Raw genomic sequence first — 65,142 nt, forward strand, 5'->3', positions numbered from 1 at the left:
GCAACCACCAAGAGAAACAAGCGAAATCCGCAGCACAACACGAATACCAAGTGCCTCTAGATGCAATCACTCAAGCAATGCACTTGGATTCTCTCCCAATCTCACAATGATGATGGATCAATGATGGAGATGAGTGGGAGGACTTTGGCTAAGCTCACAAGGTTGCTATGTCAATGAAAATGTGCAAGAGTTATCCTTTGAGCCGGCCATGGGGCTATAAATAGAGCCCCCATCAAATAGAGCCGTTATACCCCTTCACTGGGCAAAACGCGCTCTAACCGGACGCTCCGGTCATACTGACCGGACGCTGGCCCTCAGCGTCCGGTCGCCCGATGGACGCCACGCGTCATCAGCTTCAAACGCTGTTCGTCATATTTCAACGGCTACAAAGCTGACCGGACGCTAAAGCCCCAGCGTCCGGTCGTTTCCAGTAAGCTCCCCGAGGCATGTTTTTTCGACCGGACGCGTCCAGTCCACCTTGACCGAACACAGACCAGCGTCCGGTGCTCAACCCTAGCGACTGTGTCGTCTGACAGCTCGACCGGACGCAGCCCTTCAGCGTCCGGTCGCTGAGTGACCCAGCGTCCGATCAGTAGACCGACGCCAGCATCATTTCGACCAACTCCATTTCAACTCTAACTACTTCACCCTTACTCAAATGTGCCAACCACCAAGAATTTTGCATCCGGCGCAATAGAAAATAGACATTTCATTTTCCCAAAAGCGCCGAATCCCGCCGAGCTTGCGAGGCGGGAGGGAGAGAGGGACCCAAACCCATCTCAACCCTGCAAACACCTTGCGCACATGTGTTAGCCTTTTTTCACAAATATTTTCAAGGGTGTTAGCACTCCACTAGATCCTAAATGCATATGCAATGAGTTAGAGCATCTAGTGGCACTTTGATAACCGCATTCCGATACGAGTTTCACTCCTCTTAATAGTACGGCTATCTATCCTAAATGTGATCACACTCACTAAGTGTCTTGATCACTAAAACAAAATGGCTCCTACATTTTATACCTTTGCCTTGAGCCTTTTGTTTTTCTCCTTCTTCTTTTCCAAGTTTAAGCATTTGACCATCACCATGCCATCACCATTGTCATGATCTTCACCATTGCTTCATTACTTGGAGTAGTGCTACCTATCTCATAATCATCTTGATAAACTAGGTTAGCACTTAGGGTTTCATCAATTAACCAAAACCAAACTAGAGCTTTCACTCGCCCACCAGGTGAAAGCTCTAGTTTGGTTTTGGTGAATTGATGAAACCCTAAGTGCTAACCTAGTTTATCAAGTGATCATGAGATATGTGGCACATCCCAAGTTGTGAAGCAAATGAAGATCATGACATGATGATGGTGATGCCATGGTGATGATCAGATGCTTGGACTTGAAAAGAAGAAAGAGAAAAATAAAAGGCTCAAGGCAAAGGTATAAATGGTAGGAGCCATTTTGTTTTGGTGATCGAGACACTTAGTGAGTGTGATCACATTTAGGATCGATAGTCGTACTATTAAGAGGGGTAAAACTCGTATCGAAATGCAGTTATCAAAGTGCCACTAGATGCTCTAACTCATTGCATATGTATTTAGGATCTAGTAGAGTGCTAACACCCTTGAAAATGTTTATGAAAATATGCTAACACATGTGCACAAGGTGATACACTTGGTGGTTGGCACATTTGAGCAAGGGTTAGGAACTTCACCAGTGGAGTGTCCGCCCGTAGAGTGCGGATAGTCCAATGGTGCCAATGGCGCCCTAGACAGAAAAGACGAAGGTCACTATAAGTGACCGGACGCTGGTCTCGGTAGGACCGGCATGTCCGGTCAGAAGAAGCAGCGAAGACGCTGGCGTCGGTCTATGACCGGACGCTGGAGGGCTATGTCCGGTCCTGCTGATGTGGCAATGCATAGAGGAGACGCCAAATGACCGAACGCTAGGAGAGTCCGGTCGAGCATCATGAAAAATCATTTCTGGATGCTTACTAGAAACGACCGGACACTGAGGTCCAATGTTCGGTCACTTCGCAACAGCACGTCCGATCATCACTTGACCGTTGGAATCAGGCGCTCAGTATTTAAGAGAGGGGACACGTGGCGTGCATCGTACGACCAGAGCGTCCGGTCACCCCGTGTTGTGCCCAGTGAAGGGGTACAACAACTCTATTTCATGGGGGCTTCTATTTAAGCCACATGGCCAGCTCAAGCTCACCCTCTTGGCCATTTGTATTGACATAGCAACCTTGTGAGCTTAGCCAAAGCCCTCCCATTCATCTCCATCATTAATTCATCATCTTTGTGAGATTGGGAGAGAATCCAAGTGCATTGCTTGAGTGTTTGCATCTAGAGGCACTTGGTGTTCGTGTTTCGCTGTGGGATTCGCTTCTTACTCTTGGTGGTTGCCGCCACCTAGACGGCTTGGAGCAGCGAGGATCGTCGAGCGGAGGGTGGTGATTGTCTCCGGCTCTGATCGTGGTGATTGTGAGGGGTTCTTGACCTTTCCTCGGCAGAGAGCCAAAAGGTACTCTAATGGATTACTCATGGCTTGTGTGATCCTCATCTTGTGTTGGTTGTGCGGCACCCTATTGAGAGTTTGATGTGTGGTGCCAATTAGCTCGTGAACCTCCAAGTGAGTGAATCGCCACAACGAGGAGTAGCTTGTCGGCAAGCAAGTGAACCTCGGTAAAAAATTATTGTGTTCATCATTTGATTCTGAGGTGATTGGTTTTCATTGGTATTCATCCTTATGATTGATTGGTTCACTCCTCGACACGGCGGTATAACTATCTTGCTCACTCTCTACATTACCGCATACTAGTTGTCAAGCTCTTTAGTGTAGCTAGTTGTGAGAGCTTGTTAGTTTGATTAGTGTGACTCTTTAGTTAGCCTTTTGAGAGCACACTAACTTAGTGTAGTGATATAGTTATTGTGTAGATAGAAACTACATAAACTAGAATTGTGGTAGGTGGCTTGCATTTTTAGTAGGCTAGCATAACACTCGCTTCGCCTCATAATTGTCTAACCAGTTTGTTAAGTGTTGTTGTAGAAATTTTTAATAGGCTATTCACCCCCCCTCTAGCCATTAGGACCTTTCACCATGTGGGTCGTGCCAACCCCTCCCTTCCTGCTGTGTGAAACCGAGCACTCAACCCTAACTTAAGCTAATTGGCTAGCTATTTGTTTTTTTATCTAACTCTTATTTGCTTTAGTGATATATAATTTGATATATTGACTTTACTGTGATATATTGGTATATATATAGGGTCCAGTTAATTTTATGAATTTTGATATAGGGTTTACATGTAAACTTTCATATATACACTTGAGTGATATGCATTTTCATATATGAAAAATATTGACTTTAGTGATACATATATAAATTTTAGTATTCTATATGTATGAATATATGAATTTTGGTGTATGAATTGACTCAAGTGATTTGAATTTTTATATATTAACTTTAGTGAGAAGAGATGGCTGGACGTCTCCCTGAACCGATTGTCCCAGGTTGAGGCTATTGTATTACTCGTGGATTCGAACCAAGGTTGCCAAATGTACCGTTCAATCATCCTAGCATAGTAAGCAATGATATATGTTTTCAATAAATCAATAGGTTTTAGATACGCTTGTACACAATATAATTTTCTGATATGTATATATATGTGTTTCTTAAATATTGTACCTTAGGTAATTGGCCCAGTCATTTGGCTTGAAGAGACACTCTCGAATTTCGGGGTTGAGTGAGTGGATGTTGAGAGCTTTGAGGTAGATAATGGTCGATTGATGCAATATCGAGTTAGCTTTTCCATCGCTGCTAGGAGGGGTACAGGTATTATACAAATCTTAGAGGTGAGAATAATGGCACCTGATAAGGCTATTGCACAAAAATATGTTGTCCTAGCATGTGTAAATAAGCTTGTGAATATTGGATACAACCTGCCTACCTATTCCTCCATGGCAATACAAGCTATGGATGTGGGCTCTTATCATGATGTCGCGGGCTTTTGTGCAAGGATGGCTCAAAACAACTGGATAAGTCGAAGTCGAACTCGTAGGTTGTATCCAGATTTGTTGTTATTGGAAAGCTCGGTTCTCATATCCAATTTTTCTCAGGTTGAGGACTATGACTTAACCTACGCAGGTTGTAGCTTTGAAGCCATTCTTAACCAAACAATGTATGCATTGGGTTATGATTGGAAATATGCCGATGAATGACCAACACGCACTAGGAAATGATTTCGGGAGAAGCTGCTTGCGACTACGAGGGATCATCTGACCTACCGACTTCTCAACCACCGCTAACCGTCGTTAGTAGACCCTGTGCTCGTACTTTTGAAGCAAGGGAGAGTGCACTATTTAATGCCTTGGATTTCGTCAATGGCCGATGTGGGTACCACATCGGCGATCTATAGTTCACCGAGTTGATAATGCGAGAAAGTCGAAGACATTGATCTAGCTGCGCTTATGTTTGCATAAACTTTGGGTGTACTTGGACATCTAGTATGGAATATTTTAAGTTGGACATCTAGTTTGTAATGACTTGTTTTAAATTATTGTAATATATAAGCTCTTACTTGATTAGTTTCGTTCTTATTTATGGATCAGATGACGTACAATAGTATAGCATACAATACGTGTATGAAAACTATTTAAAACGAAAACAAATTTAATCAAAGAAATTGCAAGAGAAAAGAAAAGAAAAGAAGTAAGATTTAGTTCCGATTGGTTATACCAACCGAAACTGGAGGGCCCTTTAGTCCCGGTTGGTATAAGTAACCGGGACTAAATGGCCCCCATTCAATTCTGGTTATCAGGCCCGGGACTAAAGGACGGGCCTTTAGTCCTGGATTGGTAGTCCCGGTTGGAAAACCGGGACTAGAGAGGATTTCCCAACCAGGACTGCAACATAGTCCTGCACTAGTGGCTTCTTGTCTGATCTCGACTTTCAAAGGAGGCTGCAAACCAAACATTCCCTCACTGTCCTCGGCCTACAAACCAAATATCCCCTCAGTGTCCTCGGCTGGTGGCGGCCCCTCGCTAGCCATGCCATCACCCGTCGTCTACTTTCCCTGCTTCTTTCCCACTCTTTCCCCGATGAACACATCACCTTCTACCTAACTACTAATTAAGTTAAGTTCACTTACCTTCCTATATGTTTTCAAAGGTAGAGTGTGATGTAATAGAATTCCTTGTACATATATATATACTGACCATTTATTTCATTTTAAATGTGTGTATATGTTATGTCCAAATATATGTACAATATCTATTAAAAACTAAAATAACTTATAATTTAAAGGGATGTACTAATACGTACTCTATACACGGGTGATGCAACGACCATGTACACGTAGTAATTGACCGTCGACGACCATCGTAGTACCAGAGTGACGTGACAACCGATGACAAGACTAGTTGTTCCGCTGATGGTTTCAACGGTCGACTGAAGCTAGATAAGCTAGTTGAGGCGAACAGGCAGAAGGTCCGCTGGCATGCTTTGCAACGTCCATATACGTACGTATGTCGTACTCCTAGGTGAGAGGCTGGGTACACCGATTACTAACGTATGACGTACGTATGGGACTTGACGATCGATACGGTCGGAGAATTGAAAATGAGTATTCATGACGTGTCCTTCTCGGCTCTTATAGCCAGGGCCTCACGTCTGTGTGGTCAACGGAACGGATGTTCAATCGACAAAAAGAAGATATTCCCTGCACACTCCATTCTAAAAATCATAGAGGTTACGTCAATTTGTCTTTAAGTCAATTGTTCTTTAACTTTAACTAAGTTTATAAAATAACACATCAGTTTCTTCAATACCAGACTATTTTTATTGAATCATTTTATGTGATTTGTCTTCACAATGCATTTATTTGAATTTGTAGGCATTAATATATTTTATTTCTAAATTTTTGATAAAGTTACAGAAGTTTGACTTCAAACAAAGTTGATAAAGCTAGAGAAGTTTGATAGAAACAAACACCCTCTAATTGTTGAAACCGAATAAATTTAATCCTCTGGCTGATTTTTGTTTTCTAAAAAAAATTTGACTTGATCTCTTAAAGATCATAATAATATACGATATAGTGCATTCCGATATGGAGTACTCCGTATATAACTAGCCGATGGACCCATACTCACTGCATACGTTAGCAATTTGAAGAGACATAATTAATTTACGGGAGAAAAAAAGTATCGGGACCAGGCCATCCGATCCTGCACGTACGTGTTTTTTCTTTTTTCTTTTTGCCTTTTGCTTTTGATTTTGCTGAAGAGTGAAGGAAGCTTGTGCATAGCGCTACTCCTTTTTTTTAATCATGACGTGATAATGTTATGGCCGTTAGGTACGTACGCAACTTAGTTGGCACTTGTTAACTCATAGGCTTTGTTTCATAGCATATGTTAGTTCATAGTCTTTTTTAATATCATCATTAGTACTCTCTTAGTGTTCAAGGGACGAAAAGACGACAAAGCACTAGCTATCTAGATGAAATAATGGAAGGGGCATAAGTATATATGTATACAGTGATGATGCATGAGTGGTGGCCATGTCCAATTTGACTCCGATCCCATTCCATGAACGAGGAATCACCCCACAAGCCTGAATGGCCATTATATTTTTTTTTTTTCGCGAGCATGTCCTTGTGACACTTGTTTCGTTAAACAGAAGTAGAATGTTAAGGTTACATCATTGGCGCTTGGCGCTTGGCGGGCTCGCCTTCCCTCATCCTGCAGGCCATCCGCGCCGGCTGTTCGTTCCATGCTACTCCTGTAGCCGCTGATGCTTTTGTGTGTTTTTGTGTAAAAATTATCAAATATAAAAACATTTGATTTGAGTTGACATTGAAATCGATGATGTGTAGCTCTAACCGAAGTACGTTTGGCAAAGAATACGACTTGAAGGAGGCGATGCATGGACACGGCGGTTCTTTTTTTTTTTTTGCGGGCAATAGCTTGCCGTTCTAGCAGCAAAGGCCCAAATAAAAGCAGCAGCAGGCCCCCATGCCACAGCCTGCTGAGCCTTAAGAATTTATTGATGCTTGATGCTACGATGGAACCATGGGCCGTTCAGCAGACTGGTGGGCAGGCCTTGCGAACGCCGCCGCCCACTGGAGTAGTGGAGTGGAGTCCTTAGTGAAGGCCACAGCGGGAGTTGAGGATTTCAGTCACAAAAGTCCAGCAGTTCCTAGCTTCAAGTGCTGTTTGGTTCGCCTAGTAGCTACTAAATTTAGTAGTTTTTAGTTATTTTAGTAACTTTTTAATCAAACGCTATGACTAAAAGCTACTAAAAGGGCTTTAGTCCTCTTTAGTAACTCTGAAGTTACTAAAAGTGACTAAATCGTTTAGTAGCTACTAAAGTTTAGCCAAACACCCCCTAAAGCTGCACCAGCAGTAGTCCTGCACGCAGGGAATGGAGTCACGGTCTCTCGCCGAGTCGATGGGAGGCTGGCATGAGCTGCATGCTTGCTGCTCTCTAGCCCCGGGCCCAACTCTGATGACTACTAAGTGCAGTATTAACCATCCGTGCCATGGATGATCTTCTGCATGGGATTGGGATCGCACCAGACAGCAATATATATAAGAATCACAAGAAGGTCTACCTGGCTTCTGCCCTTCTCAGCTAGCGGTCAGCGCTCAGCCTCATACTTGGCCATCGCTGCTCAGTTGATCTCAGAATTTCTAGCTTGGCAGTCTGCAGGCTGCAGATACATGATTTCCTTCCTCATCAAGACGTTGGAATGAAGATAATGTTTACTCGTGACTTTGATTCCAAGGGTACAAAAATTCGCTTTTATTGGATTTTCATATGAACGTAACATTCGTGATATATAATAACTGTATCAATTTGTCTAGGTCAAAAACTGGTATCAACGTGTAATTCATTTTTTTCTCGAATACGCAGGAGAGATGTATATCTTTGTATAATTCTGACAATCCATACAATAGGCATGAAAGATAATCACATCCAAATATTTCAAAGCATTTCGTCATCACCTGCCAAGATATACGTGAAAATGGTACTAGGCTACTAGCATATAGTCATAGATAGAGACAGCAAGAGCCCAAGAAAGCAACACATGCACAACTGCAGTGTTTAAGGTTCACAGATCCGGCATTTAGCCAGCAGCCAACTCAAAATGGAGTTCACAAATGACAATTGCTGTAGTTCAGTGCAACCATCGAGACCAAAAACAAAGACAAGGTAATTACAGATCATCATCTCTCTCATAAGCTTTACCTAGAGATCGTCTCAAAGTTTTGCCTCCCCTTTGCCTGATTGGCTGAGAAGTGAAGTCACGATCAGACTCATGCGAGTTTCCAGCTTCACTGATGCTCTCTTGGATGCTATGGAGCTCGAGAAAGCCGTTCATGTTGTTGCCACCCGGGACTTGATACGCCCGGGCCACTGGCCGGCTCGTCGACGGGGCAGAGGAATCATGAGGCATGTTTGAAGGTCTCTTGTAAGCCTTAATAGCTAGAGATCGTGTCAAAACTTTACCTTCGCCGGGCCTGACTAGCCGAGAAGAGGCATCATGATAAGACTCATCATCTGAGCTTTCAGCAGATAAACCTGCACTACTGATGCTGCCATGAACGTACTCCAGCTCCTGCTCCAGGTCCCTGAGTACCTCTTCCATCGATGGCCGCTCCACTCTATTTTCTGCCAGGCACTTCAACACAATGTTGCAAAATATCATCAGAGAATGTGGGCTGATTGTGCCTAAAATTTTCTGATCAACGATTTGCTCCAGCTGGTCATTCTTCAGCATTCCCGTTACCCACCGTGCCAAGTTCACCTTGTCCTTGGGAAGTTTGAGGTCAATCGCTGGTCTGCCACATAGGACCTCGAGCAAGACAACACCGAAAGAGTAGACATCAGACTTCTGGGTCAGCTGCAGCGTATCATAGTATTCAGGGTCAAGATACCCAGGGGTGCCCTTCACTTGAGTGATGACATGAGTTTCGTTCAACTCAGGACCATCCTTGGATAGCCCAAAGTCAGCAATCTTGGCACAGAGGTTCTCACCAAGCAAGATGTTTTCAGACTTGACGTCACGGTGGATAATGCCCTTCTCAGAACTAGTATGAAGATAGTGCAGTCCCCTCGCTGCTCCCACACAAGCCTCCAGCCGCTCCGGCCAATTGAGGGAGGGTTTATCAGAGCCATAGAGATGGCTCTTTAGAGTCCCATTTTTCATGTATTCGTAAACCAAGATCATTTCATTCTCTTCATCACAGTACCCAATCAGATCAACCAAATTGGGGTCTTTCAGCCTTGCTAACAGTTCAATCTCCGCACGGAACTCCTTCTGACCTTGCCAAGATGCCATCTTCTTCCGTTTCACGGCAACCTTGGTACCACACTTTAACACTCCCATGTAAACGTCTCCAAAACCTCCAACTCCAATGACCAGTTCCTTGTCAAAATTGTTTGCTGCTTGTTGGAGCACATGGAATGGAAATGAACAAGGCTGATTATTTTCCGGAGCCTTTCCCTTTCTCCTAGCAGCTCCCTTGATTTTCTCAAACAAGCGAACCATGATGGTATATAACCTGAGTTAAAGTACGTGATGTTAACCTGAGTTAAAGTAATGATGACGATGCTGAGGTGGAATTAGTAAAAGAAAGAGAAGGCGGCCTACCTACTAGGCTAATAAGTAGGCCCGCAAGGATGTATCACTACCGCTACCGGAATCAGTAGATAAGCCGAGCCCAATTCATTGGGCACTCGGCAAACAAGTTCTTTGGCGAGTGCTACAAAAAAAAACACTTGGCAAAATAATTGCACTCAGCAAACGAGGCAAAAAAAAAACACTCGACAAAGTTCGACACTCGGCAAACTAGAAAGAAAACACTCGACAAAACTAGGCACTCGGCAAAGAAATATGTTTGCCGAGTGTAATGTCTGGCACTCGGCAAAGAAATATGTTTGCCGAGTGTAATTATTTGGCACTCGGCAAATAATTTTATTTTTTTTCTTCTGACCTTGAAACACGTTATGGAAAAGAAGAAAAAGAAGGAAAATAAAAAAATGGGTTTGCCGAGTGACCCCGATCTGGCACTCGACAAAGATGTGGCTTTGTCGAGTGTCCCAATCCGACACTCGGCAAACTCGCAACCTTATAAACTCACCCGGCCGCCGCCACCTCCCTCCCACGGGCCTCCCCTCCCTCTCTCGACGCCGCCGCCCCCTCCCCTCCCTCCCTCTCTTGGCGCCGCCGCCCCCTACCCTCCCTATGTCTCCCGTCGGCGCTGCCCCCTCCCCTCCCTCTCCCGGCGCCGCCCCCTCTCATCCCTCTCCCCGCGCCGCCCCTCCCCTCCCTCTCCCGGCACCGCCCCCTCCCCTCCCTCTCGAGGATCCTGTTTCTTGTGGAGGCGCACGTGGATCTCGAGGATCCGGCCGTGGGCTTCCTAGACGAGGCGGCGGCGCTTGCCGTAGGCATGCTTGAGGCGCCGCTGCAGCTCGGCGGTGTGTGCTTGTGCCCGCTCTAGCTCTGCCAGCGCCTCCACCAGGTGCACCCATGCCGCCGCCATCTGCAGGTTGCAGAGCAACGCCGTTCGTCGCCTTGCTCGCGCCGCCAGTGCGCGACCCGGCCCCGCCCTGCGTCCCTAACCCCTCCGCGTCGCTGCCGTCTGTAGAGACCCACCCCCACGCGAGCTCGGCTTGGACTTCCAAGTGCTGGCTGCAAGGTCGAGTGCCGCCGCCGGCCGACCATGGCCCTGTCCCAACCCCCCCCCCCCCCCATCTCCCTCCATCTCCCTCTTTTTTTGCACAGGTGGTAGCTGCAGCGGGCGTGGTGGCGGCGGCCTGGTGGTGGTGGCAGCGGCGGCGGCCTGGTGGTGGTGGCAGCGGCGGCGGGCGGGGGGGGGGGGGGGAGCCGCGGGCGGGCAGCGGTGTTTTTTTTATATTTTTCGAAAAGTCTTTACTGAGTGTCGGTTTTAGCACTCGGCAAAGTCTTTGCCGAGTGTCCGATAAAAAAACACTCGGCAAAGAAACGTTTGCCGACTCTGTGTACGTCGAGTGCCGTTTGCTGAGTGTAACACTCAGCAAAGGCTTTGCCGAGTGTTTTTTAGGCTTCGCCGTGTGCCGTGGACACACGGCAAACCTGGGCATTCCAGTAGTGTATTGAATAAAAGTGACATATAATGGACCCAACTAGATCGACTATGCAGGGGTTCTTGATTTAGTGATGGAAGAAAGTTCAAATGGCAATTTGGACCGGAGATTTTGGGCTGTTAAACATGGAAGTCATTGATTGTTGTATTCATGGCCAGATCAGTCGTGATAGTGCATCCAGCCATTATTGTAGCCTATCTGACAATATAGAATAGCTATCAGTATTGTGATCTCATTGTGATGACACATGGGCTGTAATCTTTCATGTATGCCTCATGCATTGTAATACATAAAGTGGATCAACCCAAAGGGTTGATATAGTTGCATAGAAAGTACTTAATGATAAAAAAGAACAATACACAAGAATCCCTGACTGATTGCATGACTAGTCGAACTACAATGGTTTTTAATTGCTCAATTTACCTATTGTTTGTAATTTTGGGGCAAAGTTAGATAAGGAATTAGATCAATTCCTAGTATTTGACAACTAGAGAAGCTTGGATGTCAATTGTATGCTCAGCTAACATGATGTGGGTGAAGTAGCAAACTCAAAGGTTGTTTGGAGAGATTTCTGATGTAGTCTCCTAACCTAGAGAGGCATGCCGTGAAAAAGGTTTGTATCCCTTGCTTTCATCTTTGATCTTTCTGTCTGTTTTTCTTGTTCTGAATGCTAGATTGCTAGTTACAAACAATGTGAAGGGGGTTTTTGAGCACTTTGCAGCAACCAGTGTTTATGGTCATCTGATCAGGCTACAATATGTTTTGGGTCATATGTATTGTTGTATGGTGACTCAAATCCTACTTTGACTAGGACTTAAGAGAGATGTTTGCTATTTAGGATTTGAGTGTTGAGTCCTATGTACCAGGAGTAAAATTCTTGCTTGCATGTAATGGAGTCTTGGAGGGAACTTGGGGGGGGGGGGGGGTATGTAAAAATCAGAGGGTCCTAGATGGCCAAGTAGTTAAAGAAGGCTTACTTTGAATAGTTTGTCTAAGTCTTAGTTTTGAGATCTGGTTTGGTTTATATAGTGTAGTGTGTTTAGGTTCATTTGCTTCACTGCTTACTGTGCCTTTCAAATGTGAGTATTTGCATGCCTGGCCAAGTAGAAAAAGAAGGCTTACTTCGAATAGTTTGTCTAAGTCTTAGTTTTGAGATCTGGTTTGTTTATATAGTGTAGTGTTTTTAGGTTCATTTGCTTCTCTACTTACTTTGCCTTTCAAATGTGAGTAGTATTTGCATGTCTGGCCAAGTAGAAAAAGAAGGCCTACTTTGAATAGTTTGTCTAAGTCTTAGTTTTGAGATCTGGTTTGGTTTATGTAGTGTAGTTTGTTTAGGTTCATTTGCTTCACAATGTAAAACATGTATAATATATGGCAAACAATGTAAAAAAGTGGTTGATAATAACAAGCCAATGGACAACCAGTAGTGTTACAAGTGTAAATAATTATTTAGACATGCAAATACTCACATTTGAAAGGCACATGTACCAATTAACACTACTGGATTCAGGTTCTTTGCCGAGTGCCTAAGGCACTCGGCAAAGGCCAAATTGCACTTGGCAAAGCCTTTGCCGAGTCTTGCACTCGACAAAGAACACACGGCAAAAAATTGATCAGCAAAGCCCTCTTTGCCGAGTGTTTTTTATCGGGCACTCGGCAAAGAAAAGCGACCGTCACGGCACTGGCCCCGCTGACGGTCGCTTTGCCGAGTGCCAACCCTGCAGGCACTCGGCAAAGATTTTTTATTTTTATTTTTTAAAAATTCTTTGCCGAGTGCCCTCTATCCGGCCCTTGGCAAAGATATTTTTTTTCTAAAAATTCTTTGCCGAGTGTCCCCTGGCCGGCGCTCGGCAAAGTTTGATTTTTTTTTAAAAAAAATTCTTTGCCGAGTGCCCTCTAGCCGGCACTCGGCAAAGTTTGATTTTTTTTAAAAAAAATTCTTTGCCGAGTACCATGGTCATGGCACTCGGCAAAGCTGAAAAAATGCTTTTTCGAGCGCTCATTTTCCCAGCTTTGCCGAGTGCTGTGACCATGGCACTCGGCAACGGGGTCCTTTGCCGAGTGCAACACTCGGCAAAGTGACCCATAACGACAATGTTTAATTTTTTTACATTCCATCATGACAAATAAATTCATACAAATATATATCACATATATATCTCATCCATCACATATATATCTCATCCATCCACACATCCATCCGCACATATCACATCCATCACAATATATATCACATATATAATAATAAGTGCTCAAGTCCATCCAAATAAATCCATAAGTCCATCACAAGTCCATCAAAGTCCACAAGTGCATCATAAGTATATTACAAGTCCATCACCAAGTGAACAATAAATGAAAAAATACAACGTGCACTCATCTCGGCCACGGCGACTGTGGTGAAGGCCCAGCTCCGTCATTCGGAGGTGCATGAGGTGGATTATTCGAACCTTCGTCAGATGAAGACTGCACAAAGGAGAAAAGATTGCATGTGAGACAAGATTATTTGGATAACTAATCTAGGAAGGTAGAGGCCATACAAGCAAAGCACAAGCGAAAGTAAAAAACTTTTATACTCACAGGAGTAGCTGCAGCTGTAGGACGCGGAGGCGGAGGTGGAACCAACAGCCAGCTGGTAGAGAGAAGTCCACACGTTGCTCAAGCCCTTGTAGGAACTCCATAATGTCCGTCAACCTCTGCGCCTGGGCCTGCCGCTTGGCCCGCTCGGCCTCCAGCTGAGCCGTCATCCTCTGTTGCCCGGCCTCCAGCTCCTGACGTTGCCTCATTTCTTGTTCCAGTCGGACCTGCAATATTTCACTCTAATGTTTCAGTAATGCAAAGCTAATTAAGGTGTGTAAAGATCAATATATGACGAGTAAAATAGGAATAACCCCGTGTGCAAATGGCCAGGCTCTCGCTCGTGCTCCGTGCTCGTATCTGGGAGAGAGAGGGAGTTATACCTAGGGTGGCGGCGGAGTCAGGCTAGCGGGGCCGTGGCGGGTCGGTGCAGCGGCGAGACGACGCGGTGCAGGCAGACCGGCACGGCAATGGGAACTCCGACTTGGCTCCGACGAGCTCTTCTCTACAAAAATGGAACAAAATACTGTCATTTAAAAAAAATTCGGCAGAACCTCCCCTGCACGGTGAGGTTTCCAAAACCTGCAAAAAACAACGACACGATGGCCGACAAGCACATATGTCTCAAGAGAAGCCATGTAGTTTGGATATCAATCCATGCAGAAGAATATATCCAAGTAGTACCACTACTTCTACTACTACTTCCACTATTGCTACTACTACTACCACTAGTTCTACTACTACTACTACCACTATTGCTACTACTACTACCACTAGTTCTACTACTACTACCACTACTTCTACTACTACTACCACTAGATCTACTACTACTACCACTAGTTCTACTACTACTACCACTACTTCTAATACTACTACTACCACTAGCACTACTACTACTACAACTAATACTACTACAACTATCACTACCATGACAACAGCAAAGAGAGAGGGCATACCTGACGGGCGCCGGGGGTAGGGGCGGGCGACGTCGGGGTCGGGGTCGCCGGAGTCAGGAATGGGGTCGGGCACGGGCGGTCCACGGGGCGCGGCCGGGGGCAGGGCCGACTCCTAATCCTCCTCCTCCTCCTCCTCCTCGCCTCCTCCCCCTCCTCCTCCTCCTCCTCCCCTCCTCCACCCGTCGGCGTTGGCGGGCCGGCGTGGGCGAGCTGGCCACGCTCGGCCACACGCGGGCGCAGGGCGGGGGCTGGCGGGGGCGGGGGCAGGTGCCGGCACGTGGCGCGGGGAGGGGCTACGGCGCGCGGCGTCGACGGCGGACCGGTGGCTGGCGGGCGCGGTGCACGAGGAGAGGAGGGCGGCGCGCGGCGGCGCGGGGATGGTCAGGACCGGCGACGCAGGGCGGCGTTGGCCCGGAGCGGCGCGCGTGGGGGCTGTCTGTCTGTGTGGCTTGGACTGCCTGGCCGAATTCGCCTAAGTGCCCCACCCGCCCCTTTGCCGAGCGCCGGATCAGGGAGGCACTCGACAAAGGAGGCAACTTTGCCGAGTGCCCCGATCCGGCCATCGGCATAGTTTTTTTTTCAAATACCTTTGCGGCAAAGAGGAAATTTCTAAAAAAAATTCAAAAAACCTCTTTGCCGAGCGTCTTATTCTTGGCATTCGGCAAAGACCCCCCTTTGCCGAGTGCCATGCCCTGGCGCTCGGCAAAGTTTTTTTTTTTTGCCTCCAAATTTTTCGTGCAGCCCTTTTAAAATACCAGGAACTCCTCGTTAGAATTTGGTGATTTTTTGTGGCTTTTTTATATATTTAGTTACTTTATTTCGTTTACTTAAATTTTTTTCAAAAATTATAAATTTAAACTGCACGTGGTATGAATAATAATTCAAAGAATGATAGTCAGGACATCTCAACAAACGTTCTAATGATAGGCCAGACGAAGTAGGCAAAAATATAAAAAAATGCGGCCGGGGAAAGCTAGTATGGTGTTTTATATTATCTTGTACTACGAGTGCTGAGGTGACAACAATGATGAAGCTCTCCTAAAAAAAGGCCCAACGCATGTTTGGCTTCAGCAAGGCTAATAATACAGCCGGTTTGTTGACGGTAAGATTTTTTTTGTAGTCTTCTCTTAGCCCATTTATATAGTAGTTAGCTCTTTACAGTTAATACATGGCCCACTTGTCTTTCTCATAGACTTTTTTAGTTTTTGTGCCCAAATCGGCTGTAAGCTTACAGCCCGCTTCTCCTCTCTCTCCTCTCCTCCACATCAGCATTTAATCGGCTTACCGCCTGCTATTATACTTGCTCTCATTGAGGTTTCAAGGAGACTGAGAGGGGTACACTGTCTGAGCTCACTACACAAAAATAATTAATGTGCCTTTTTCTTTGATCTATCCAGGACTGTGTCAGGGGCGCATCACCTTCGGGTTCCCATTGGAAAAAAGAACACATACGGTTCGATCCCCAAAGTGCCTTCATGCTTTATCTTCTAATCCTCTCCCTCCCAAATTACAAATCATTCTAATTTTTTTAGAGAGTCAAAACATCTTAAGTTTGATCAAAATTATAGAAAAAATTATAAAGATTTATGACATCAAATAAGTATACTATGAAGATATAATTAACCAAAAATCTAATGAAACTTATTCATATCATATTATATATTATTATTTTATTATATAAATTGATCAAAGTTGAGATGTTTGACTCTTTAAAAAAAGTTAAAATAAATTATAATTTGGGACGAAGAGAGTAATAGAGCTGCTAGGATTGGATTCACGGCATGGTGCGGCCGTGTGTGAGGCTAATGTCCAGTGTGTTGCCTTGAGCTGTTGGTCTAATAAGATACTCCCTACCTCCCTTTTTAACAGTCATTTTTTACTTCTCGATAAGTCAAACATACTTAACTTTAACTAAATATATAAAAAAATATTAATATTTATAGTATATAATTAATATCATTAGATATATTATTGAATTTATTTTTTATAATAAACTTATTTGAAGATATAAATGTTGCTAATATTTTTTTCAAAAACTTAGTCTAATTTAAAAAAATTTGACTAGCATAAATACCATAGTGACACTTAAAAAGGAACGGAGTAGGTGTTTTCAGGTTTATATATACTTTTTGGCCATGTAAGAAGAGAACGTTTGAAATGTACTACTCCTTTTATCTTAAAAGAATATAATTCTAAATTTAAGACCAGTCAAACTTTCTATTTAATAGAAAATAATATTGATATTTATGTATTGAAATAGACTACTAGAAAAATATATTTTACATACTAACTAAATGTAAGTGAAAGAAAAGTTTCGTTCCTTTGCTGGGGAAAGACCGAAAGATGTCAGTTGCCTACACTGATAGTGACAAATTATGTGTATCATATATCATCGTCCGGAAAATGGAAAGGACAAAACAAAAGATGCAAAGATGCGATGTAGCCTAGTTTGAAGACTTGGATCATGGAGTTCCAGCCATTTGGAGTTATGCTTCCGGATGTAGTAGCCATTTAGATCTCTCTGTCAGTTTGTTAGTGTATTTGTGGTTCGCTTTTGAATTTGGTAACCCCGGCTTTGTATCAATATATACTATTAAGTTAATCTCCTCTCTAAAAGAAGATTCTGCACTGACCGTTTTGGGTGCAGAAGTATTCATGCCTTTTGCCGGATGCCTGGATTTCTTCACCTAGGCCTTGATTAGATTGAAGTTAGGAATCAGTATTTGGTATTGTAGCACTTTCGTTTGTATTTGACAATTATTATCCAATCATGACCTAACTAGGCTCAAAAGATTCGTCTCATAATTTACAATCAAACTGTGTAATTAGTTATTTTTTTATCTATATTTAATACTCCATGCATATGTCCAAAGATTTGATGTAATAGAGAGAGAGTGAAAAAACTTACAATCTAAACAAGGCCCTAACCATGCATGCGTTTAGAATGGCCGGTCTACTGTCACATGAAGTCATGATCACTACGTCATATAGGCCCCGTTCGCTAGGAGGTATTTGGAGGAATCTGAAGAAATTTGTGAGACGAATCATCCATGAACAGTAAAATTCAGCCGAGAACAGTACTTCCTCCATACCAGCCGAACACAGCCATAGTATTTGTAGGGACGGTTCTAAGGCTTTGTAGGGGCGGTTTGCCCAGCCGCCTCTATCCAAGCGTTTCTACAAATCATGTATTTGTAGGTGTGGTTCCCAGATCGTCCCTATAAATTGATTTGTAGAGACGACTGGTGTTATCAGCCGCCCCTACAATATATTGAGTCGTCCAACAAATCAATTTCCAGAAATCACGAAAAAGGAGCAAAAAAAAAGTAATTTTTTTAATCCGAGGAGCTCCCACCGGCAGCCACACACCCACTCTATGGTTGCAGCATTTTTTCACGATTTTTGCACACTTTGCGTTGGCCGGGATTTGAACCCGTAATCTCTCACTTGCAAACTCCTCTACCACTGCACCTCACGATCACTTGTGTCTATAATCCATTTTGGTTCCCAATATATTGTACAAAACTGAACATAAATTGATTGTTTGATGCCCTAAACTAATTCAATTTTAGTTCCCCACATATTGTACAAAACTGAACATAAATTGATTGTTTGATGCCCTAAACTAATTCAACTGAAAAAGTTGTCAACTACAAAGTTTTATAACTTTTCAAGATCTACAACTTTCATTTTGGTAGTTTCTCCATCTAAGGCCACTTATAAAATTTGAATTTCAAATTTGAGAAATTCGAACGTAGTTTTCCATGACAAGATGATTTCAAATGAGAAAGTTATCAACTACAAAGTTTCATAACTTTTCAAGATCTACAACTTTTATTTTTACTGTTTATCCATCCGAGGTCGTTTAAAAAATTAAAATTTTAAATTTTTAGAAATTCAAACATAGTTTTCCTTGACAAGATGATTTCAAATCAAAAAGTTGTCAACTACAAAGTTTTATAACTTTTCGAGATCTACAACTTTTATTTTGGTTGTTTCTCCATCCGAAGTTGTTTACAAAATGTGAATTTTAGTGCTTAATTTTTAATATTCGGTGTCTATTTGTAGGGGTTGTTCAATATTGAGCCGCTCCTACAAATCTGATTTGTAGAAGCGGCTGGATATAGAGCCGCCCCTATAAATTGGGTCATTGTAAGGGCGGCTTATTTGACAACCATTTGTAGGTGCGGCTTTATTAGTGGATTACTGTATGTAGGATTAAAAAAAACAAAGTCATGATGATTATGTAGGAGTACTACAAAATACTATTAATTACTACTCATATCCCTTTAATTTCCACATGCACGTGGATGTGGATGTGACGCTCCCGCGGTAGTCCCGCTACAACTCGGCGGACAAAGAACAGGATGGGACAACTGGTTAAAGCTATATCATATTTGTTTCAAGAAAGATAGAGAGAAGATAAGCTTTATATTTATTTTAACCAAACAGTTTACTACAGTTTTTCACAGCATATTAACAATAACTTTTTTTTATAGCTCGTAGTTCACAACCGTTTTTTTTTCACCGCTCACAACTCAACCAAACAGACTTTTAAGCTATAGATGTACACCAATTTAATTACTAACATATGACGACTGACGTACGTAGGGTCGGAGGATTGAAAATGAGTATCCATGACGTGTCCTTCTCGGCTCTTAGTCAAGGCCTCACGTCTGTGGTCAACGGATCGGATCTTCGATCAATCAAACAAAAAGAAGATACTTCCGTCACACTACCCCGGCCCCATTCTAAAAGCTATATAGGTTACTTTATTCAATTTGTCTTTAAGCTAATTTTTTTTTCTAACTTCAACTAAGTTTATAAAAAGAAATCATCAATCTATTCAATATTAAACTGGTTTTTATTGAATTGCCTATATAATTTGTCTTCGCAAAACACACTTATTTGAATTTGTAGGCATTACTATATTTTTCTTAAATTTTTACCAAGACTTAAAAAAAATAGAATGATATATAGTTTGGAACAGATTATAAAGAGTTCTCTAGGAGTATTGTAATGTATTGTTTGTAATAGTACAAAACATGGTATTGTCAGAGTGCGTTCCACTATACACCATCCATCCCTAAATAACTGTCGTTTTCGCTTTCGGAGAAACAATTTTAACTAAATATATGTAAAAAATATATTAATGTATATTTATGTTACAAAATTAATATCATTAGATAGATCGTTAATCTATTTTCATAATAGATTTATTTAGATATATAAATGTTGCACGTATTTTCTATAAATCCAGTCTGATAGGTGAGGACTGTCCTCACCTTATATGTTGTGCTCCCCACCATCAATTATCGATGTGGTACTAAACCTAACATTTGGTAAAACATTGATGACAAACGTAAATCCTGGTTTATCAATGAACATATCTTTAGTACTTTTTTTTTAAAAAAAAGAAAAGGCATGAGCTCTGCCTTGTATTTTTAAAGAGGGAAATAATGACACAAAAGGTGTGTATCAGGTTTATCATATTGTTTGAGCAGCTTTCTGCATATTTTTCAACATCATATTTACCGATAATGGGACAAGGATAGAGCATGAATATACGCTGACACAAGACAATGTGATTGACAAGTGGTGATGCTACAATAGTGGCTCTAGCGAGGTGCTTGAGAAAATGCTTCTTGGGTTTGTTAGAGTATCTCCAAGAGATTAGTGAAAAAGACTAGGCAAATTTACTGATTTATCTACTCTCTAAGATAGATTTGGCAAAAAATACTAGAGTACTCTAACAGACTCTGTAAAACCAAGATGCTAGATAGCTAGTGAGGTAGGCTATCTAAAAATAGAGAGCGAATGAGGTGGGATGAAGAGCAACTAAATTTGAAGAGTCATTTACAGAGTTTGTTAGAGACATTTTTCCTTCAATAATAACCAAATTTACTTTTAGAAAATGATTTGGCTAATCTCTTGGAGATGCTCTTAAGCAACATTTTTGTTGCTTTGGCTTCAAACTCTATAGCTAAGTGATCTGAAGACAATTCCTCCATTTAAATGTGGTTTTAATTTTTTTCTGCACATAATATGCATGTATCTGGTTGCATAAAATAAACTACAGGTTTTTAACTGCCTCTTTATATTTTATTTGATTAATATCCCAAGTAAAGTATATTATAGCATCAGCATCCCACATCACAAAAGGCCTTTGCTGCCCTGATGAAATTCGAGGCACACTGGGCCTGGCTGGTGCACATAGGCCTACACGAGCGGGCCAGGCCCACATCCATCTCTCCACTCTCTTCTTCCCCGTCCGTCTCTACCGGAGGAGAAGCCATCTGACAAATCTCAGGAGCGGAGAACCCAACCTCTCTCCCCCCCAATCCGTCTTCCTCTTCCCCATCCGTCCTAGTCTTCGCACGCAGCTTCGCCAGGATCGATTCGCGAGTCCTCTCCCGTCCGGATCGAGGTTCATGGTGAGCAACCTCCCCTCCCGCCCTAGTTTCTCCAACCTAGGATTACTGTTTTACTTCAAATCTTCCCTCACCTGCTCAAACACCATGTCTACTTCGCCTCCACTTACCTCGCAGCCGCAGCCGCTGCCTGCACCTGCTAGTTCCATTAGTTCGCGCGTGTATCAATCTGGTTTGATTGTGTGTACCGTCTGATTAACCATCACTTCCATTCCTTTCGTTGGCAGGTTTACATATGCGCGCGTGTTTACTGATGCATATCACGGGCACCTGATCCGGATGTCCTGTGCTGTCCAGCAGACAGATCTCCTGCTTCCTTCGAGTCCAGTTCATGTATGAACTCTTCCTTTCCCTGGCACGCTGCTAGATATAAAAGGCTGTCTTGGATTTAAAAAGAACCAGATATCCATGTCTGATCAGCAAAGGCACTACGGCAGCTACGAGCTCCTCCCCGCTCAGCCAGATGTGCAGTGCCTGGTCTGCACACAGCCTTTCACTCTGGATGCCGAGGTCACCGACAGCTTCGAAGCTTTAGCCATATGCAGGGAGTGCAAGATGACTGTGCTCAGTGACAGCAACAGGGACGAGACTCCCAGAACTAACCGACAGAGAAGATGGCAAAGGCAAAGGTCCAGCAGGGTGACAGGGCACGAGCCGCCCACGGAGGAGGACGCGTTCCCGCAGCAGTTCTCCCAGCTGATCAACTTGGCCAGACAGGGTCATGAGGCGGGTGCTGATTCTCCGATGGTTCCGCCACGCCAGCACGCGTCTTATAGTTCTACGCCGAGCCGGTCCCAGAGATGGCACACTTCGGATGATGAGAGTGATGGTCTGAGCTATGCTGATTCTGTGTTTGGTGAGATCGAGTTTGAGTCTAACATCAGTTTTGGTGATGAGGGTGGGGAGTCGGATGCTTCTGTTGATCGCCACGCCACGATTGGGAGGGAAACTGTCATTCAGCTTGATAATGAGAGCTACATGAACACAGATACAGATATTGATCCTATGAATGCTGGAATATACCAGTGGGACTCGGATGATCCTGAAGATGATGAGGAGGATGAGCAGTCGGAAGAGTCTGATTTGGATGAAGCAGGTGACACCATGCAGGAGCACCGGCAGCAATGGCATGATATCGCCCCAAGTGGATTGAATGAGCAGGAATCTGAAGGTGCTGCGTGGACTTGGAGAACAGCTGGAAGCCAAGGAGTAAGCAGGACTGATCTGAGAGCCGACATGGAAGGGCGAGAAATCAGGAGAGTTTTTATTGGGAATCCCGGAGATTATGTTGATGCAAGACAGTTTGAAATGCTTCTCGAGCAGTTTGCCGAGGATAACAATTCCAGAAGAGGAGCTCCACCTGCAGCGGCATCTTTCATTGAAAATCTTTCACCTGTGGTCATCTCCAAAAGCTATGAGATAAACGGTGGTGTAACCTGTCCAGTCTGCAAAGATGACATGCCTGTCACAACTGTTGCCAAACAGCTACCATGCATGCATCTATATCATTCATCTTGCATCTTGCCATGGCTTAGTTCTAGGAATACATGCCCAGTTTGTCGTTACGAGCTTCCTACAGATGACCCGGAATATGAGAGGTCCAAGCATGCAACAGTCAATGAGGGAGGTATCCATGGGGTGGAGCGTACCCATCTGCAGGAAGTTGTTGAAGAAACTTATGAGCCTGAGGTTGATGGAGGTTCTAATACAGGTGGCGATACAATGGAAGAGACTAATACACGTGAACATGCTGTTCCTACTGCATGGCAGCCAAATGGAGCACATGGGCGTCATAGATGGCTGTTTATTGCAGCAGCTCCAGTTGTAAGTCTTGTCAGTTTAGCTCTAGTTTTGTGCTTCACCAACCCAGCTGGCAATGTTAGAAGGCAATTGTGCCGTAGATCCCAGACTACCACTACGACACATGTAGACACAAGAAGAAGTTGGTGGTCTATGTTCTAAATATTCAGTGCATACCTGCTGATACCAAATGTCTGTGTGATGGCGTGTGCTTGTTGCCAGTGTTGTGTCACTTGTGTATGAAAAGGTTCAAGATTAATTTGAAGTTCAAACTCTGTGTCTGCTGACGTGATCCACCAAGGAGTTCTTGTACCCAAGTTCAGTCAGTTCAGCAAAACAAATACTGATGATTGCTGCTGTTGATTAATAGTTTGTATGTTTGGTTGCTTAGATTGTAACTTCAAGCATGTAACTAACACTCTGCCTGAAAGTTTACCCATGCATTCATCAGTAAGTACCTAAAATATCTGTTGTCTTGTAGTCTCATTGTGCATGATGCTTGTTGTAGTTTGACTGGTAATTTGCAAGTCCTATGAAACTTCTGCTTTAAATTAAATATGCTTAACTCTCCACTCCAAAGTTTAATCCATGCCTTAAACAATCTATTGCTGACCTTGTTTTTTTTTTCTTCTGATATTTGCCTTATGTTAAAAAAATATCTGTTCCAACCATGAGGTAATTCCTCATTTATTATTTGAAGCTCACTCGTGTTTTATTTGTGACTTTTTTCCTCATTTTCTTTCTTTCTTTCTGATATAAAACTCTTGCCTAGATTAATCTAGTCTCCTGTGTCATGCTAGTTACATAGTGCAGAGTTATATGTAGTAATAATATATGGTGGCTGTATGTTCTCACGAAGTAACACAGGAAGGGAAAATTTTGCAAGCAGAAAGCCTTAGGGTCCGTTTGGTTGGGCTTTTGGCTTTGGCTTTTGGCCCCAAAAGCCAAAAGCCCAACCAAAGGGGCTGCTTTTTCAGGTGGCTTTTTCAAAAGCAGCTGCTTTTCCGTAGTACAGTTTTGAAAGCTGGTTTGACCCTGCTTTTGGCTTTTGGCTTTCTGCTTTTCGAAATTGGTGGAATAAAAAGCTCTTCCATAGTTGTTTCAAGAGAGATAAAGATAGAAGGTATATTTTATACTTGTTTAACCAAACAGCTTTCAACTTTTCTACAGCTCACAGCCCATAGCAGCTTTCCCACAGCCCACAGCAGCTTTTTCCCACAGCCACAGCTCAACCGAACACACCCTTAAATCAAGTTGCTAAAAGTCTAGTGATGAAGGGGGTGTTTGGTTTCTGCAGTAAAATTTTAGTCCCTGTCCCATCGGATGTTTGGACACATGCATGAAGTATTAAATATAGATGAAAAAAATAACTAATTGCACAGATTGTGGCTAATTTGCGAGACGAATTTTTTAAGCCTAATTAGTCCATGATTTGACAATGTTGTGCTACAGTAAATATGTGCTAATGGCGGATTAATTAGGCTTAATAAATTCGTCTCGTAAATTAGTCTCCATCTGTGTAATTAGTTTTATAATTAACTCATATTTAGTTCTCCTAAATAGCATCCGAACGTTCGATGTGACATGGACTAAAATTTAGTCCAGGAAACCAAACACCCCCGAATACTTGCCATGTTTTCAAGGTGGCATGTTTCTGAAACTACGTGCTGGAAGTGATCTAAACAATGAGAGAACGTCAGTAGGTCAGGAAAAGGACAATCATTCACCATTATTAAAACAAGTATATGGGTAAATGGGAGTCAGTAGGTCAGGAAAAGGACAAACCACCACTCGTTTCTTCAACAAGGATAGGAACAGATGGGAGCTTTTTTAAAACTGGAATATATAGGAGTTCATTACTAAGTATTTTAAGCTAGAAGACTATACAAGTACTGATTGCCTTGTATGTTTGACATAAGACTCATTTGTTCCTCTCATACTTCCCCCTCTAATGGAGAAACTACTTGAGATAGTTCTAGTTGTTTCGACCATACTTCTTGGCTTAGCTCTAGTTTACTTATATGAAGTCCTATGGCTGAGGCTGGAGAAGATAAGGAAAAAGTTGAGGCGGCAAGGCATAAACGGTCCTAAACCTACTTTGCTCTATGGCAACACCCAGGAGATGAAGAGAATCCAACAAGAACTCAAGTGTGTGCAGAGGCAAGACAAAGACATGAACGGCTACATATCCACCATCTTCCCTCATTTCCTTCTCTGGAGGAAGACATATGGTATGTATAGAATCCCTTGCTTTTGCTTATCTGTTTATATAAGGGTCGCTGCAATGAGACTGATAGCATGATCGTGATTGTTTACTTCATTCTGGAATCACAACAGCTTTCCATAATTGGAAGCTAGAAACATAGTGTTCATAAAAGGCTAGACAGTAAGGTTAATTAACTATGCTTGAAGATAACTCTGCATCGGTCTCCCAAATATGAGGATGGCCAGAACCTTACATCATATACTTAGCATTTAAGTAAGTCTTAGATTCCTTTTGCTATGTTAATCATCTTGTGTGAGCATGCTTTTCATGTCCAGAAATCCCCAATAACAAAGATGACAGATGTTGATGGAAGATCATTCAGTCTTTGCCACTATGAGTATTAGGCTATTATCTTGTTTCAGGATCACAAACAAGAATGCAGTTTAAGTATTTATCCCCTTGCCTATCTCTATCTGTCACTGTGCAGCTAGTTCTATACTTGAAGCTATGGACCTCCATTAGTAAGTTCCCCTAGGAGAAAATTTAGAAGTTCACTAAATAACATGTTCTGAAGTCTGAACTGATAGTGATAGCCAGATTTTGTATCAAGTATGGTTATTTCATATGATCAGATATTTACCTTAATTAAATCCTTACATTTAGTTTGTGTACAGATAGTTGCCTCAGAAAAGACATCCATGAATACTTTGTTTTCAAGTGGACCCAAATATTAAGAATGAGTACTCTACTCTCTGAAGTTCAGTACTGTAAGTTTGTCCACGAGTAAGTAAGTAGGTTCTGTAGAAACCGTGGTCTAACATTAAGAAATGTTTAGCTAAATGATTGTGTAGCTGTCCTGGGAATTTTGGACCTTGTTGTAGCTGAGAGATGCTTGTGACTTGGGTTGTCCTGTCTTGTGAACATTCTGTTGAACTTTCGCAATCAATGTATGCAGTTATAAGTGGTTGACTTTTGATTCATTTAAGTTTCCATTATGTATTGTTCTGTCATTATCTAAATATTTCAGTTCAGTTTGTTATGTCATTACATGGTGTTTGAAAATTGGAACAGGGCCCGTGTTCCTTTACTCAACAGGAGTTTTGGAGATATTGCATGTTGCTCAGCCAGAAATGGTAAAAGACATGGGCCACTGGACTCCATCAGAGCTAGGGAAGCCACAGCATATAATGAAATCACGAAAACCTCTCTTCGGATTAGGTATATTGATAGCAAATGGCGACCTTTGGGCCTATGAGAAGAAGATCCTGGCACCACAATTCTTTGCAGAAAAAATTAAGGTTCTTAAATTTTACTTAAAAAAGCCCATATAACTGTATCATCAGCCTAAGCCTAACCGTGTTGTTCCTACCCTAAGCCTAACTGTGTTGTTCCTACAATGATAGGGTATGATAGGGATGATTGTGGATGCAACCATTCCGCTGTTACAATCATGGGAGAATATGCTTAATAGCACAGGAGGTAGTCAGGAGATCTATGTTGATGGATACCTGAGGAACTTTTCAGCGGATGTGATTGCTAGAGCTTGTTTTGGGAGCAATTTCATAGAAGGAAAAGACATATTTTGCAAGCTCAGGCAGCTCCAGAAGTTAATTTCTCAACAGGATACATTTGTTGGGCTGTCTGCACTGTGGTAAGGGACTTTTGATTTTTTTTTTTTTTTTTGAGAAATTACGAATGCAATGGAAATGAACACCTTGACTGGTTATTAATCTTGTTCTATTGCAGGAAATACTTGCCTACCAAGAGAAACTGGGAGATACAAAAGCTGGAACAAGAAGTCCGGTTACTAATCCTGGATCTCTCAAGGGAACATAGCAGCAAAGGCCGCAGCAATGCTGTCACGCACATGTCCACATATGACAACCTTCTGCATGCCATTGTTGATGGTGCAAACCAGTGCCCAAGCTATTCCAGTGCCCCTGAAGATTTCATCGTCGACAACTGCAAGAACATCTACTTTGCCGGGCATGAAACTACAGCGGTCACTGCCACTTGGTGCCTGATGCTACTTGCTGCACACCCGGACTGGCAGGAACGTGCACGGGCTGAGGCTCTAGAAGTGTGCTGTGGACAGACAGTGCTGGACATTGACGTCCTTCGTCAGCTGAAAATAGTAAGAGACTCTCCTCATTCCTGCAGGTCTAAATCTTTCTTTGGTGATGCACATTAAAAGTGGCATTAAAATCTTTTGAAGCTTACAATGGTGATACAAGAGACTCTCCGGCTGTACCCTCCGGCGTCACTAATCATGCGTGAAGCCCTGACAGACATCAGGCTTGGTGGAGTTGACGTCCCTCGTGGCACCATTATCCAAGTAGCCATTTCAATGCTGCACCTTGACCTCGAAGCCTGGGGTCCAGATGCTAACGAATTTCGTCCAGACCGGTTCGCGAATGGAGCTGCTGCAGCGTGCAAGCCGGCCCACATGTACATGCCGTTCGGATACGGACCAAGACTGTGCACCGGGCAAAACCTGGCAATGTCAGAGCTGAAGGTTCTTCTTGCACGCCTGCTGAGTAAGTTCTCGTTCTCATTGTCACCTGGGTACCAACACTCTCCGGTGTTTCGGTTGACCATTGAGCCAGAGTTTGGCATGCCCCTTGTGGTGACAAGGCTGCCATGATCTCTGTTTCTGAATAAGTTGCTTCCTCTACGTGAATTGAACTTGTACAATGTGGGCTCGTATATAATGTTCAAGGAGGCTGACCTTTGATGCACTTGGGCTCATCAACTAGTGCTTCAGTGGAAGCGACCACAAGTCAACAAACCTGCAACACCCAACCACCATAACCAAACACTGAATTTGATGTCTGGTTGTGCCTGGTGCTACCACTTTATTTGAAGTTCCTGATGTTTCTTCTATATTAGTTTGTTCTTGTGACGAACTCAATCAAATATTTTCCTACACTACAATTTTCTGGGCTCAGGAGAGCAGACTATATTTGATACTTTCTATTTCTCAACTGTGCACCACTTATAGGCATGTTCAAAACTTGGGATGTAAACTTAGTTAACTGCCAGCTTCAGATTTTGAAGTTCAGCCATCCTCTGATTCGTGCCATGACAATGTTGTCTTAGAAGAACCAACTTGCCTCCAGCATGCCTTGTTTTAAGATAGGGTAGCATCCAGTGGTGGCACCGGAGGTAATCATATTCATATTCTTTTAAAATAGAAACATATGCTTATTTTGTTGCTGTTCTTTTTCTGCTCTAAAATGTCATGGCCTGTCACTGAAATTTGACCAAAGAAAGACATTTGACTACCCGGTATTTTCAAGCTATAATTGGCATTGTGATTTGAAAGCTAGGAAGAAGACATGTATCGTTAGGTTCTGTATGTATATATAACAAGAACATATGGAAAAAGGCACATGGAAAAGGAGATAATATTTTAAAAAAATATATTTTATTTTATACTAAAAGGCAAATGTCTAAACCCAGGTTTGCAGTATGGGACCTTTGCAACGCGGGGATTTTATAGGAATTATGCTTGAATTTTATAGAAATCGATTCACTTTATAATAGAAAAAACACAGAAACCAGGAAAATATTGTACGGGCCTTAGCCCACCTGCAGATGAGCTAGGAAAAACCGTCGGCGTCACTACTCGCTAGCACTAAAGATGGCAATAGAGATCCGATACCCGACGGGCCAAAAACTGAATAACTTCACGTCTCCGGAACGGAAACCAAACTAACTTGAAAGTACAAGGAGCTGACAAAACGAAAACACAACTGCAAAAACTGCTGGCAACCTAAAAACAACCTACTATAGTTGCACCTCTGTGAAACCACCACAGCTTGATCAAACAAACAAAAAAAAAAAAGTTGGCAACTACTCCTATGATATATAAATAAAAGAAACAACTGATAAACACCAGCATCTCCGGCAAACAGCCACGGCTTGTTTTTCCTGTCCCTTCCTTTCCTTGCTCTAATTTTCCTTGGGGATTGATTAGCTAGGACAGGCGGCAACCTCACTCACTGGGACCAACTCTCATCTACTCCTTGATTAGGAGTAGTCTATCTAAAGTATAATAACCCTTCTCTCTGCTGTCTAGTCTTAATCATCATTTTTTTTTCTCTCTGAAAACTGCCGTCACTACCATTTAGTAGCATTATCAGGATGCTGCGCTTGCACATATGGACATACCCCAAGTCCCTAACCACCTGCTCTCGTCACAGCAAACGGACAGAGCTGAGCTTGTCCGTGCTCCCCTAGTCTTTCCTTTCTCTTTGTTTTTGCTTTTTTTTGGGTGCGGCACCCGGGAGCTTTATCTCCGGCTGTTGGTGTTTTGGACCGACGGACCTTCAACCAACTAGTGAAAATATACTGCGTACCCCTAATTCCGGATGATGATGCAAAGTGACACAAGGTTTATACTGGTTCAGGCAAGAGGTGCCCTACGTCCAGTCTGAGAGATCGATCTTGTATTCCTTGCACCGAAGTGCTTATAGTAGGGGGTTACAAGCGGGCGAGAGAGGGAGCTAGTCCCAGGTCTCTGCGTGGAGTGGTGTGAATTGCTTGAGATGTTGATCTCAGACAGCGGGGAAGCGTGCGTGTTACAGAGTGTCGCTTGCGCGCGAGTGAGTGAGTCTGTCTGTCAGTGTTCGTGCCCGTCCCTAGAAACGGCCCCGGTCTCTCCCTTTTATAGTTGAAGGGGGGACATGGGTGATACATGAGTTTGCTACGCGGTGTCTTGTAAGCGGAGATGGCGTGTCCGAGCCCTGTAGCCTGTCACTGTGGCAGCATGGTTGACGGAGTGGTCCTGTCCTTGATGCACTGGTGCAACGCGCCGGTCACACCCGATCCTGTGCGACGTGGGAGCTCCAGTGATAGCTTGACGCAGAGCATGGCGGACGACGTGCCGGTCGCTGTGTGTTGACAGTGTAAAGAGCCGAGGCTCAGTTGGTGCCGAGGCCAAGCTATCGTGGGGGCCCGGCGGGCACGAATTCTGAGGCTGCCGAGGCTCGGAGGGAGCAGTTGGTCCTGTACACTGATTTCGAGGCTACAGGTACCCGGACTTGACTCCCCACGCAGCGCTGTCCTCGGAGTAGGGGTTAGGTAGCATAGTGCAGTATGGACGTCAGACATGGGCACAGTGCCGAGCACAGCGACCGGTAACCCCTGCCCTGTCCTGTCCCGGGCGGCATGGTGTTGATGCGACTCCCATCTCGTTGGTCACTCCGCTGTGTCGAGCCGTCGTCCGGCTGACATCGCGGGAGTGGTTGGTCGCGTTAGTTGGACGTGACGTTCTGTCAGGGAAATCGGTCGAGGCGGAGGTGACGGGGCTGTTGCCGAGCCGGCCTCGAGCGAGACGGAGAATTGATACCTCGTCCGAGACCTTACGCGCGGGGCCTCGAGCGAGACAGAGAATTGATACCCCGTCCGAGGCCTTACGTGCGAGGCCTCGAGCGAGACGGAGAATTGGTTCCCTGTCCGAGGCCCTTCACGCGAGGCCTCAGCGAGGCGGAGAATCGGTGGGCCATCTGAGGCCTTTCGTGCGAGGCCTCGAGCGAGGCGGAGAATCGGTGGGCCATCCGAGGCCTTTCGTGCGAGGCCTCGAGCGAGGCGGAGAATCGGTAGGCCGTCCAATGCCTTTGATGCGAGGCCTCGAGCGAGGCGGAGGGTCGGTAGGCCGTCTGAGGCCTTTCGTGCGAGGCCCTGAGCGAGGCGGAGAGTCGGTAGCCTCAGACAAGGCCGGGGGTTAGCCAATAGTTGTCTCTTGGCTTTGATTTTGACAGGGTTTAAGCGATTTTTTTGGTTTTCGCTTAGGGGATCCCTTTTTATGGTACCCGACAGTAGTCCCCGAGCCTCAGGGAGAGTGTGAGCGCTCTCCCTGAGGTTTTGATGAGGCTCGGTTTGCGGCAGCTCCTAGCAGGATGGTGTTTCGTACTCGAGGCCTCGGTGGGTACGCGCGAGCGCACCCATCGGGTGTAGCCCCCGAGGCCCTGGAGGAGTGGATTTATTCCTCCAGGGGCTTTTCTCACATCGTGCGAGGGGTTTCATTGCGTTTACCGAGCCCATGAGTGCGAGTTCGGGTCGCTAGGTCTTCGGCTTGGTTGTAGGAAGGGCCCCCAAGCCTCTGCGCGGAGCAAGAGGGCGATCAGGAGTTTCCATGTCTTTTTTGTGCGGCCCTCACGCATCCTTTTCATTCGGAAGGAGGGGTGGAGGATGCCAGGCTACCCTCGGTGGGCGCGAGCAGTGACACCTCCGGTGAGCTGTTATCGGGTAAGTCCAAGTGGAGGCCCGTGCCCCATTTGATAGGGGTCGGCTAGCAGTCTAGAGATGCACTCTAAAAGTACCAGAGGGCTTCTCTAGTGGGTCCTAGGGCCGTTCGATTGGCCCTGGGGGCTCGGTGCCTCCCTACGGTGGGATCCCATTCAGAGACCTCCCTGCCGGTCTCGGACGCGACTTAGGGCGTCCTAGGCAATTGCTTGCTTGGGCCTCGGACATGTACGGGCTCGCCCATAGTCATCCCTGACTCTGTTTGCCCTGGGGCGGCTGTCGAAACCTTCGGGGGCCCAGCCTTCGAACCCCTAGACCGTAACGGGCTCGGTGCCCTTTGTCGCGTTTTGCTGAGCCTCCGAGTGCGAGCTTGGGTTACTTGTCTTTGTCCTGGTTGCAGGAAGAGCCCCTGAGCCTCCGCACGGAGCGAGAGGGCGGTCAGGAGTTCCCCTGACTTTTTGTGTGACCCTCGCGCATCCTTTTCGTTTGGAAGGAGGGGTTGTTTGTCGGGCCCTTGAGTGCGAGCCTGGGTCGCTGGGTCTTGGCATGGTTGTAGGAAGAGCCCCCGAGCCTCTGCGCGGAGCAAGAGGGCGATCAGGAGTTCCCCTGGCTTTTTGTGCAACCCTCGTGTATCCTTTTTGTTCAGAAGGAGGGGTTGTTTGCTGAGCCCTCGAGTGCGAGCCTGGATCGCTGGGTCTCAGCATGGTTGTAGGAAGAGCCCTCGAGCCTCTGCACGGAGCGAGAGAGCGATCAGGAGTTCCCCTAGCTTTTTGTGCGACCCTCGCGCATCATTTTCGTTCAGAAGGAGGGGTTGTTTGTCGAGCCCTCGAGTGCAAGCCTGGGTCGCTGGGTCTCAGCATGGTTGCAGGAAGAGCCCCCGAGCCTCTGCACGGAGCGAGAGGGCGATCAGGAGTTCCCCTGGCTTTTTGTGCGACCCTCACACATCCTTTTCGTTCGGAAGGAGGGGTGGAATATGCCAGGCTACCCTCGGTGGACGCAAGCGGTGACACTTCCGGTGAGCTATTATCGGGTAAGTCCGAGTGGAGGCCCGTGCCCCATTCGATAGGGGTCGACTAGCGGTCTAGAGATGCACTCCAAAAGTACCAGAGGGCTTCTCTGGTGGGTCCCAGGGCCATTCGATTGGCCCTAGGGGCTCGATGTCTCCCTACGGTGGGATCCCATTCGGAGACCTCCCTGCCGGTCTCGGACACGACTTAGGGCATCCTGAGCGATCGCTTGCTCGGGCCTCAGCCATGTACGGGCTCGCCCATAGTTATCCCTGACTCTATTATCCTGGGGCGGCTGTCGAGACCCTCGGGGGCCTAGCCTTCGTACCCCTAGACCGTAACGGGCTCGATGCCCAGTTCCTTCGTCTGAAAGGAATAGGGTGGGGGATATTCCCCTTCCATCAGCTGACAATGGTAGGTGCGCCTTTTGAGGCGGTTTTCTCGGGGAGGCGAAACGGCGCCTACCGCTGCTGCAGTCGGATGCAACATAACTATGCGTGCGATTAATAAGGAAAATGTGGGCGCATGGGCGGTAAAATCGAATCTGGATTAACTATATCAGATTTGAGGGAAACTTCCCCAATTTTGTCGCCCGTCCATTTCGCCCCCTTCCTGCATAAATACGTAATGAGCCTCGCCCCTCCCCTCCCTACCTTGCCTGCATTTGCCCTTGCTACCCTCGAGCCGTTGCTAGGAACAGAGAGCGCCGGGGAGAAGAAGGAAGAAGGGAGAGGGAGAGGGAGAGGTAGAGCGAGGTTTACCGTCGTAGCCGCATTCTCCACCGCGCAATGGCCGGCGGCCTTGTTATCCTCCAGGCAGATCCTTGGGGTCTGTCCGACGTGACCATGGAGACACTGTAGTCGCTTGTCGATGGCGGCCTCCTCCGCTCGGTTATCGGCCCCAACAGGCCAGAGTGGATTGCTCCGGGGGGCGAGCCAGAGCCGAGGCCACACGATGGCTACATCGTGAGCTTCGTGTCCTTCCACGAGCGCGGTCTTGGCCTGCCGGTGAACCGGTTCATGCGGGCGCTCCCGTACTACTACGGCATGGAGCTTCACAACTTCAACCCCAACTCCATCGCGCAGGCGGCCATCTTTGTCACTGTCTGCAAGGGGTACCTGGGCATTGCCCCCCATTGGGAGCTGTGGCTCCACCTGTTCTGGGCGGGGCATACCACCAAGCCGATAGGCACGATGGGCACAAGGAAGGCGATGAGGGCCGGTGGCTACACTCTCCAAGTGCGCCAAGACCGGCATCACCTTTATATCCTGGCCCAGCTCACATCATCCAATCGTCGCTGGTACACCAGCTGGTTCTACCTCTGCAACGACGACGGCAGACTTCCCCCCTACACCGGGCGGATCATGAAGAGCCAGCCGGAGAAGTGGAGGTACGGTGTCCCGCTGGTCGACCAGCCCAAGCTGCTGCCCCTCCTGGAGGGGCTAGAGAGGCTGTGCAGCCGCAGCCTTACGGTGGCTATGGTCGTGGCGGCCTTCCACCGCTGGAGGGTGCTACCGCTGATGGCTTAGCAACGGCGCCTGTTCGACATGTCACCGGATGAGCCGATCGAGCGCATCCGGATGTCCGCCGTCACCCTCTCTGATGAGGAGATTCTACGTCGGGTGAGAGAGACGGTGGAGGGGTGGCTGAGGATCGGTGGTCTAACCCCATTCGCGATGCGCCCATCGCGGGGGTACCTCTCTCTAGTAAGGCACGCGCTGCTGCAACCCCCGAGGCCTCCTCATTCCTCGCCGTTTCCTATTCCCTTATTTGTGTTCGCCGTTCCTGTAGGGGATGAGGGACATGTGAGCCTCCCCGCCGCCCGTTCCCGAGGATGCAGAGCGGCGGGCGGTGAACCGGGCGCACGTCGAGGCATAGAAGAAGCGGAAGGACGCCGAGGATGTCGACGGACTCTTCGGGCGAAGATGACAAGAGCGAGGTGGGGTGGGGTCCCCTGGACCATCTCCCTAATGTCGGGGCATCGGTGAGCAGCCCGGTGTTCCTAGGAGGAGGAGGGGAGGGCGCCTCGGGGCCGGTGATCGCTCGCCCTAAGGCCGAGGCCGACATGCCCGAGGCACGGGCGTTAGGGAAGCGCGCCATTAGCCCGGTGGGCTCGACGGTAGAGGTGGAGTAGGCGGCGGTGGGGGTGACGCAACTGCCCTCGTAGAGGGTCGATGGGGCACCGGTGTCCAGTGAGGGCCAGCTGACACTGGTGGACACAGAGGCCGTGCCACCGCCGTCGCCACCGCCGTTGCAGAGGAGGGATGCAGTGCCAAAGCGGTTGTGTCCCCGTTCGAGGTGAGTGTTTTTTAGCGGAGTTGGCAGCATCTCCTATTCGTTCCTTGGTCGTATGCTGACCTTGTCGGAGTTTTGCTTTCGGTCGGAAGCGTCCGACAGAAGTGCCCGCCTTGGCGCCACGTAAGGCGCTCAAGGTGAGCACCAGCTCCACCGCCCAATGGGTGGTGGAGGCACAAGCCGCCATACAATGTGGCGCGGCGACGGCGAGGACCAACCTGAAGGAGCCGGTCACCCAGGGAGAGGCTACTGAGGCGGCCACGAGGCAAGCGGGGGAGGAGGAGCCTACACCCCGCGGGGCCGAGGCCCGCGAGTCAGATGGTGCCAAGGCGCCCTCAGTTGCCGAGGCCACCGAGGGCGAGTCCGAGGCCCCCCGGACTTCAGAGGCCGAGGCGATGGAGGCCAGGGCGCCCAGGACCACCGAGGCTGAAGTGGTGAAGACTAGAGCCCCCAAGACCACTGAGGCCGGGGTGGCGGGGGGTGGCATGAGCGCGGCAAAGCCGGTGGCCTAGGGAGTGGAGACGGAGGCGAGGCAAGCCTCAATACCGCCACCAGTCCAAGGCCTGCCGCCGTTGCAGGAGAGCGCCTGGGAAGTGGAGGTCCATTCGATCTCCTCCGATGATACTTCCTGAGGGAAGGAGGTGGCGGATGCCGAGGCGGCCAGCACCGTGGAGCAGCCGGCTCTGACCTCTGGTGAGGGAAGCTCAACCCTCGTGCGGGTACAACCTGAGCCCCACGGGTGGGATCACCCGCATGTCTTGTGGTGGAGCCGGGACGACCCTGAGGGGGAGCCTCTATTCGCCCTTGAGGATGTGACCGAGGGGGGCGTTGGGACGCCTTCGAGCAATACCGCTGTCTGGCGGAGCGATCGCTGTGGATAGCGCTGTCCGTTATGGCTGACGATCTGCCTGGGGTCACCCAGGTACGCGCCTTCTTTTCTCATGCGGTGTCGTCTTTTTCCCTAGTTTTCTCGCAGCGCTTGACGTCCGTTTTGCCTATCAGGAGCTTGAGGCTTGGTCCCTCAGGAAGTCGTTGTTCCTCCGGCGGGAGAGGGACGTCTGGGACCAGCTTCGGCAGTAGAAGGACCTGCTCACCAATGCCAACGAGCTTCTGTCGGCGTGGAGCATGGAGGTGGAGGACCTCCGCCTTCGCTGTGCTGATATGAACGCTGAGGTGGCCACAGCTCGAGAGCAGGCCGCCCCTTTGGTGGCGTGGATCAAGGAGTTGGAGGAGGAGCTGACCCAGGTGGCCGATGATCAGGACACCTTCAGGTCCCGGGTTGAGGAAGCGACGGCCTCTACCAAGGCCCTCGCTGGGCAGCTAGGGGCAGAGCAGGGCGTGCACCTGCTGACGAAAGGCGCTCTGGTAGAGGCCCTCAAGGTGGCCGAGGCCTCCTGGACCGAGGCTTTGGTCTGGATGGGAAAGGCCGAGGGTGAGTCCTGTTCCCCTTATTTTATTTGTTTTTCTTGTGTTCGACCCCTAACACCCTGGTGTGATGTAGAGCTGGAGAAGGAAGCTTCTAGGGCAGCCGAGGCTTCTCGAGCCGAGGTCCAGTGCTAGAAGGAGAAAGTCAAGGCCTCCCGGGTCGAGGTCTAGCGCTGGAAAGACAAAGCCGAGGGCGAGTCCCGTAGGGCTTCGCCCTCGCTTGGCTTATTTTCTTTTGCGCTTAACCCCATCCGGCTTGTTTTGGCACAGGGTTGGAGAAGGAGGTCACTCGGGCAGCTGAGGCCTCTGTCGCAGTGCAAGCGGTACTCGAGGCTAAGATCGGGGAGCACAATGCGCTGTAGAGCGCCGCCCATACCGTCTGCGAGGCCCTAGAGGTTGAGGGGGTCGAGTCAGGAGCCGCTTGACCGTGTTGAGCGGCCAAGTGCGCGAGCGACTCCGGGGAGCACTGCACACGGGCGTCAAGCGTGCCCTAGCCGTTGTCTCCTCGCACTACGCCGGTGTCGACCTCGAGGCCGTCAGTGATGGCTACGTCTTGGCTGAGGATGACGAGGGGGCCGACGAGGAGGTCACGAAGCTGATGGAGGCGGCTGAGGGCCCCGGCATGGCGCTGGCCAAGCTATTCGAAGAGGAGGTGGTTCCTCCCACGCCGTCCGCCGATGTAGGAGATCCTGAGCCTTGACCTAGGCCAAAGGGGCCGTGTAAATAAATTAGGATTATTATCGTAACGTTTGTGGCCATCGAGGCCTTTTTTAAAGTACTTATGCGTCTACGCTTTCTAATCGTTTCTTTTTATGGTATTTTCGAGCCTCTGCCCTCTGTCTTGTTTCTGAACATATCACTTGCAAAAAACTTCCTCGGAGCCTAAGCTGCCCCTCGGGCAAAAGGTGGTGAGGGAGTGCCGTAGCTCGGAGACGTAGGCTGTCTCGCAACTCGGCTGGCCTTTTGGCCCTGAGACAGACTTTCGGTCCTTAGGTCTTTTACAATTGATTTGTCAGAGCACGCTAGAGAGTTTGGTGTTAAATTTTTTTTCAAAAAATGACTAAAAAATAGTGTGTGGGACTTAGGGGGAGTCCCCCCTTCTAGCCCCCGAGGGAGGCTCAGTTCTGCAGAGGCAGAGTCGTGTCTTGTTTGAGCCCTGTGGTGGGCACCTCTGCAGAGGCGGAGCCGAGTCTCCCTTATGGTGTTATCGTAACGCTGAGGCCCACGATGGGCTCGGGGGGTTTCTCAAAAATTAGAACAATTAAAGAATGCTTCTTTATTGTATTTTGAGAAACAATGTATACAATGCTTAGAAATTTAAGGGTAAAAGCGACGTAGTTGTTCTATGTTCCAAGCGTTGGTGAGGATTTTGCCCTTTTCATTGGCTAGCTTGTAGGTCCCATGCTTCAGCACTTGGGCGACGATGTATGGCCCTTCCCATGGCGGGGTTAGCTTGTGGTGGCCCTTGTTGTTCTGCCTCAGTCTCAGCACCAGGTCACACACCTTTAGGTCTCGGCTTTGAATGTGCCATGCTTGATAGCGTCGTAGGGCTTGCTGGTACTTGGTTGAATGTAGCAGCACGACGTCTCGGGCTTCCTCTAGTTGGTCGAGGGCGTCTTCACGGGCAGTGTGGTTGCTTTGCTCGTTGTAGGCATGTAGCCTTGGGGAACCGTACTCCAAGTCAGTGGGGAGGATGGCCTTGGCTCCATAGACCAGGAAGAACGGTGTGAACCCCATGGCTCGGCTCGGGGTGTTCCTCAGGCTCTAGATGACCGATGGGAGTTCGGCAAGCCATTTCTTGCCAAATTTCTTCAACCGGTTGTATATTCTCGGCTTGAGGCCTTGTAGGATCATGCCGTTGGCATGCTCTACTTGGCCGTTTGTCCTAGGATGTCCTACGGCCAACCAGGCCACACGGATGTGGTGGTCGTCGTAGAACATCAGGAACTTGTGGTTGGTGAACTACGTCCCGTTGTCAGTGATGATGGTGTTTAGAAACCCAAACCTATGGATGATATCAGTGAAGAACAGCACCACATGCAAAGTCCCAAAGTAGGGCTTGACCTGCCTCGGTGGTGATGCATTGTTGGAGGACGCCAGATGGGCTTTGCCTATACAACTTGCCGTTGCTGAGGACATAAGTCTTGGCTCACCGAGCAAGCCGTCGGGCTTCGGTCCTATCTGCGGGAAGCTCTTGGATGAGGCAATCAAGGAATGGGACTCGCCAGTCCGTGCCCTAGTTGGCCTCGGGAGGCTTCACGTTGACTTCCATGACCTCGGGCTCGGCCGAAGGGGTCTCGGCGACAAAGGGGGCCTCGAGCCCTACGATGGGCTCGACCGGTGGGCCCTCTTCCGCTGCCGAGGCGTAGTCGATGGAAGGCTTGTGGAGGTCTCTGGCGAAGATGTTTGGGGGACCAGGGCCCATGCCGATGCCATCTTTGCCAATTCATCCATGGCTTCGTTAAATTTCCACGCGATATGGTTGAGTTCGAGACCGTCGAACTTGTCTTCAAGGCGACATACCAGCTTGTAGTATGCCTCCATTTTGGGGTCATGGCAGTTCGACTCCTTCATCACTTGATTGACAACAAGCTACGAATCGCTTTGCATGTCGAGGCGCCGCACTCCAAGTTCGATGGCGATCTGCAAGCCATTGACGAGGGCTTCATACTCGGCTACGTTGTTGGAGGCGGTGAAGTGGAGTCGAATCATGTAGCGCATGTGCACTCCGAGGGGTGAGATGAAGAGCAGACCCACGCTTGCCTCGGTCTTCATCAGGGACCCGTCGAAGTACATGGTCTAGCATTCCACCTGGACTTGAGCAGGTGGCAATTGGGTGTCGGTCCACTCAGCCACGAAATCAACCAAGACCTAAGATTTGATTGCTTTCCGAGGTGCAAAAGACAGGGCTTCCCCCATGAGTTCGATGGCCCACTTGGCTATCCTACCCGAGGCCTCCCGGTTATGGATTATCTCTCCTAGGGGGAAAGAATACACCACGGTCACCAGGTGGGACTCAAAGTAGTGACGCAGCTTGCGTCGAGCCAAGACTATGGCGTAGATCAGCTTCTGGATGTGGGGGTAGCATGTCTTGGTCTCAGAGAGCACTTCGCTGATGAAGTAAATAGGTCATTGGACAGGTAGGGCATGCCCCTCTTCCTGCATCTCAACCACCACGGTCACGCTGGCCACTTAGGTCGTTGCGGCGACGTAGAGTAAGAGGGCCTCGCCCTTGGCCGGCGGTACCAGGATGGGAGGATTGGTGAGTAATGCCTTGAGCTTGGTGAGGGCTTCTTCGGCCTTGGGGGTCCAAGAAAAGCGTTCTGATTTCCTCAAGATGCGGTACAGAGGCAAGCCTTTCTCGCCAAGGCACGAGATGAAGCGGCTCAGGGCCGCGAGGCATCCCATAACCCTCTGTACTCCCTTGAGGTCTTGGATTGGTCCCATGTTGGTCACGGCCGAGACCTTCTCCGGGTTGGCCTCGATGCCGTGCTCCAAGACTATGAATCCCAAGAGCATGCCTCGGGGGACACCGAAAACACACTTTTCAGGGTTGAGCTTGATGCCCTTTTCTCTGAGGCATCTAAAGGTTATTTCCAAGTCGCTGACGAGATCACTAGCCTTCCTGGACTTGACCATGATGTCGTCCATGTAGGCCTCGACGGTTTGCCCGATGTGCTCGCCAAAGACATGGGTCATGCACCGCTGGTATGTGGCCCCTGCGTTTCTGAGGCCGAACGACATAGTCACATAGTAGTACATGCTGAATGGTGTGATGAAAGAAGTCGTGAGCTGGTCAGACTCTTTCATCTTGATTTGATGGTAACTGGAATATGCATCAAGGAAGGATAGGGTTTCACATCTCGCAGTGGAGTCAATGATTTGGTCGATTCGAGGTAATGGGAAATGGACTTTTGGACATGCTTTATTCAGACTGGTGTAGTCTACACACATTCTCCACTTCCCATTTTTCTTCTTAACTAATACAGGATTAGCTAACCACTCCGGATGGGACACTTCTTTGATGAATCCGGCCACCAAAAGCTTCTACACCTCCTCACCGATGGTCTTGCACTTTTCCTCGTTGAATCGGCGCAGGCACTGCTTCACTAGTCTAGAGCCGGCCCGGATGTCCAAGGCGTGCTTGACGACCTCCCTCGGTATGCTCAGCATGTCCGAGGGACTCCACGCGAATACATCAGCATTCGCGCGAAGAAAGTCGATGAGCATGGCTTCCTATTTGATGTCGAGGGTGGCGCTGATCCTCAGCGCCCGATCATCAAGGCCGTTGGGGTCGACCGGGACAAGCTTGACGGCCTCCGTGGGCTTGAAAGTCCTGGCGCGATGCTTGGAGTCAGGCGCCTCGCTACCAAGCTGGTCGAGGTTGACGATGAGGGTCTCGGCCTCCACGAGAGCCTCAACGTACTCGATGCATTCGACGTCGCAGTCGTATGCATGCTCGTACGTGGACTCAACAGTGATGACGCCGTTGGGGCCCAACATCTTGAGCTTGAGGTAGGTGTAGTTGGGGACCGCCATGAACTTGGCATAGCACGGCCGCCCCAGGATGGCATGGTATGTTCCCTTGAACCCAACCACCTTGAAGGTGAGGACCTCCTTGCGATAGTTGGAGGGAGTACCGAAGCAGATGAGCAGGTCGATGCGCCCGAGGGGTCACGTGCGTTTTCCTAGCACAATGCCATGGAAAGGCATGGCATTGCCTCGGAGCTGTGACTGGTCGAGCTCAAGGAGCTCCAGGGTGTTGGCGTAGAGGATGTTGAGGCCGCTGCCTCCGTCCATCAACACCTTAGTGAGCCGGGTGTTGCCGATGATGGGGTCGACGACAAGTGGGTACTGCCCGGGGTTTGGGACATAATTGGGGTGGTCATCCTGATCAAAGGTGATCGCCTCTTGAGTCCAGTTGAGGTACCAGGGAGCGGCCACCTTCACCGAGAAGACCTCCTGGCGCTCCCTCTTTCGCTGGCGTGCCATGAGGCACGCTGAAGGCCTGTCGAAGATCATGAAGGCGTTGTGCACCTCGGGGAACCCATTGTCCTTGTCGTTATCCCTGTCACCGGCGCCCCTCTTCTTGGCATCGTCGTCGGGGAGCCCAAGCTTGGCATAGTAACGCCGAAGCATGGTGCACTCCTCGAGGGTGTGCTTCACCAGGCCCTGGTGGTAAGGGCAGGGTTTCTTAAGCATATCGTCGAAGAGCCCAGGGCCTCTGGGGCCTCGAGGATTCTTGCGCTCTGCGACCATGACTAGGCCGGCCTCGAGGACTTCTTGCTTCCCCTGGTGACCCTTCTTCTTTTTCTTGGGGAGGTGGGGAGCCGAGGCCTCAGGGGCCTCATCCCTTCGCTTTCCCTTGGCGTTGTTGTCGGGGAAGATGGCCCCGATGGCCTCTTCGTCCGAGGCGAAGTTGGTGGCAATGTCGAGGAGCGCGGCCGTCGAGGTTGGCATGTTCCGGCCTAACTCTCAGACCAGGTCTTGGCAGGTGGTGCCAGAGAGGAAAGCCTAGACAATTTCTGAGTCGCCAACGCTTGGCAACTCGGTGCATTGCTTGGAGAAGAGTCGGATGAAGTCTCAGAGAGACTCGTCTAGCCCCTAGCGACAACTCTTGAGGTCCCAGGAGTTCCCAGGGTGCACATATGTGCCCTGAAAGTTCCCGACAAAGACCCTTACCAAGTCGTGCCAGTTGTGGATCTGCGAGGGAGGGAGGTGTTTGAGCCAGGCTCACGCCGAGTCTGACAGGAACAACGGGAGGTTGCGGATGATGAGCAGGTCATCGTCCGTGCCGCCTAGCTGACAAGCCAGGCGGTAATCGGCCAGCCAAAGTTCGGGATTGGTCTCGCCGCTGTACTTTGTGAGGTTGGCCGGTTGCCAAAACCGAGCCAGGAAGTGAGCAACGTGGATAGCTCTGCTAAAGACTCAAGGGCCAGGCGGCTCAGGAGAAGGACTGCGGTCCTCCCCACTATCGTAGCGGCCACCTAAAAGGTCCTAATGGCTAGAGGGGGGGGGTGAATAGCCTAATAAAAATTTCTACAACAACACTTAACCAAATAGTTAGACAATTATAAGGCGAAGCGAGTATTGTGCTAGCCTACTCAAAATGTAAACCACCTACCACAATTCTAGTTTAGATAGTGTCAATTCATACAAGAGCAATGACACTACCCTATGTTAGTCAAATGCTAACTAAAGAGCCACACCAACCAAGCATGTAAGCTCTCACAACTAGCTACACTAAAGAGCTTGTCAACTATTTTGCGGTAAAGTAAAGAGAGTGATCAAGAGGGTTATACCGCCGTGTAGATGAATGAACCAATCAATCATAAAGATGAATAACAATGATGACCAATCACCTTGGAATCAATGATGAACACAATGATTTTTATCGAGGTTCACTTGCTTGCCGGCAAGCTAGTCCTCGTTGTGGCGATTCACTTACTTGGAGGTTCACGCGCTAATTGGCTTCACACGCCAAACCCTCAATAGAGTGCCGCACAACCAACACAAGATGATGATCACATAAGCCATGAGCAATCCACTAGAGTACCTTTTGGTGCTCCGTCGGGGAAAGGTCAAGAACCCCTCACAATCACCACGATCGGAGCCGGAGACAATCACCACCTCCGCTCGACGATCCTCGCTGCTCCAAGCCATCTAGGTAGCGGCAACCACCAAGAGTAACAAGCGAAAACCGTAGCGAAACACGAACACCAAGTGCCTCTAGATGCAATCACTCAAGCAATGCACTTGGATTACTCCCAATCTCACTATGATGATGAATCAATGATGTAGATGAGTGGGAGGACTTTGGCTTAGCTCACAAGGTTGCTATGTCAATGAAAATGGCCAAAGATATGAGCCACAGCCGGCCATGGGGCTTAAATAGAAGCCCCCACGAAATAGAGCCATTGTACCCCTTCACTGGGTACTCTACGCTCTGACCGAACGCTTCGGTCCACTTGACCGGACCTTGGACTCAGCGTCCGGTCCACAGATGGACGCCACGTGTCATCGCCTTCAAACGCTGTTCGTCAGATTCCAACGGCTATGACGCTGACCGGATGCTCCGGTTAAAACTGACCAGACGCTGGAACCTCAGCGTCCGGTCGAGTACAGTAAGGGTCGAAACCTGGTTTTCCTCGACCAGACGTGTCCGGTCCACCTCGACCGGACACAGCCCAGCGTCCGGTGGTAAACCCTAGCCACTGTACCGATAGTCAACGCGACCGGACACAGGCAGTCAGCATCCGGTGCTTCTGGATCCAGCGTCCGGTCACTGGACCGACACTGGCATCAGCTCTGTTCTCACTTCTATCTTTTCCACCCTTGCTCCAATGTGCCAACCACCAAGAATTTGTATCCGGCGCAATAGAAAATAGGCATTCTATTTTCCCGAAAGCGCCGAATCCCGACCCAAACCCATCTCAACCCTGCAAACACCTTGTGCACATGTGTTAGCATATTTTCACAAATATTATCAAGGGTGTTAGCACTCCACTAGATCCTAAATGCATATGCAATGAGTTAGAGCATCTAGTGGCACTTTGATAACCGCATTACGATATGAGTTTCACCCCTCTTAGTAGTACGGCTATCAAACCTAAATGTGATCACACTCTCTAAGTGTCTTGATCACCAAAACAAAATAGCTCCTACAAGTTATACCTTTGCCTTGAGCTTTTTGTTTTTCTCTTTCTTCTCTTCAAGTTTAAGCCCTTGATCATCTCCATGCTACCACCATTGTTATGTTATGATCTTCATTTGCTTCTCTACTTGAAGTGTGCTACCTATCTCATGATCACTTGATGAACTAGGTTAGCACTTAGGGTTTCATCAATTCACCAAAACCAAACTAGAGCTTTCACCACCCCGGTGCGGATGGTAGCCCCGGGCGGGCCCTTCATTGTCGTGGTGCTGTCGCCTGCTTACCACATCGTGGTCGCCTTGTGCCTCGCGTCGGTCGCTGAGGCGGTCGTGCACCGAGGGGACCCTATTGGCCGTTGGTGCCCGAGCGGGCTCAGGATGAACCGAGGCCTCCCTATTCTGCCGAGGCGGTGCCGTGGGAAGTTCCAAGGCGCCTCTACGCCTTCGAGAGGTGGAACTCTCGGCCTACTGCACCGCGGTAGTCTTAAGGAGGTCTCGGAGCTCACCATGGGCTCGTCGCCCCTCCGTGGTAGAGGGCTCGGGCATTGTTCGGAGCAGCATCGCTACCGCCATGACGTTCTGGCTAGCGCGATGGAAGATAGGGGGTTGATCATCCCCTTCGTCGTTGTTGATGCGGCGGTGGACGTCATGGGCCCTCCGCCGGGCTGCTCCACCATCACCGCGACCCCGCTGCTCCTACTCGAGAGTGTCTTGGAGCTGCTGAAGCAGGAGTCGGTCTTGTTTGACCTTGGCCTAAAGCTCACGGAACTGCTCCAGGTCCGGGCGTTGAAGTTGCTCAAGGGCAAGATTCTCGTTCCACGCTGCTCGAGGCTCGATGTGTGGACGTGCGGCGCCACCCGCCCCCTCGGGGGGCGAGGAGCGAGAACCTACCCCTTCGTCCTCATCGCCCGCGCTCGGCATCCCGAGCTCGACATGGAAGCACTCACGAGTGGGGTCGTAAGTGCCTTCGTCATCAGAGCCGGAGTAGCCGAAGCAGTAGTCGCTCATGGCCAGGAAGCGGCGCATGGCTTCAGGGTCACGGAGCCCAGAGAAGTCTGCTCCGGCCCATGCCTCATCCTCCTCCGAGGAGTCAGCATGGGTGTGGGTCGAGGTCGTGGCGTCGAGGTCGAGGGTGAAGCGTTGGTGGCGTCCTGAGGGTTCCGCGTGAGCGGAAGCGTAGGCGGAAGCATAGGTGGCGGTGACATTCCTTAACCTGAAGGGGTACGGGGATGGTGCCATCGCCGGGCTTTGCTCCACCGGAGTCGACTCCTCAGGAGGTGGCGGGGCAGAGCTTGATGACGAGGCGTCGCTGGGTGCCACTGGCGCCTTTCCCCTGTCTAGGCTCAGGCTAGACAGGTCCCCAACCAGGGACCTGGTGCCAACAGCTGGGCATGGGATACCGGTGGAGCGCGGTGCGTCGCCCTGAGCTTGCGCGGGGTCGAGGTGGTCCCGCCCGTGCCATGCCTGGCGAGCGCGATGATAGCGGCGGACTGGGCGCCGCCTACGCCTAGGCTGCTGGGGCATGACATCGTCGATGGTCGGTGGGGCTCGGGGTGAGAGTACCATATCGTACTCATGTCCTAGAGACATGAACTCTAGGCTCCCGAACTAGATTATTGTGCCGAGACGCAGTGGTCGTGTGAGGTCTGTCATCCGAAACTTGTTGGGATGACGAAGATAACACGCAGTAGCTCCTCTACCTAGCGCGCCAACTGTCAGTGTTTTGGACCGGCGGGCCCTCAACCAACTAGTAAAAATATACTGCGTGCCTCTAAATCCGGATGGTGATGCAAAGAGACACAAGGTTTATACTGGTTCAGGCAAGAGGTGCCCTATGTCCAGTCTGAGAGATCGATCTTGTATTCCTTGCACCGAAGTGCTTGTAGTAGGGGGTTACAAGCGGGGCGAGAGAGAGAGCTAGTCCCAGGTCTCTACGTAGAGTGGTGTGAATTGCTTGAGATGTTGATCTCAGGCAGCGGGGAAGCGTGCGTGTTACAGTGTCGTTTGCGCGCGAGTGAGTGAGTCTGTCTGTCCGTGTTCGTGCCCGTCCCTAGAAACGGCCCCGGTCTCTCCCTTTTTTAGTTGAAGGAGGACAGGGGTGATACATGTGTTTGCTACGCGGCGTCTTGTAAGCGGAGATGGCGTATCCGAGCCCTGTAGCCTGTCACTGTGGCGGCATGGTTGACGGAGTGGTCCTGTCCTTGATGCACTGGTGCAACGCGCCGGTCACACCCGATCCTGTGCGACGTGGGAGCTCCAGTGATAGCTTGACACAGGGCATGGCGGACGACATGCCGGTCGTTGTTTGTTGACAGTGTAAAGAGCCGAGGCTCAGTTGGTGCCGAGGCCGAGCCATCGTGGGGGCTCGGCGGGCGCGAATCTCGAGGCTACCGAGACCTTGAAGTGGATTGCCGAGGCTCGGAGGCAGCAGTTGGTCCTGTACACTGATTCCGAGGCTACTGGTATCCGGACTTGACTCCCCACGCAGCGCTGTCCTCGTAGTAGGGGTTAGGTAGCATAGTGCAGTATGGGCGTCAGTCGTGGGCACAGTGCCGAGCACAGCGACCGGTAACCCCTGCCCTGTCCTATCTCGGGCAGCATGGTGTTGATGCGACTGCCATCTCATTGGTCACTCCGCTGTGTCGAGCCGTCGTCCGGCTGACATTGCGGGAGTGGTTGGTCGCGTTAGTTGGACGTGACGTTCTATCAAGGAAATCGATCGAGGCGGAGGCGACGGGGCTGTTGCTGAGCCGGCCTCGAGCGAGACGGAGAATTGATACCTTGTCCGAGGCCTTACGCGCGGGGCCTCGAGTGAGACGGAGAATTGATACCCGTCCGAGGCCTTACGTGCGAGGCCTCGAGCGAGACGGAGAATCGGTTCTCTGTCCGAGGCCCTTCGCGCGAGGCCTCGAGCGAGGCGGAGGCGGGGAATCGATGGGCCGTCCGAGGCCTCGAGCGAGGCGGAGAATCGGTGGGCCGTCCGAGGCCTTTCGTGCGAGGTCTCGAGCGAGACGGAGAGTCGGTAGGCCGTCCGAGGCCTTTCGTGCGAAGCCTCGAGCGAGGCGGAGAGTCGGTCGCCTCGGACAAGGCCGAGGGTTAACCAATAGTTATCTCTTGGCTTTTATTTTGATAGAGTCTAAGCGATTTTTTTTTTTTTTTTTTACTTAGAGGATCTCTTTTTATGGTACCCGACACAGCTTCGCAGGTTCCTGCTCACAGGCACAGGCACAAATGGAAGGCCTCTGCGTCTCCTCTCTGCGAGTGCTATGGCTGACCCTGCTGCCTGCGGTCTTGATCTGCGTCCTCCTCTTCTCCTGCCTGTGGACCTTCCTATGGCTGAGACCGGAGAGGATCAGGCAGAGACTGAGGCGCCAGGGAGTGAAGGGCCCCAAGCCTTCTCTCCTCCTGGGGAACATATCGGAGATGAGGAGGATTCAGAAGCAGCTGGCCGAATCTGACCACCAAGAACAACAAGAAGCAGCAGCAGGGGGCAGCCATCGCTTCTCCTCCAATTACATGGCCGCTCTGTTCCCTTACTTCCTCCACTGGAACAAGGTCTACGGTATGTCGCGCCAACCCAACTTGTGCTGAATTGAATTGTTCCCTATTTGTTTCCAAATACCATTTTTGCATTTGTTTCGAGCTAAGCAGTGGTTCTGCTTTTACTTACTTTCTGTTCCTGCAAAATTGCAACTAGAGGCACATCATTTTTCTGTCATAGCAGAAGCTTTAAATATCATGCAAGCAAAGCAATTGTCACATTGTGCTAGGTTCCATCTACCTGTATTCCACCGGTAGCATCCAGTCTTTGTTTGTGACGGATCCAGACATGGTGAGGGAGCTGGCCAACTGCAAGTCTTTGGATCTTGGAAAGCCTCGCTACCTGCAAAAGCAGCTTGGAGCGCTTCTTGGCACGGGAATCTTGACGGCAAACGGTGACCTTTGGGCACATCAACGGAAGGTGATCGCGTCTCACTTCTTCATGGACAAGGTTAAGGTAAAAATTCAGCCTTAGCAATGAACCTGTCAGTTGATGACAGAATGATTCATACACCTAGCTAGTGTTCTGTCTGGAACTCTCCTTCAATACAAAAATTATTTGTGGTTAGTGCTTACACACTAAATAAATTGTCTGTCATAATAACAGTTTGTAGTGGTGAATATGCGCAGGGAATGGTGGATTTGATGGCAGAGTCTGCAGATGAAATGCTGGTCTCATGGGAGGATATAGTTGACAGGGGAGGTGGCAGTGCAGAGGTGGTGGTTGATGAGTTCTTGAGGAACTTCTCGGCTGATGTCATATCAAGAGTTGCTTTCGGGAGCAGTTTGTGTGAAGGCAAGGAGATATTCAGCAAGATCCGACAGCTTCAGGTGGCAATGGCAAAGCAAGATATATTTGCTGCTCTTCCTGGTAGTAGGTATGCTGAGAAAAAAAAAAACTTCATTTGCACATTTTTTTGTTTGTTTGTTGAACTAGTATCACCGCCACATGCTATTACTTGTGATATATACGATTTAGAAATCAGAATGCAATCGAGGGACAGAAATTGAGAGGGTAATTGAAGCAAAGGCTTCTTTTCTTCCTGAACTAATTCTGCACTGTGTTCCTTCAACATTAAAAGAAAAACTCTGCCTGCAGTGCATGAACTCCTCGATTAGCAATATGAGCTTATCGACATACCTGATGAGGAACATTTTCATGTATCCTGCATCGATTCTTGCAAAAATTTTCCTCCTGGCCTGAATAAGATGTCGATTCATCAGATACTTACCAACAAATCGCAACCGAGAGATTCGGAGGCTCGGCGCAAGCATCCGGGACCTCATCCTGGACATAGCGAGGAGGCACGAAGAAGAACACGACCCGCCGGTGACATCATCTGCGAGCAACGGCGACGGCCTCCTGCGTTCCATCGTCGAGGGCGCCAAGGCCGCCGCCGGCGCTTTCAGTCCCTGCACTGCTGAGGACTTCATCGTGGACAACTGCAAGAACATCTACTTCGCGGGGCACGAGACGACGTCGACCACCGCCGCCTGGTGCCTGATGCTCCTCGCCGCGCACCCGGAGTGGCAGTCCCGCGCGCGCGCCGAGGTCCTGGAGGTTCGCCGCCATCAGGGACAAAAGCCGGTGGACGCGGACACGCTCCGGAAGCTGAAGACGGTGACGATGGTGGTGCAGGAGACGCTCCGGCTGTACCCGCCGGCGCCGTTCGTGACGCGGGAGGCGCTGCGCGACCTGACACTCGGCGGGCTGCACGTCCTGAGCGGGACCGGCGTCCGGGTCCCGATAGCGCTGGCGCACCGCGACCCCGCCGCGTGGGGACCGGACCCCGACGGGTTCGACCCGGGGCGGTTCGCCAATGGCGTGGCGGGCGCGTGCAGGCCGGCGCACATGTACATGCCGTTCGGCGTCGGCGCGCGCACCTGCGCCGGGCAGAACCTCGCCGTGGTGGAGATCAAGGTCGTGCTGGCGACCCTGCTGCCCAGGTTCGAGCTCGGGCTGTCGCCCGGGTACGTCCACCGCCCCGCGTTCAGGCTCACCGTCGAGCCCGGGAGCGGCGTGGCCCTGGTGCTTAGGAAGCTCTGCTCTGCTGATTGATTGCAAGCATGGTGTCGCCGTTGTTGAGAAGGCTGGGAACGAACGTGTCGTGAGCTACAGTTGCTTGTAGCAGTACTGGTTCACATGCACGATGGAAACTTTGAAAGTAGCTAGCGACTCTGTAGTTGCTTGTTGCACACGTGGCAGTGCTGTTCGTTGATCCCTTGAAGAAATATAAGCCCCTTTTTGCCCCCCTTCGTCTTACCCCCATATTTAGCTTTTTCGGCTTGTTTTTTTAGCCGGAGCAGTGTTTTTCTCTCATAACAATTTAACCAAAACAGTGTTTTTCAGTCAGTTTCAGCCAAGATTCAGACCAACGAACGGAGCGTTTTTCCCTAGAAATTTACACCCTATCATCTTGAATGTTTGACACATTCATAGAGTATTAAATATAGACTTAATAAATTTGCCACACAGTTTACTAATAGATTCTATAATTTATTTTTTTATTAATATCTAAACACCCTATACAATACCTTTGCGTAATATTCGATGTGACACCTTAAAACTTTATGGCTTAATCTAAACACCACCTAAATAACACTCTTCGGCCGAATAAAAAATGATGTCAGGATGGCCGAGTGGTCTAAGGCCACGTTTAGTTGCCTCAAATTTCAGAATTTGGCACTATGTAAAAAGAAGATTCTCCGTCACATCAAACTTGTGGTACATGCATGGAGTATTAAATGTTGACGAAATCAAAAACTAATTGCACAGTTTGGTTGTACTTTGCGAGATGAACGTTTTGAACCTAATTAGTCAACGATTGGACAATTATTACCAAATACAAACAAAACGCTACAGTGTTGCTACAGTGTCACTGATTTCAGCCGGCCCCGAATCGGCAGCGAACTAAACGCGGCCTAAAGCGTCATACTCAAGTTCTGAGGCCCCGTTTAGTTCTACCCAAAAACCAAAAATTTTTGCACAGTGTCCGTCACATCGAATCTTGCGGCACATGCATGGAGTACTAAATGTAGACGAAAAAAATAACTAATTACATAGTTCGCCGAGAAATCGCGAGACGAAACTTTCGAACCTAATTAGTCCATAATTAGACACTAATTACCAAATAACAACAAAAGTGCTACAGTAGCCAAAACCTTAAAAAATTTGGATCTAAACGCGTCCTGATCCTCTAACGAGGGCGTGGGTTGAAGACCCACTTCTGACACGTTCACTATCTAGTATATTCTTGTTTTTTGTTTTTTTATGGTAAATCAAACCAGAGCTCCTTTTTTTTATGGTAAATTAGAGCTCCAGATACCTGCACGCACACTGCCAACGGCACGTCGCCCCCACTGAGAGGTTTGCACGTGCGCGCGTGACCCTTCCCCGTAGACTCTGGTGACCAGACCACTCGCCGTTACGAGTCGGCCGTGGCAACCGACTACTTAGCCAGGATGACCGACTACTCGGCCACAAAGGTCAAGATGACGTCCGAGGGCTTATCATTCCGGGGCATGCCGACTCTTCCGTGAACCTGAGTCATGTTTTAATACTTATCTAAATATTCTTTAATTTCCAAACGTCTCCAGATATTACACATGCGTCTCCGTGCTCATACAACAGTTGCATTCCGACTACTCATATAGCTCCTCGCTTATAGTATAACATGTGCTCCTCGTACATTCTCTTTTTCACGTAGCGCCGTCTGCTCTAGTCTTCTCTTAACGATTAGAATACTTGAGTAATTCAAACTCACGTTTGTGGCGCACTATTTACTCGCACGGCTCACATAGTCACGGTCATGAACCTCACCACCATACGCCGGATATACAAGTGCTCACAAATATGGGTCAATTACTCGGAAAATTGACACAACCTAGCAAGTGCAAGACATGAAAAACTTTTGCATGCATTTCATAATAATAGGATCCGCTCCCGACCCCAATTTGATATCCAGAATATCAATAACTACAACATTTTATATATTTATCTTGCAGGGGACCAGATCTGGATCATGCTGCTGGATGAGGCACGCGCCTCCGAGGGTTGCCTTATTGCCTTACTCGGACCACTACATCGTTGGGTGAGGCATGTGCCTTCGCAGGCTGCCTTACTCGGGTCATTACTTCGTTAGGTGAGGCACGCTCTCCGTGCTACCTTACTCGGCTACTCTTCCACAGGACGACGCACGCTCCTACAGCTTAGTCGGCACTAAGCTCAGGGGCTTGGCCATTGCCTCGACTTAGTCAGCTTCACTCCGACTACGTTTGGAGCTCGGATTCAATGATGGAAGACTAAATTTTCAAGCATTCAACTACTCGGCGACAAGCGGCATTGATCATTGTCTTCGAGGGGTTACTTGGCTGCACCTTTGAGGATGTCTACAAAATCCTATAATCGACTCCGAGTAGTCGCATTGTAGGCTTGGAGACTGCGGGATACATATCCTCAGAGGATGCATTCAAATTTCTTCAAAAAAGGATTGCATGCAAGATCCTCTAACTCTTTGTTTCAAATAGCAAGACACTCGGGGGCTACACTCAAAGCGTTTTTATTTTGTTTTGGGTTCAGGGAGCTCTTATCGGATATGTCCGTGTAAGGTTCGGGTCTGACATTCGTGACGGAGCCGGCGTAACCTGCATGAGGCATCCCACTTCTCCGTACCCGTCTCTCGGTAGTGGCCTGAGCCGTACGACCGACCTACCGACCTCTCCTGATGATGCTGGTGAGCATAAATGCCACAGCTACTGGAGCGTAGGTTTCTAGCGGTCCAACCAGTTTTACTCAGAGTTTATTTCCGCACACCTTGCCTCTAGGTTTTTAGCGCGAGAAAGGGATCGGACATCGAGAATGTCTACCAAATAGACACTCTTGCCAGCCCCCGAGCGAGACCCGGCCCCTTGCCGTTGCTGGGGTCAGGGGCTCTATAGCGAAATTAATGCGCGTAAAGTAAGGGTGACCCGTCTCTCGGCAGCGGCCCGGATCGTTCGATCAATTTGGGTGGTCCGCTGGCACAGGACTTACCTTGATGGCAGAAATGACGGGTTCAGGGAGCTCTTACCGGATATGTTCGAGCGGAATCCGGGTCCATCATTCGTGACAGGGTCGGCATAGCCCGCATTGGGCATCCTGCTGCTCCCTACCCATCTCTTGGTAGTGGCCAAGCCATCCGATCGACTTGTGTTACCTACTGGGACAGGACTTACCTACAGAGATAGGGGATGAGAACATCCCGCGCAAGAATTTGGTTAGGCAGACAAGCCAGGCAGCGAACTTATAATAAGTGGACAAGCTCTTAGATTTCATTATCCCCAAACAGTTTTTAGCCCTTCTCCCCTTTTGTATAAAAAGGTTAGTGCCTTTCGACCCTTTCCGTCGTTAAGGTCGTAAAGCTTAGGGTGCGGGTGAGCAAATTCTGATCACGCTGATGAGCAAAGGCACCGTAGCCGCTGAGGCATAGGTTTCTCACAGTCCGACCAGTTTTACTAAGCGTTTATTTCCGCAAACTTTGCTTCTAGGTCTTGACCATGAGAAAGGGTCGGACATAGAGACTGTCTACCGGACAGATACGCTCTTATTAGCCCCTAGGTGAGGCCCAACCCTTTACTGTTGCTGGGGTCGGGCGTCACCTAAAGATCAGAGAGTTTGATATCAAAACTGATAAGAGAAAAGTGTGTGTTTATTAAGGGTAAAAGCGATGTAGCGGCTTAATGTTCCAGGCATTGGCGAAGACCTCGCCGTCGATGGTCTTGAGCTTGTAGGTGCCTGGTCGGAGCACCTCCGCGACAACGTACGGTCCCTCCCACGACGGGGAGAGCTTGTGGTGGTCCTTGCTGCTCTAGACAAGGCGGAGGACCAGGTCTCCGATGTTGAAGGCCTGACCCTACACTTGACGGTTGTGCTACCATCGCAATGCCTGTTGGTACTTGGCTGAGCGGATGAGGGCAATGTCGCGTGCTTCACCCAGCTGGTCCATGGCGTCCTCAAGGGACGCCTCGGCTCCCTGTTCGTCGTACGCCCTGACCCTTGCTCTCCATAGTCAAGGTCGGTCGAGAGGACAGCTTCGGAACCATAGACCATGAAGAATGGCGTGTAGTCGGTGGCCTAGCTGGGGGGTCATCCTCAGGCTCCAGAGCACCACAGGAAGCTTCACGACCCATCGTCCGCCAAACTTGTTCGACCGGTTGAAGATCCTAGGCTTGAGGCCTTGTAGAACCATGCCGTTTGCGCGCTCGACCTACCCGTTCGTGCGGGGGTACGCCATGGCGGCGTAATCGACCCGGATGTGGTATTCATCGCAGAATCGGAGGAACTTTTTTCTAGTGCACTTTGTGCTGCTGTCCGTGATGATGGAGTTCAGGACTCCGAAGCGATGGACGATGTTGAGGAAGAACAGCACGGCTTGCTCAGACTTAATCGCAGAGATCAGCCGAGTCTCTATCCACTTTGTAAACTTGTCTACGGTGACAAGCAAGTGGGTGTAGCCCCCGGGCACCCTTTTGAGGGCTCCGACTAGATCAAGCCCCTAGACCACGAATGGCCATGTGATGGGGATTGTCTAGAATGCTTGGGCTGGTAGGTGAGTCTGCCAAGCGTAGTACTAACACCCTTCGTAGGTGCACACAATCTGCTCGGTGTCGGCTACTGCGGTCAGCCTATAGAAGCCTTATCAGAACGCGTTTCTAACCAGGGTTCTAGACGTGGCATGGTGACCACAGACCCCACTATGGATATCGCTCAGCAAACGCTTTCATGTTCAATGGGGATGCAGCGCTGCAGGATCCCAATGTGGCTTCGCTTGTAGAGTTCACCCTCAACAAGCACAAAGGACTTGGCGTGATACGCGAGCCGTCGAGCCTCCATGTTGTCCGTCGGTAGGGCCTCACGGAGGAGGTAGTCGAGGTAGAGCGTTCTCCAGTCGACCAGAGGGTCAGGCTCTGTCATTGGGTCCTCTTCGAGCTCCATCACTTTAGGGTCGGATGGAGCCGATAGTTGGTCAGCCCCCGAGCCTAGGGCGGGCGGCCCATCACCGGCTTGTTCTAGCCCCTCATAGTGAACCGAGGGCTTATGCTGATAGCTAGCAAAGACGCCTGTTGGCATCGGCTCTCGGTCGAACGCCGCTTTTGCCAGTGCATCAGCCATCTCATTGAGACACCTTCGAATATGGTTGAGCTCGAGGCCGTTGAACTTGTCCTCTAGCTGGCAGACTTCTCAGTAATATGCAGCCATCTTGGTATTGTGGCAGCTCGACTCCTTCATAACGTGGTCGATGACCAGCTAGGAGTCGCCCTGGACGTCGAGACATCAGATGCCTAACTCGATGGTGATGCGTAGACCGTTAATGAGCGCCTCATATTTGGCCACATTGTTGGAGGAGGGGAAATAGATGCGGACCATGTATCTCATTAGTACGCCAAGGGGCAAAATGAAGACCAGCCCTATGCTAGCGCTTTTCTTCATCAACGATCCATCGAAGTACATCATCCAGTACACTTGGTCGACGTTCGCTGGTGGCATTTGGACCTTGGTCCACTCTGCAACAAAATCAACCAACACTTGGGACTTGATGGCCATCCTGGAGGCATACGTAATGCCCTGGCCCATCAGCTTGAGTGTCCACTTCATGATTCTTCCCGTGGCATCCTGGTTTTGGATGACCTCGCTGAGGGGGAAGGACATCACGACCGTCACTGGATGTGACTCAAAGTAGTGGTGCAGCTTCCTCTTGGTGATGAGGACGATGTACAGGAGCTTCTAGATTTGAGGGTAGTAGGTCTTAGAGTCGGATAGGACCTCACTAATGAAGTACACAGGGCACTGTACTTTATGGGCATGTCCCTCTTCTTCTCACTCCACTACCAAGGCGGGGCCGACCACTTGCGTGGTGGCAGTAATGTAGAGCAGAAGGGATTCTCCATCGGTCGGAGGAACCAGGATCAGGGCCTTTGGTAGAAGCTGCTTGACTGCATCAAGTGCCTCCTAGGCCTTGGACGTCCATTTGAAGTGGTCAGCCTTCTTCAGAAGTTGATAAAAGGGGAGACCTCATTCATCGAGGCATGAGATGAAGCGGCCAAGCGCAGTGAGGCACCCTATAACTCATTGCACCCCCTTTATGTTCTGAATCAGACCCATCCTTGTGATGACCAAGATCTTCTTCGGGTTGGCTTCGATGCTGCGCTCGGAGGCGATGTAACCCAGCAACATATCCCTCGGGACCCCAAAAACGCACTTCTCGGGGTTAAGCTTAATATTGTTTGCTTGGAGTTTTGTAAAGGTCTACTCAAGGTCGGCTATGACTTGGTCAGCCCATTTGGATTTAACCACGATGTCATCCACATAGGCCTCAACGGTTTGCCTGATGAGGTCTCTGAAACACTTGAGCATGCAACGCTGGTACGTAGCCCTAATGTTCTTCAGACCGAACGACATAGTGACATAGCAGAATGATCTGAAGGGAGTCATGAAAGATGTCGTGAGCTAGTCAAACTCTTTCATGGTGATTTCATGGTACCCAGAGTACGCATCAAGGAAGCAAAGGGTTTCGCACCTTGAGGTAGAGTCGACTACTAGGTCTATGCGTGGCAAAGGAAATGGATCCTTCGGACATGTTTTGATGAGACCCGTGTAGTCCACACACATTCTCCATTTTACACTCTTCTTTCGTACAAGAATGGAATTGGCTAACCACTTGGGGTGGTACACTTCCTTGATGAACCTGACCGCCAAAAGCTTCATGATCTCCTCACCGATGGCTCTGTGTTTCCCCTTGTTGAAGCGACACAGGCATTGCTTCATTGGCTTAGAGCCTGGCTGGATCTTCAAGGCATGCTCGGTGACTTCCCTTGGAATGCCCAGCATGTTCGAGGGTTTCCACGTAAAGATGACTCTATTGGGGCAGAGGAAGCCAATGATCGTGCTTTCCTATTTGGAGGAAAGCATGGGGCTGATGCGCACCACTTTGCCCTCGAGGCCACTAGGCTCTATGAGGACCTCCTTGGTGCCCTCCATAGGCTCAAAAGATCTAGCCGACCACTGGTGGTTGGGTGTTTCTTCGACGACCTCCTCTCTGATGGCTGCAAGCTCCTTGGAGGCGACAATTGCCGTAGCGTGATTGCAGCATTCGACCTCGCACTCGTAGGCACGCTAAAATGAGGTGTCGACGGTGATGACTCCGCCTGAGCCCGGCATCTTCAGCTTTAGGTAGGTGTAGTTGGGGATGGCCATGAACTTCGCGTAGCTTGAACTTCCCAGGATGGCATGGTAGGTCCCATGGAACCCAACCACCTCAAAGGTGAGGGTCTCTGTCCTATAATTGGATGGATCCTCGAAGGTGATGGGTAGATCAATCTGCCCAAGTGGCATGGCCTGCTTTCTAGGCATGATGCCGTGGAAAGGTGCTCTGGTTGGTCGGATGCGGGATCGGCCGATGTCCATGGCATCGAGCGTCTCAGCATACATGATGTTGAGGCTGCTACCTCCGTCCATCAGTACCTTATAGAGTCACTTCATGCCGATGATTGGGTCGACCACGAGCGGATACCTCCCTGGTTGTAGGGTGCTCTTTAGGTGGTCAGTCTAATTGAAGGTTATGGCAGACTCTGACCATCGGAGGAAGGTAGGCATAGCTGGCTCAGCCATATAGACCTCACAACATGCGAGCTTCTGATGGCGCTTGGAGATGTAGGCTGTCGACCCTCCGAAGATCATGAGGTAGCCATCTAGCATCGAAAAGCCACCATCCTTCCCCTTGGCGTCATCCGTGGTTGGGTCAGAGTCCTTCCCGTGCTCCCCTTTGTTGGAGCCTCTAAACAAGAACCTCTTTATGAGGCTACAGTCCTTGTATAGATGCTTGATAGGGAATACATGGTTTGAGCATGGCCCCTCGGTAGCTTCTCGAAGTGGTTCGGGGTGCCCTCCATGGGCCCCGACCCCCCTTGTGGTCAGTGGCGGCCACGAGCTAGCCCTCATGCCGCTGCTTGTTCTTCTTCTTGATGGGACGGTTGGAGGTGCCTTCGTCAACATCCTTGTCCCATTTTGCCTTGCCCTTGAGGCGGTCAAAGATCGCTCCAACCGCTTCCTCACCTAAGGCATGGCTAGTGGCGATGCTGAGGAGCTCCTTGGTGGTTCATGGGCCCTTATATCCTAGGTTGTGAACTAGGGACTCATAGGTGGTCCTAGATAGGAAAGCTCCTATAATGTCAGCATCGGCGATGTTAGGCAGCTCGTTGCACTACCGTGAGAAGCGTCGGATATACCCATAAAGGGTTTCTTTGGCCTTCTATCGGTAGTTCTTGAGATCCCATGGGTTCCCAGTGCACTTGTACATGCCCTGAAAGTTCCCCATGAAGATCTCTTTTAGGTCCGCCCAACTTTAGATTCTGTTGGGCGTAAGGTGTTCTAACCATGTTTGCTCCAAATCGGCTAGGAACACTAGAAGGTTGTGGATAATGAAATCGACATCATCCACTCCACCAACTTGGCTAGCAAGCCGATAATCCTTGAACCACAGTCTAGGGTTCATTTCCCCAGAGTATTTCGGGATGTTGGTTGGTGGCCGGTACCTTGGTGGGAAGGCGGCGTTGAGGATGTGTCGGCTGAAGGCCTAAGGCCTCGATAGGCCAGGGCTCGGGTTTTGATTCTCACCATTGTCATAGCATTCACCATGACGAGGGTGATAGCCATGGCTAGCTCCCTCTCTTAGCTCATGGCGGGTATATCTGCTGGTGTCGAGGGTGTCGCGTGCGTCGTGGTTGTGGCCGAGACACCCATGCACTGGGACCATGGTGCGCTGCCTACCATCTTATGGCACCTAGTGGATTGATGTGTTCTTATCAGGTCGCTCTAAGGGCGTGCACTGGCTGGCGTCGAGCTCACATCGCTGAGATAGCGAGCTCTCGACCTACTGTGCCACCGCATGCTTGAGCAACGTGCGAATCTCACAGTGGGCCCAACGATCCTCAGGCGTCGTGGGCCCTGGAAGCCCATGGAGCAAGGCTACCGCAGCATTGATGTTCTGGCTCGCTTAGGCAAAGTGTGGGAGGGCTTCATCATCAATGATGATCCTCCGATTTATGTCGCGGGCCATGGCGCATGTGCGCCCACTGTTTCCATGGCACTCGATATCTCAATCGAGCTCCACGCGTTCCTGCTCGAGCTAGAGTTGTGCTTCCTCAAGCTCTAGGTGTCGTGCCTTTAGCTGCTCCACCCGTAGGCGAGATGGGGCCCCTGTCTCCCCCTTGACCTCATCGTCGAGGTCGTTCATTATGGTAGCCTCCTCTTCGTAGATGCTTTCGACATGTCCCTTGAGGATACCAGCCACGAAACACTCACGAGAGGGGTGATGACTCCCCCTGCTAGAGTCAGAGCTAGAGGATGACTCTGATTCTCTAGCAAGGAGGTCGTGGAAAGACTCCATGACATATTCGGTAATCCCCATGAACTCGTCGTTCATGGGGGATGGAGGCATGTGTTGCAACACAAGGTGGCCATCAGTCTTCATGGTGTTACAGAGAACGAACGGGAGCGCTATCGGGGTGCTCTGGATGAGGTATTCCGGAGAGAGCGGCTCCCCTCCGGCAAGCTATGCCAAGACATTAGCGAACGAGAAGGTGAGGTGGCGCAGGTCCTCCTAGGATGGCTGGGGTCCAAGGAAGGCACCGAGCTGGCGCTTAAGCCTCCCATAGTTGAAGCTAAGGAGCTAGTCGCTTCCAGGGACGCGGGCCCCTGGTGCATGCAGCTATAGCTCCTTAAGCGCCTCGATGATTACGTCAAGGCCGATGGAGTGGAGAGGTCGGATGACGGCGGGAGCCATCACCAACTCTCCCTCCATCGTGATGATAAAGCCTAGGTCTCCAAAGCGCACGTGGGTGCCTGAGACCTAGTTGAGGTTATGACTAGCCATTTGAGGCATGGTGTGGATGTCGAGACGCGCAAAAGGCCCCTACCTAGCGCGCCAACTATCGGTGTTTTGAGTTGCCACCGGCTAGTAAATTTCTAATATTGTGTGTCTAGCTTGGATAGTGTGCTAAGAAGACACGATGTTTATACTGGTTCGAGTAGAATATCCCTATGTCCAGTTCATTGATGCTGCTCGTGTTACTAGCACTGAAAGTTCATAGTAGGGGTTACAAACGAGCGAGAGAGAGATATGTCCCATGTCTCTAATGGAAAGGATGAACGGGTGCCAAGGGCTCGGTTGCTTTTCGGCTGTGTGCTTATGTGTTCTAATCGGTTCGGGGTCGAGTCCAAATCGATGTGAAGTGTATCGATCGTTTTTCCCATGCCCCTTAGTGGGATGCCTCGCTTTCCCTAATATAGGCCAAGGGAAAGCAGGGATTGCAGTGGGGAAAAAAAGAAGAATCAGAAGGAGAACAAGTCCTCCAAGATCACCGGGTCCTATGCGGATCCTGCCGACCCTATAGATGTCAATAGGGATAGCTTCACATCGCATCCCTGTCTATCACTAGTGCCATGTGCAGGCATCGTCTGTCGGTCATGGCACTCCACTCTGTCCTAGCGAACGTCGTGGTGAACTGACATGCCCGTCAGTGTTCGTACGAGGGTTAGGCAGAATTTGCACCGGTTTGCCCGACGTTGTTCCTGATGTGAGTCCTCAGGTATGGCCCATCATGCCCATGGGTTATATCAGGGCATGTTAGTTACCTCCCTAGTGTCAGAGCTTTGACCTAGGCTGATATGCTTGGACCTAGAGTGGTCGGTGGTGGTATGGGTCTCCGTCGGGCGAGGCAGAGCCCAAACCTAAGGGTCGAGCGAGGCAGAGCTAGCCCTTAGAGGTCGAGCAAGGCTAAGCCCACCCTTAGGGGTCAGGCAAGGTGGAGCTAGCCCTTAGAGGTTGGGTGAGGTGGAGCTAGCCCTTAGAGGTCGGTCGAGGCAGAGCCAACCCTTAAGGGTCGGGCAAGGTGGAGCCAGCCCTTAGAGGTGGGCGAGGTAGAGCCAGCCCTCAAAGCTTAGGCAAGGTGGAGCCAACCCTATAGGGTCAAGCGAGGCAGAGCCCATAGCCTCAGTGTCGGGCGAGGCAGAGCTAACCCTCGAGGTCGGGCGAGGCAGAGCCAACCCTCGAGGTCGGGTGAGGCAGAGCCAACCCTTAGAGGTCGAGCGAGGCGGAGTCAACCCTCAGGGGTCAGGTGGGGTGGGGCCCATGGCCTTGGTGTCAGGCGAGGCAGAGCAAACCCTCAGGGTCGGGCGAGGCAGAGCCAACCCTTAGAGGTTGGGCGAGGCAGAGTTTGCACGCCTAGGTGTCGGTTGGAGCTATAGTCACGCTCTTGACTGCTCGAATGAATCAATGTTGATGGTTATTAGCTCCTCTTCGAGTACCCTGGTATTGATCCCTGACAAGTTGATAGCTCCATATTAAGATTGGCAAAAGTTTCATATTGTTCAAGCAAAGTAGCATAAGCTTGTTGTGAGCTATCTAGTTTTTCCTTCAATTTTTCAAGTTTCTTTTGTTGACTAGTGCAAACCTTAGTAAAGTTAAGATTTTGTTGCACAATTTCATCATAAGAAGGTAGCTCATCATCACTATCACTATCATTAGCACTATCACTAGGGATTGATTTTTTGTTACCTCATGCCATAAGGCACACACGTGAAGTGCTTGATGATGAGTGCTTGTGCCCGCGCCTCTTATGGTGGTCTTCTTCTTCACTTGAAGAATCATCCCATGACCTTATTGATGTGAGGGCTTTATCTTTGTATGTCTTCTTCTTTGTCTTGGGTATGGGCTTGTTTGGACAAACTTCCACAAAGTACCCCAACTCATGGCATCCATAACATCCTTTCTTCCTTGGATCATTTCTTTGATCGGTGAAAATAAAATCTTTAATTTGGATGGGCACACCCTTGACATTGAGCCTTTGAATTATCTTCTACACCTTGTTGATAAGTTTGATTGATTCTTCATCAAGGTTAGAGGTGGAGGAGGAAGATTGATCATCATCACTTGATTTATCATCATCTTCTTCTTCATCATCTTCACTTGAGGAGCTTGAGCTTGAGCTTGTCTCAACTTGCTTGCCCTTCATCTTCTTATGCTTACTACAAGTGAGGGCTTTGCTTTTGCTTGATGAAGAGACTTCTTTGTGATCCATCTTACATGACATCTCAAATGCCACTATCTTTCCAATGACTATGGTCGGGGTCATGGTGCTCAAGTCCTTCATGTTGTGAAGGATGGTGATGATGCTTGCATATTTATTTTATGGTAGCATGGAGGTGATCTTCCTTACGATGTCTGCATCACCTAGCCTTATTAATCCTATAGAATTGAGCTCATTGATAATTAGATTCAAATGAGCATACATATCATGAACAAGCTCATCACCATTCATTTCAAAAGAATCATAACTTTATCGAGCTAGGCAATGTTTTGCTCACGGACATTACTTGTGCCGTCATGGAGCTCTTGCAATTTTAACCAAATTTCATGTGCCATATTTAAAGTGAACACTTGGTTAAACACATCCATGGTAAAAGATTCAAACAAGCAATTTTTAGCTCTAGCATTGAAATGAATTTCTTTTTCTTCACTCTTTATGGGTTTATCTTGATTCTTAATAGGTTTCATCCCATCATGAGTGACTCTCCAAACACCTAAATCTACTGCCTCAAGGTGACAAGCAATTCTAGCTTTATAGTATGGGATATTAGTGCCATCAAAGTGCGAAGGCCTAGAGGTATCCATCCCAACCACTCTAAATAGTGTCGGCTCAACGGTGGTCAAGCCAAAGGTCCAAATTAAGCCAACCGGCTCTGATACCACTTGTAAGGGACCATAATGCCTAAGATGGGGGGGTGAATTAGGCAACTTAAAAATCTACTCTAAACTATGACCTCTAATTTTGCTAATGTGTTGCTATCTCTACCGTAAAAGAGTCTTGCAACCTAGGTTCCAACCCTATCAACTAGCCTATCACTAAACTAGGAAAGTAAAGCATATAACCTAGGTAACAATGTATACGCGGAAGGTAAAGATGAGGTAGAGATGCAAACTTCCGTCGATGACTCTAGTATTTTTACTGAGGTATCAAGAAGCGCTCAAACTTTCCCCTAGTCCTCGTTGGAGCCTCTCGCAAGGAATCCCTCGTAAGGGCCAATCTCCTGGTCAGGTAACTCCGTGGATAGCCCCGGGCCTTCTCCACATGTAAGTGGGTCTCTGGTGTACCTTCCGGCAAGCCTCTCCCAGATCGCTCTCCACCGTCTTCACTATCAAGCTTCCGGCTAAACCGTTATGGGCCTTGTTCCCTTCAGTACACGGTGGCAACCACACCATAAATGTGGTTGGTGTGGTCTCGCAAGACTACAACCCCTCCGATATACAACAATAGTGCGCGCAAGCACCGAGTGATAAGAGGTGTGGATACCTCACTAAACACTAGGCCTAAACCTAGAACAAGCGCATAAGCGGTGGTCTAATCAACATAGGCACTTCGCAAAGCACCTACGCTAATCACCTAATGAAACACTAATCACTATGCAAGTGAAGATCACTAAAATGGTGTATCAACACCCTTGGTATATTTTCTCATTTCTCCACAGCTCAAATGGCCGGTTAGGAGGTCTATTTATAAGTTCCAAGTCGAAACTAGTCGTTGGGGGCAACAACCCAGCTTTTAGCTAGCGACCGAACGAGGGTCACACCTTGATCAATCGCGTCCGGTCCTCCCGACCATTGAGCACGCTCTAGAGATTGGACTCACTGTCGAGTCTAGTCATTATCGATCGGACACGTCCGGTCGCATTTGCGCCGCTCTAGAACATCTCTGGATATGATCGGACGTTGCTTCTTTGTGCATCCAATCATCCTATCGTCGCGTCCGGTCATGCTAAGAATGTTGCTGTGACGATGAATAGTGTCACATGTGTGTTCGGCCACTGCTTGGATTAGCGTTTGGCCATCGTGTCGGTCACTGCGGTTGCACGGGCAATGATCAAACGTGTCTGGTGCCTTCGTGGCAGTGTCTGATCGTCTCTATTGAGCCCCTTCTTCATTCGTTTCTTCGCAATCCTTGCGTTCGGATTGGTTCCCATCTTTGTGCTTGGACTTTGCTTGATATCTTGGGTCTTCTCTTGTACTTCTAGGGTCTTGCTTATGGTGTTGATCATCAGATCATCATGCCGCCTTCATCCAAATAATGTCTTGCACCCTATTGAACTACAAAACAATTACTTACAAATTCATTAGTCCAATTTAGGTGTATTGGTCATCAAACACTAAAATCCAAAGTAAACGGTCCTAGGGTCCATTTTCCTTACCATTGTAACCAACTAGGATACTTGCCTCCTAGGATATATAAAGAAGGGCAAGGCTCCCTAGATCAGTGAGAGGAACAGACCCCATAGTATAAACCCTAAGCGTAGGGCACAATATACTTTCCACCCAGACTGGATGTAGAGACGCTATTCCGACAGACCGAACTAGTATAAATCATTGTATCATCGTCTCGGGTAATCCCATGATGAGTTGCCGGTCATCAAACACCAACATCACCCCTGTCCTCTAGGCTCTTGCTAGATCCTTCCATTGTTCTGACACACACTTTTGATTCGTTTGAAGCATATCACTATTTTAGACTACGCTAGTGAGGGCAAAGAACCATCTCTCTAAAGTCTAATTCCCTCTATTTCTATGTCACGGTCTACCATCTCTATGCATTGTACTCGTAAGGTAGAGGAGGGGGGCGAAGGCCCCCCTATCTCCCTAAGTTAAGGTGTCTTTCATAGATTTTCTAAATAGGATTTGCGTTGTTGGTCTCCTCCTTAATCTTTTATTGCCCCTCCATTTTACAAAATAGTTCATTTGCACTATTATGTTTAGCGACACCCTTTTTTGGGCGGTACAGCTGTCGTCTCCCTTATGTCGGTTGCCATGGGGCACTTCATGCCCCTAGTGAGGCTATTTAAGTGGTTCAACTGTTAGCAGTGGACCTATGCTGTCGGGAATGGGTTCTTGTCGGCGCTGCCGATGGTGGCAATGGCGGTGAGGCTGACAACTCGGCCTCCACTGTCTCTATTATTGCTACCTTGATGGACTACTCCGACGTGGAGAAGGCTGTTACACACTACCGCTGCTACCATACCTAGGCCATTGGCTTTGGTTTGGCGTTGGTGCGACTGCCAAAAGTCCTAGAGCTAGTGAAGGTGGCACTGGAGGAGGCGTAGTGTGCTATGCAGAAGAAGAGTGAAGATGTAGTAGTTAAAATGAAAAGTGAGTTGAGAGAGTCATAGGATTGATACTCATTAGAGTCCACAATTATCGTATCAACTCGTTGTTGCTTTATGCAGTGTATCGAGTACCTAAGCTTCTCATGTTGCAACTTACACTTTACGTATCCAGAGGAGGGGGCGAAGGTCCCCTCTCTCCCTAAGTTAGGATTTGCATCGTTGGTCTCTCCTTAACAAACAAAAAATCACATTTATGACAAACCACCAAGACTACTTGCTTGACTGCATCACCATATACCACTAGTGGGATTAGGGGTGTCCGAGGAAGAAGCAAGCAAAGTGAGGGTTTGAGAAAAAAGAAAGTTGTCTACTTGTTATAATGAAAAAGAAAACGAATGTCATAAATATATTTCTATCCAAAAAGAATGTAATTCTAGGTGCATTAATTGTTAAAGTATTTTAAAGTTTGACCAGATATAAAGGTAAAAATATCAATGCTTATGACACCAAATAAATATATTACGAAAATACATATCATGACAAATCTAATGGTAGTTATTTGATATCATAACTTTTTGTACTTCTTCATACTTATTTGATATCATAACTATTTATACTTCTTCATGCATGTTTGATATCACAACTATTTATACTTCTTTACATATCATGACAAATCTAATCGTACTTAAGATACATT

General features: G+C 48.7%; 4 protein-coding genes across 6 annotated transcripts; 3 read left to right on the forward strand and 1 right to left on the reverse strand.

Moving 5' to 3' along the window:
* Positions 1-8,209: 8,209 nt before the first annotated feature.
* Positions 8,210-10,447, reverse strand: LOC136479280 (receptor-like protein kinase HERK 1). Its single transcript, XM_066477201.1, has 2 exons — positions 10,137-10,447; positions 8,210-9,557 (listed from the first exon to the last, which is right to left on the reverse strand). Exons 1-2 carry the CDS (start codon positions 10,445-10,447, stop codon positions 8,210-8,212), a joined length of 1,659 nt encoding a protein of 552 aa, XP_066333298.1.
* Positions 10,448-20,951: 10,504 nt separating this feature from the next.
* Positions 20,952-23,242, forward strand: LOC136483458 (uncharacterized). The gene is made up of 2 exons (XM_066480538.1): positions 20,952-21,085; positions 21,310-23,242. Exon 2 carries the CDS (start codon positions 21,491-21,493, stop codon positions 23,042-23,044), a length of 1,554 nt encoding a protein of 517 aa, XP_066336635.1. The 5' UTR covers positions 20,952-21,085; positions 21,310-21,490; the 3' UTR covers positions 23,045-23,242.
* LOC136483456 (cytochrome P450 714C3-like) lies at positions 23,195-28,153 on the forward strand. Of its 3 annotated transcripts, none has more exons than XM_066480537.1 (6): positions 23,195-23,332; positions 24,910-25,113; positions 26,160-26,386; positions 26,492-26,739; positions 26,835-27,222; positions 27,304-28,153. In XM_066480537.1, the coding sequence occupies exons 2-6, from the start codon at positions 25,005-25,007 to the stop codon at positions 27,730-27,732; spliced, it is 1,401 nt and encodes a 466-aa protein (XP_066336634.1). In that variant the 5' UTR covers positions 23,195-23,332; positions 24,910-25,004; the 3' UTR covers positions 27,733-28,153. The 3 variants fall into 3 exon arrangements, with proteins under 3 accessions (XP_066336634.1, XP_066336633.1, XP_066336632.1); XM_066480536.1 differs by having other exon boundaries at positions 23,200-23,332; positions 25,002-25,113; XM_066480535.1 differs by lacking the exon at positions 23,195-23,332 and having other exon boundaries at positions 23,378-25,113.
* Positions 28,154-46,935: 18,782 nt separating this feature from the next.
* On the forward strand, positions 46,936-49,498 carry LOC136481386 (cytochrome P450 714C2-like). Its single transcript, XM_066478740.1, has 4 exons — positions 46,936-47,279; positions 47,488-47,714; positions 47,888-48,135; positions 48,482-49,498. Exons 1-4 carry the CDS (start codon positions 46,949-46,951, stop codon positions 49,314-49,316), a joined length of 1,641 nt encoding a protein of 546 aa, XP_066334837.1. The 5' UTR covers positions 46,936-46,948; the 3' UTR covers positions 49,317-49,498.
* Positions 49,499-65,142: the final 15,644 nt, after the last annotated feature.

This window comes from Miscanthus floridulus, chromosome 9 (genome assembly GCF_019320115.1).
Source record: "Miscanthus floridulus cultivar M001 chromosome 9, ASM1932011v1, whole genome shotgun sequence".
In the NCBI taxonomy this organism is placed as follows: Eukaryota; Viridiplantae; Streptophyta; class Magnoliopsida; order Poales; family Poaceae; genus Miscanthus; species Miscanthus floridulus.

Excerpts from the sequence above, each read along its gene's own strand:
- LOC136479280 (XM_066477201.1), bottom strand. The coding sequence starts at position 10,447 with ATGCCTACGGCAAGCGCCGCCGCCTCGTCTAGGAAGCCCACGGCCGGA. Across the intron at positions 9,558-10,136 it reads AGGGAGGTGGCGGCGGCCGG|GTTATATACCATCATGGTTC; the intron begins GTGAGTTTATAA and ends ACTTTAACTCAG.
- LOC136483458 (XM_066480538.1), top strand. The coding sequence starts at position 21,491 with ATGTCTGATCAGCAAAGGCACTACGGCAGCTACGAGCTCCTCCCCGCT.
- LOC136483456 (XM_066480535.1), top strand. The coding sequence starts at position 24,834 with ATGGAGAAACTACTTGAGATAGTTCTAGTTGTTTCGACCATACTTCTT. Across the intron at positions 26,387-26,491 it reads TCTTTGCAGAAAAAATTAAG|GGTATGATAGGGATGATTGT; the intron begins GTTCTTAAATTT and ends CTACAATGATAG. Across the intron at positions 26,740-26,834 it reads GTTGGGCTGTCTGCACTGTG|GAAATACTTGCCTACCAAGA; the intron begins GTAAGGGACTTT and ends GTTCTATTGCAG.
- LOC136481386 (XM_066478740.1), top strand. The coding sequence starts at position 46,949 with ATGGAAGGCCTCTGCGTCTCCTCTCTGCGAGTGCTATGGCTGACCCTG. Across the intron at positions 47,280-47,487 it reads CCACTGGAACAAGGTCTACG|GTTCCATCTACCTGTATTCC; the intron begins GTATGTCGCGCC and ends ACATTGTGCTAG. Across the intron at positions 47,715-47,887 it reads TCTTCATGGACAAGGTTAAG|GGAATGGTGGATTTGATGGC; the intron begins GTAAAAATTCAG and ends GAATATGCGCAG.